The sequence below is a fragment of the Phalacrocorax carbo genome (assembly GCF_963921805.1).
Source record: "Phalacrocorax carbo chromosome W unlocalized genomic scaffold, bPhaCar2.1 SUPER_W_unloc_8, whole genome shotgun sequence".
Taxonomy (NCBI): Eukaryota; Metazoa; Chordata; class Aves; order Suliformes; family Phalacrocoracidae; genus Phalacrocorax; species Phalacrocorax carbo.
Window position 1 is genome coordinate 176846 of NW_026990259.1, and position 72089 is coordinate 248934.

The 72089-nt window shown below is 43.2% G+C and overlaps 1 protein-coding gene across 3 annotated transcripts; it reads right to left on the reverse strand.

The window, feature by feature from the left end:
* Window positions 1–2408: 2408 nt before the first annotated feature.
* Window positions 2409–33265, reverse strand: LOC104046783 (zinc finger protein 366). 3 transcript variants are annotated; one of them, XM_064440040.1, is made up of 6 exons: window positions 33109–33265; window positions 20258–20327; window positions 17199–18425; window positions 14880–15071; window positions 7212–7386; window positions 2409–4691 (listed from the first exon to the last, which is right to left on the reverse strand). In XM_064440040.1, the coding sequence occupies exons 3-6, from the start codon at window positions 18393–18395 to the stop codon at window positions 4234–4236; spliced, it is 2022 nt and encodes a 673-aa protein (XP_064296110.1). In that variant the 5' UTR covers window positions 18396–18425; window positions 20258–20327; window positions 33109–33265; the 3' UTR covers window positions 2409–4233. The 3 variants fall into 3 exon arrangements, with proteins under 3 accessions (XP_064296110.1, XP_064296111.1, XP_064296112.1); XM_064440041.1 differs by lacking the exon at window positions 20258–20327; XM_064440042.1 differs by lacking the exon at window positions 7212–7386 and having other exon boundaries at window positions 4605–4691.
* Window positions 33266–72089: the final 38824 nt, after the last annotated feature.

Sequence of the window (72089 nt, forward strand, 5' to 3'; positions counted from 1 at the left end):
GTTGTGGAAACTGGTCTTTAATTTACTGTGTTATCACAAGCTGAAAACCCAAACAGCAGAGGAGAGTCAGACAGATACCCTTGTTTTTCCCCATGACATTGTGTCCTGGTTTCAGCTGGGATAGTTAAATTTCTTTGTAGTAGCTAGTATGGGGCTATGTTTTGGATTTGTGTTAAAAACAGTGGTGTTAATGCAGAGATGTTTTAGTTGTTGCTAAGTAGTGCTTATACTGGTCCAGGACTTTTTCAGCTTCTCATGCTCTGTCAGCTGAACAAAAAGCTGGAAGGGGACACAGCCAGGACAGCTGACCCCAACTGACTGAAGGGATAGTCCATACCATGTGACATCATGCTCAGCATATAAAGCGGAGGGAGGGGGGAGGAAGGTTTGGAGTGATGGTGTTTGTCTTCCCAAGTAACTGTTACACTTGATGGAGCCCTGCTTTCCTGGAGATGGCTGTACACCTTCCTGCCCACGGGAAGTAGTCAAAGAATTCCTTGTTTTGCTCTGCTTGCGTGTCTTTATCTCAACCCATGAGCTTACTCACTTTTACTCTTCTGATTCTCTCCCCCATCCCACTGGGGTGGGGGTAGTAAGCAAGCAGCTGTGTGGGGCTTAGTTGCTGACTAGGGCTAAACCATGACACATTGCAAGGAAAAGGTATGTAGACTCAGATTAGGAAGGAGGAAAAAATAAAATGAGTGTCCTAAGGTCCAGGACACAGGCAATGTCTCTACAGGACCTCTGGGCCTCTATTCAGTGCAAAATAAGGAAGCTAATCCTTTGAAAATGGGAAATAACTTGGTTATGAGAGCAAATTTCTATAAAGCATTTTCAAAGCTATTAAAAAACTAAGGCTGTTACTGTCTGTTCCCAAAATGGTGCCAATGTAAATAGTGCGAAAATAACTTATGTTTGAAAAGCAAGGTTCTTCACAGTGAAGGCTGTTATTTCACTTTTAATTTGTCCCTTGGGGCCTCTTTATAAGTGTCTTAGACCCAGCTGCATTGGGTTCTGCAGCAGGGAGGACTATCATCTAATCCATTTGCTTGAGTCATTTGGCACTGCCACCTTATCTCAGCAATGGTTTTGTTTGCAATTCCTCTGACTGTTGTTGTGGTTTAGCCCCAGTCAGCAACCAAGCACCACGCAGCCGCTTGCTCACTCCCCCTGGAGTGAGCAGGGCTCCATCACACATAGCGGTTACTTAGGAAGACAGCCACCATCACTCCCAATGTTCCCCCTTCCTCCTTCTTCCCCAGCTTTATATACTGAGCATGACGTCATATGGTATGGAATATCCCATTGGTCAGTTTGGGTCAGCTGTCCTGGCTGTGTCCCCTCCCAGCTTCTTGTGCACCCAGCAGAGTACAGGGAGCTGAAAAAGTCCTTGACCAGTGTAAGTGCTACTTAGCAACAACTAAAACATCTCCACATTATCACCACTGTTTCCAGCAAAAATCCAAAACATAGTCCCATACTAGCTACTACAAAGAAATTTAACTCTATCCCAGCTGAAACCAGGACACTGGTCACTTACAGTTTTAGATGAGTTCTTTGCTACTAACATGAATTAGCTGTGGGCACTTGTGAATTAGCTTAGTGTGACTGTGTGACCAGGCACAGTCTCAAGGCCTCATTGTAATGAAATAGTCTCCACTTTCTAGGAAGAGTGCATAAAAAGGGATTTACATTACAAATTTTTCCCAAATAGCATTGCTATTCTGGCAACCTCTACTCCTTTCTACCTGGCTGTATGTTGTTGACAGTTGCTTTTGCTCCAATGACAAGTGGGACTGTAGAAGTGGATAAATTGGCTGCAGTGAAGGTACGGTTGAAAGTGTTTGGGTTAACCATTCAGACAACCCATAACTGTTTGCAGTGAGTTCCTTTCCTGAGGAAACCTCTGACACTTTTCCTTATGAAGTCTGTAAGGGAATTCTGGACTGCATACTTCCAGATGTCATTTTTTGTGGTTATGATGTTATCTGCTGGGAGTTGAGCTCTGCTGAAAATGTCTCCTTTGTTCCATTAGCCTGGAATGCTCTTAATATGTAACCATTTGTCTTTTTGTCTAGCTGTCCTGTAACACTTCCCAATTTATAGACAACAAGGCTATACAAGGACTGCATGCCTTTCTGCTCTACCCACTGCAGAAATGAAGTGACTTGCTAAGTTCAACTCATCTGCATGATGACCATTATAGAAATTGCAACAAGTTCAACTTTTATCATAGGAACTTATATGGCTGCAAAGGTGGAATGAATTAATCTTGAAAGTGCACAGCTGGGAACTACATCACCTTGAGAGAGACATTTCTGAGACTCAGTGGCTCCCAGCTCTTGGCTGTATACGTTCTAAAATAGGAGCTTTTGTCAGGCGAAGGCAATATATTGCCGAGAAGGTAACTAAAGGACTTGTTCCCATTTCTAAAAGACAGTCTCCTAGACTGAATTAATGATGAATTTCTACCTGAGCATTTCCCTTCTAGACTGAGAAAGAATGCAGCTGTACACATTATTCCTGAAAGTTTTCTGATTCTTCTGCTTAACCACAATGTTTTCCTTGAAAGATTACTCCTTTTTCAAGAGGAATTATCTTGTAGTGGAAGCAAGGAAGTTGAATGTATATAATAAAACAGTTCACCACTGGAAAAACATGGCTATGTCTCTCTGAAATATACCTCATTTTGAAACACATCATTCATTCTAGTCCTAAAGTGACCTACATTCCACATCAACTTGGTATACCCTTTTTATTTAAAAAAAAGTATGTACATCAGCTGTAGAGTTAATTACATTTAGAAGAGTGACCTGTACATTAAAGCTTCTTATATCAATAGCTTTCTCTGCTCTTCATTCAGAATCTTTATTGTGCTGTGTTTGAGCCCTGAAAAATTAAACCATCTTCTGCAACCTCAGACTACACAAACCCAGTTTTATATGATGAATAAGGACTATTACCCTGTGAATGCTGATTAACTGGTAGGTGTACAAATTACTTCTGTAAGGCAAGAGGTTTCTTATAATAGCAGAGCTGCAGCTCAGGCCTCTAGCCTTAGCAAGCCATAAGTATATGACTTAATATTTATAACTTCCTATATATTGAGCATGATGATAACAAGGAATTTCAAATCAAGATCTTGGCAGGTAAATGAAGAATGAAGTAATATTTAGAAATGATGTACCATATATGTAAGTTTTAACCTGTTGAGCTAGGATGTCAAAATGACATCCCAGGAATAATTAAACTACTTATTAAATCTTTATTTCCTTAAAAGCAACAGGATGGCTTGGGGCTGTTTGTCATATATCTTGAAGATGCAGGAATTAAGGTGCTGGTCAAACTATTCATGCAGTTAATGGAACGTGTTTAATGAAATGTGCTTTTATGAACATATAATTGTATATGTATTTGTTATGAACATAATTGTATGGGAATCAGAGGATGAAAAGTTGGGAATGACTCATTAAAAACTGCATTAAAAGAATTCTTCTGAAATGCCTGGAGCTTACAGGTCAAGCCATGGAAATAAGGGAAAATTTATGACTCAGATAAGAGGAAGTCAAAAAACAGTTTTCCTCTGTGAGGTACTCCTTGCCCTGTAAGGTACTCCTTGCCCTGTAAGGGCTCTTTTTTGGCATCCCTTCTAAAATAAAATCTGAATGGACCAGGGAATTTCAAAATCATCCTTGATAGCCAAGATAAACTGAAAAGATAAATGGCAAAATTACATCATTTTCTCAGTGAAATGATTAATTGCTTTATGTGTAATTACAGCAAGACTTTTAAGTGCTACATGCTGCTGATGATGAAATGTTCATATATATTTATTCAGATAATAAATAAAACACTAAAGTATGTTGCTTTTGATAACTAGAAAATTGTGTATAAGTCTCTACCATCCCAGATAAAAGAAAATAAACTTCTGTACCCACCCCATTGTCTGCTTTTACATCAGTTGGGTAAGTATAAAAATGTTAGTGTTCAATATCTATTGCATTTCTTGGTGACCTTGTATTGCTTTATTCTTTTAATGTATGTGTTTTACCTTAAATTATTTATATTCATTTGGCTTGTTTATTTCTAAAGACTACTACAAACTTCCAGGTTTTGGTAAGTTACAGTTCATGCTAAAAGCTATCTGGTTCCAATTTTCCAGCTGTTTTAAAATATCCATTTAAATGCCTGTAAGCATTGTTTGGTTTTCCATTTTTCTTTCCAGTAATTCTTTCAAACCCTTGTTCCTGTGTTTGAAATACAAGTAATCAGAGAGAGAATGGCCAAGTCTGGCCTTTTCAAAGTATCTAAAGCTGAGGTGTTCTTTGTTGTTTGCAAGGTCTCTCTCTCCTTGGCTCTCCTGTTTGTCTGATTTCCTATTGTCTTCTCCAGTCCTCCCTCACTTAGCATTTCTTCCTTCTCATTGCAGCCCTTCATCATGCACTCAGGTTTGCCAGACAGATCTTGAGCCACATACAGCTTGCTGTTGTGATGGTACATGTCAAGGCTGTAATGCTCTGTCTCATAACAGTTGTCTTCCTCTTCCTGACATGAGCTTCCCTTGGCACTCTCACCATCCAAATGAAATGAGATTCCCTTCCCTTGGCTTTTCTGGGAAAGATCAAAGGGTTCTTCCTGTTCCAAGCTTCTCAAAACATTTGTTGGGGACAGAGAAATTCTTCTTCCAAAACCTTGTAGTGGTTTGAGGGGGGAGAAAAACAACAATTTATATATAGCAAATTTTACTATGTGACACATGGTTAAAAAACATGAGATGGCCTTCTATTTAATATTTTACCTTGGTCTTCCACTCAGCTATCTCCAACTACTTTTCTGTTTACATCTCATGGCATCTCCTTTGAGATGCTGTAAAAAGAAGTACTATCATATCCAGTTCACAGCCATTGTGTTGTACATGCCAGACACTTGATGAGAGAGCTAGGAATAGAAGTGAAGTGCCCTGGCCTCTTGTAAACTATTTTTGCCAGTGAACCTACCGACTTCCTCCTTCCTATTTTTTTTTTTAATTAACCCTTTTATCTAAACCATCACATGCCAAAATCAAAGTCCCAGGTTTTGTACATTTTTTCCAGAGGAGTGGAAGAGTTTAAAAACACGTTAACATATTTGTTCTATGGACCCTCTGGTTCGAAGTTACTACTGTAAAAATGAAAACACAATCATGTCTTGTCAGTCTACGACTGCCGCTCTCCTTGATTTTTCCTCTCTCATCTATTGCCGCTGAAAAGCTACATGCAGTAGATAGTGCTTCATCTTGAAGAAATCATTATAATCAAATGGTGATTTTGAGTTGTGCAGTATAAATCTGAGTGTGGTCCTGGATCTAGTTTGTCTTAATATTTGTCAGAGCATCTCCTTTCTGTTCCTCTTGCTGGAAACCCAGATGTTACCCAGAAGGCATTTGTGGACTTAGATGTGCTCCGACCATCAGGATGCACAGAATATGATTCAGATGCTGCAGGCATAGTCCATCTTAATTAAAAGAAAGATGACAGTACTGCGGTGAGGATTTCACCCAATAGCAAAAATCTATGAGAGCCACTATTTTACTTGCTTAGTTTTGGGGTTTTTTTTCCTCAGTAATTGAATCAATTTTCTGCAGGATTTATGCAGCCTTACTAGATAGAGATGCTACTTTGCAACAGGTTGTATTTGTTAAAATGGTTCATGAGCAGGTGGCAGCCCTCATAAACTGTTTTATGCCTGATAAGCATCAAGGGCTGAAGAATCTCCGCACACTGAAAAGCACTTAGGCTTTCAGTTAATTATGTAACTAACATGGTGCTATAGGAGATTTACAGGAAAAAAAGAGTCATTTATATTATTATCTGTTAGGATCTTGGTACATTTTATCCCAAGTATCATTAGAGTATGCATTTTCCATATGTGCTAGGCTGCCCTAAAGCCTGAATTTGAGGAACACCAAGAAAGCTTATTCATGAAGGAGTTATTTATCCAGAAGTCTTAACAAGCAAAATATCTTGGATACTCAAACTCTCAAAACAATCTCTCCTAATTCCCCCGCTTCTTTAGATAGCATTGGCATGTGTGCACACATGAGGCTGATTTTAGGAAGTGTATGTGGTGGGCAGGATGTGGGAAATGCTTTGCAGGATACCCTGAGTGGTCAAAAAACCATATACTTTGAGATGAGGGAGAAGTGTCTTCTCCTGTCCACATCCTTCTTTGTAAACTGGGTCTGAGCTTATGGCCTTTACCTAATATCAGCTATGGCAATACATCACAGAATAAACATATCTTAAGCAGAAAGGCTCTTGGATGTAGAGCCATTCAGGCTTCCATTCCCATTCCAGACTAGAATCCAATAAGTAGTGAACAAGACCTGTGAAATCTACTAGATTTTTTGCTTCTGTCAGCTTTGAATGTATTTATGATTTATCCCCATGTTTAAAACAATGGAGATGTACCTCAAACATGAGAGAAAAACTATAAACTCCTAATCAGATGTGTCTGGGAAAAAATGTCTGCTTGTTCATGGCTGCTAGGCTGTGGCCTGTCAGCATCTGGGAATCAACCCCCTCCAACTGTAAAATTTATTAAAAAATAATTTTTTTAATTTTTAATTTCCTCAGGAAAATCAATGCAGTCAGCCATGTCCTCCAATCATTCCCCTGGCCAACTACATGTGCCACAGTCTTACTAAGGTTGAGTCTCCACCAGCTAACTCCTGTTTGTCTCTCAGGGATACCCACACGCTGGGAGAGGCTTTGTGGTGCTGTGGATACTGCACCTTCCTCACAGTAATGGACAGCCCTGGGCTTAAGTACAAGTTTGGTATGGCTTGATAAATCCTCTGCTCTAACATTACTGACTATATTTTCCCTAACATTTGACAACAGCAACTTAGTGTGCTAAAATTATTTCCTTTGTGCTCACAAGTACTGTCTCATTTTGTATCCATCTACTACTCTGTCTCGGCCTGTACCTCTGTGTCATCAGATATCTAGTCTGAAAGGTCTCTGACACAAGGGTCACTGCCTTGGGGATCTCTGAACTATAGCACTGGGGTAATATAGGTAGTTAATAACAACCTCCCAGGCTTATGGGATTCAATCTCTTGCAATCGCATTGGATCTATGGTATGAGATCGTAGATCTGTAGTACAAAGCCCATTTGGGTTTATTGATATGCACCTTCAAACCTCTCGGAGAATAACTGAAAAATATTACCTTGAGAATGAAATCCTCTTTCCATGATGCTGTGTTTGACTTTCATGTGCCTGGTTAGGTTCCCCTTCAAGGTGAATTTGCTGGGACAGTAGAGGCACTTGAAAGGCTTACTGTCTGAGTGCAAGTGCATGTGTCCCATTAAATTGTGCATTCTGTTAAATTCTTTTCCACACAGCTGTCAAAACCAGTAAAAATGAAAATTATTTTTTTTGTAGGGGTACTTCCAAGGAGAACATTTTAAAAGGAAATAGAACCTACCCTTCTCAACTTGAACCCCGGCAGCTTCTGGCTGCAATTTGTTTTTCAAAGATAAAGGCAAAAAAACCCCCTACAGACAAGAATAAGTGGTTGAGTTTGTTCTATCTAGGGCCTTCTGTACCACTGCCATTTTTTTTTTTAAATTTGGTGGCTAGGAAAGACACACAGTCAAGGATTCCCCAAAATCAGGGAATGTTGTTGTAAGGAGGGGAGAGGCTTAAGTATGCAACCTGAAAGGCTCTTAACTTGAATTAAATTAAAAGTATAACTTTCTGCCCTGGTGAACCATTTCATTTGTATTTTATAAATCTAGCCTTTAATCAGGAACAATGCCAGGCAGAGATGGAGATACAAGGTAAAAGCAATTAAGGATTTCTGTGAAAAAGTCAAGCAGAATATTTACTTCTCCTTAAGTGGAAATGAAATGGTTGTACATTTTGGTTAAAGCTAGAAAAATAAATTCCTTTTTTTGTTTGTTTCTTGCTCCTGCATTTCTCTCTGATCCTCTTATCTTCTGTTTGCCAGCTTCTGTGTTTGTGTCTCTGGTGAGTAAGCTGGAATTTAAACAGTCATGGGGCTGCAAGAATGACTCAGCTTTCCCTGAAGCTGTTCCTGACAGCTCGAGCCATTGATCATGCAGGTTTCCATTTGATAAAATAATAAGGGTTTTTTTTCATTGTTGTTGTTTATCTAGATGTGTCCTTTTGTAGTCTGGTCCCTTATAAATCAAATATATTCTCACATCCAAAGGAGAGCAACGAAGCTGGTGAAGGGTCTAGAGAACAAGTCTTATGAGGAGAGGTTGAGGGAACTGGGGTTGTTTAGTCTGGAGAAGAGGAGGCTGAGGGGAGACCTTATCGCTCTCTACAACTACCTGAAAGGGGTTGTAGTGAGGTGGGTGTCAGTCTCTTCTCCCTAGTAACAAGTGATAGGACAAGAGGAAATGGCCTCAAGTTGCATCAGGGGAGGTTTAGATTGGATATTAGGAAAAATTTCTTCACTGAAAGGGTTGTCAAGCACTGGACCAGGCTGCCCAGGGAAATGGTTAGTCACTAGCCCTGCAGGTATTTAAAAGATGTGTAGATGTGGTGCTTATGGACAGGGTTTAGTGGTGGACTTGGCATTGTTAGGTTAATGGTTGGACTTGATGATCTTAAGGGTCTTTTCCAACTTAAATGATTCAATGATTCTATGATTCAAGACATGAGAGTTTGACATCACTATTACAAGCTTCTAGTCTTACCCTATCAGGATTTATAATTTTATTCACATTCAAGTGGCTATTTCCATCCTCCGCAAACTTCTGTGTTTGCTTTCTACTTAAGCTCTTTTTTTAGAATGTTTTTAGACAAATACTTTTACCATCAGAATTTTTATTTTACGATCTTTATTAATATATGAGCCAGAATCACTATTACTGAGTAACTGAAACTTATATCAAGCAGTGTACTCATCTGGAAGAAAATTATTAAAAAACGATTACTGAGATTCCACCAAATTTTTGGTCCAAGCTGACTTCTGATTTAATTGATTTTGGTAGTACAGAAGGTCTGCTACAGTACTTTTTAATTCAAATTCACAAAGCCATCACCTGGAATATCTAGGTGAAATGTAGGTAGTGGAATGATCCTCGGTGGAGTAGTACTGTATCCTTTGCTTTTAAACCATCTCTTGAGGGAAAATGGAAGCAGTTCACTAATATAAAAATTTGAGGTGGTATTGTTTTTAAATAAGAGCTAGAGCTGAGTCAATGTTGCAGAAACGAAAAGTCTGGAAATATTAACTTTCTTTTAAAAAAAATATTTACTTCCACTACATTAGTGCTCTTCTGTGATTTACTCTCTGTGATTTTGCTAAAATGAACATTCTAGCAAATAAATTTATCAGCAAAGTGAAAAAAGAAAAAGAAAAAAGAATAGCCACTGAAAATGAGTTATTTTTGTAAAAGTAAGATATCAGATTCCAAGGGTCATCCATCCACTTAGGAAAGAGGACTGTCTCTCTTTTGCATTCAAAGAAAGCTAATCTGCCAGATGACTTATATTCAGTGAAATGAATGGGGTTTTTATTTCTGACAAGGCAACATTTATTTCTCTTTCTTCATAATCAAAAGAGAAGGGACTTCCTAAAGGATAGTTCCTTACAGCATAAAAGCTTTGTGCCTCTGAATAAAGGGGGTAGGTTTCCATTTCCCAAAGTCATGTACAGGCTTAGGGATGTGTAATGTGTTCCTATCCTGAAATCTCTTCTGGGGACATGAGGAAAAAGTACCAGACTGGCAGGAAAATGAAAGAAATGGCGATATGAAAACTGTTTTTTTCAGAACCATGGCTCTGTGTGAAAGATGTCCCTTTCAAAAGGCACAAGACAAGTTTCAGATGAATGTCCATGATTTCTGAATCATGGGGCAAAGGGAGCAGGTTTCAGGCTCACATGCTGAAAGATGGCAACTCAGAGCTAGCTGGAGTTCACAGCTAGTGCTTAAACAACAGCCTGAGTCTGCAGACTAGGAAGGTGTATAAGATCATCTTCTGTGACAGGACAGGGGTGTGAGCACTGATGAGCAGTGTGAAAGATGACCCAGAGCCAGTTGCATGGGAGGGACCCCCAGCAGAAGTCGCCACGGAGCACCTTAGCACTTTGGGAGATGCAAAACTCATGCAAGAGATCTTGGGATAGCAGGAATGACATGGTTTACTTGTAGACCTTTTGTCAGGCTCTCTAGTTTAGACAGGATTAAATTCAAGCCCTGAAGAGAAAGACCTCAGCTGCAAGTCTGCTGAACACACTTTGATGCACTGGCTGGTGAAACGGACTTCAGTACAGTTTGCTAGAAAAGCTGAATTAGTTCAACATTAGATTTTGTCTTCCTAAGCATGAAGTATCATCCTTCTAGATTTGTCAGTCTGTTTTGCTTCTTCCAAAAGTACTTATCTCTCACATTTTCTTTGGGTTTGACTCCTGATCTAAACCCGTGACTTTAGATAGAAAAAATGGCATTCAAAACATCTGCTGCAAAGTGCATTTTGCTAGGCTGGAGAAAACTTCATTGCATTCTTTATTACATTATTATTAGACTTCAGCACTAAAAGCAACTATAAATTTCATAGGAGCTTCCTCTTCAAATCAGAATTAGCACTATTGCACCAGTTAGTGCAACTCCTTCAGAACTCTTCAGTGCTTTTGTTTAAAACAGAAATAAACAAGGAAGCATGGGCTCAGGCTTTTAAAAGCTACAGAGAAGTTCACTCTTCAGACAAAAATCAAACACAGATCCAGGCTGCAACTGGATAAGGAAACAGAAGGGACAGCTGCTACTCCCTCATTTCAGATAGTCTGTGCTTAGCTGTGATTAGCTACTGCTGTGCTCTTTCCCTTGCATTCTTCTTCTTTTTTCTTTTTTTTCTTCAGGATTCAGAAGAAGGGTGTTCCTTTCCTCAAAGAGAGGAGGAGAGGGAGAAAGACTGTAAACTGCCCAAAAGGACCGTGAGAAAACAGGAAGCTTTGAAAAGTACAAGAGAAAGCAAGATGAAATCTATTTGCAGGCAGTTCCCAGGGGACATGTGAGCCATTGTTAAGCAGGCTGTTCATACAGCTATATCCTTCCTTCTGCTGAGGAGGAGCTTGGTGCCAAAAGGCTACTATCTGGTCATTGCCTTAACCCTCTGAATACCAGCCAGAAATACTTGCTCAAGTCTTTCAAGGGCTCTGCCAGAGAGGCAAGGGATGTTCCTAATGCCAAAGAGCAATTCCCGATTCTCCCTTTGCTTATAGTTAGGATCTCCACTCTGTTCAGGGGCACTGATGTTGATTCAACACCTTCAGCCATAGGAGATACTGTTTCATTGTGTTTACTTGTTTCTTTCCTCCTAGGAACACTGGGTGGGGACAGAGAAGTAAAAAAATAAGATAAACAAGTGCTCCTGTAGAGCTTTTGTTACTGGCTGGAAAACATACTGTTGGTACTCCAGTTCCTGGCTTTGCTTTTATTTTTTCAAAGTGAAATGTTTCAAAGTTATCAAAGCAAAATGAGAAATAAAAAAAGATTCATTTTGACATTTTCCTATTAAAACTATCACTGAAAGCCATATTTTCCTATGACATTTTGAAGTTCTAAATTTTTCAAGATAAAATAATTCCATTTAAAATTTTTCATCTAATTTTGCTTCTCAGTGAAATACTCCTTTTAAGAAAATATTTATTTCCATAAAGATGTTGGATGAAAGAGTTCTAGAAATTGCTTCCAGATCAATCTTCAGTTACTTAGACATAAACTGGGTAATACACGCCACTCCATACTTATATATCACAGACCAAGGCTGACTAAGGCATGCCCCATTAATCCCAGCCAAAGGGGGTTTATAAGGTCAGCAGGATGTTCAGAAAATCTAAAATTATTACAGCTTTTGATTTGCAATGCTAAAAGGGAACATCAACCCCTGGAGGTAGTCTTTGTTGATCTAGCAAAAGCCTTCAACACCATGAGCCATTCTCACATCGTTTTGGCTCTTAAGTAGAAGGGCACGGATAGTCATATTATCGCCCTGATTACTAACTTATATTATGTCACCACCCGAATCGATTTGAAGAATGAACAGTCGGATCCCACTGGGATTTGGCTTGGTGTAAAACAGCGCAATCCAATGTCCCCAATATTATTCAGTTTATCTGTGGACCCTCTGCTGTGCAAGTTGGAGGAAGAAGAAAGTGGGTTCCAACACTGCTCGAAGAATATAACAACTATAGCTTACGCGGATTACTTGGTTCTGTTAAGCAGTTCTTGGGAAGGGGTGCAGAAAAATATTGAAATATTGGAGGTCTTTTGCAATCTTACTGGCCTCAAGACCCAGGGAGAAAAGTGCCACGGCTTTTACATTCAGCCAACAAAAGACTCATATACCATCAATGGCTGTCCAGCATGGATGATTAATGGCACTCTCCTTAATATGATTGAACCCAGGAGTTCTGAGAAATACCTGGGCCTACGCATAGACCCATGGAGAGGAATATCAAAACCAGAACTACTGGAGAAAGTAAAGGATTGGTTACAGTGGATTGGGAAGGCTGCTTTAAAGCCATTTCAGAAGGTGGACATCTTGAAAGGATATGCTATCCCACAATTGATCTACTTGGCAGACCAGGCTGACATGAAAGCCTGGGAACCCTTGATTTGGCAATTTGAGTGGCCATCAAGGAATGGCTATATCTCCCAGTAAGTATGTGTGATGCCATCCTATATTCCAGCACTCGGGATGGAGGACTAGGTATCACCAGGCTCTTGGGACTGATTCCCAGTGTGCAGGTCCGAAAGCTACACAGAATTGTGCAGTCTTCGGACAAGATAATATGAGCGGTGGCTTGAGAAGAGGGACTTGAGAAAGTGAAAAACTATGGATTGCAGCAGGAGGGGATAAGGGAAAAGTTCCATCCATCTGGGACCCAAAAACAGCAATGGTGATATCCGAGAAGCCCAGCAGTGAGGAACCAGTCTCAGAATAGGAGATACATGCTCCATAAATCGTCTTTCTGAGGCCCTGTAACTGGAGAAAACAGGAATTTGCAAACTGGACCAAGTTGGTTTCCCAGGGCCATGGTATTTCCAGCTTCGAGAAGGATAAGATCAGTAACAACTGGTTAGAGTTTTATAGGGGCATTCACCACAGAAAGCTCATCACCGCAGTTGAGAGCCAATGTCTACCCAACAAGAGAATTTTTAACAAGGGGTAGACAGGAAAGTCAAATTAAATCTTGTCGACACTGTCAAGTGGAGAATGAGTCCTGCACACATATTATTGGATCCTGCCCAGTGGTACAGGATGCCAGGATTAAAAGCACAATCACTTATGTGAATTGTTGGCTGAGGAGGCGAAAAAGAAGGACTGGGTAGTATTCCAAGAGCCACTGCTGAGAGATGTACAGGATTAACTATATAAACCGGACCTGGTATTTTTTAAAGGAGACCAAGCCCTGGTTGTCGACATCACAGTTAGGTATGAAATTAAATTAACATCTTTGGTGGATGCAGCGGTGGAAAATGTTAAGAAATACCAACACCTAAAAGATCAAGTGCAGGAACTGACTAATGTTAATGTCATTACATTTATGGGATTTCTGCTAGGCGCACATGGAAAATGGTATCAGGGCAACTACAAATTATTGAAAGAACACAGACTCTCTAGTTCCCAGCAGGAAAAGTTAGCTTGTCGATTATTGAATTGAGCACTGTTCTCTTCAGTGGACATTATGCATATGTTTGCTAGTAAAGTAAGAAACATTGTAAGATCTTAATGTTTGATGTATTGTAAATATGTTATATGATGATTTATAAATAAACTGACTGTTCCTCTCTATCTATCTAAGGCGGGAGCTGGACCCGCCTGGAGCTGTTGAGGGCAACAAAAGCTTGTGATAATGAGGGCGAAAGTAAGTAGGGACAAATTGGGACTCAGTATCATGATGTGTCACCATTCCTGCCAAAAAGACAATTATCACTGGTCTTTACCAAGGTGGATGGGTCACCTATACTTAACCCAGAAAAGGAAAATGTATATAATCATATATGGTCAATAAATAGCCTGCTTAGAGCAGATCAAAGTGGGAATAAAACATACAGGCTTTGACTTCACAAGGTATGACTACAATAATGAACCAGATAGGCAGCAAAAGGAACAGATGTAGTGTCTAATACTGAATAAGAATGTAAACATTCATAAGGAAGACATTAGAGATGAGCACAGTCAAGAAAGCCAAAACCTCAAAAGTTTATGGGGGGAAGAGAGGATGGAAAGGGAATGTCAGCCTCCAATGTGCTGGAGGGAGGTAGCAAACTGGAATTCCCAGAGGATTCTAAAGAGGCCAGATGGTCTCAGAGGCTGTTTTGTTAGGATACTGATGTCCTGCCCTGAGTTTCAGTCTGGTAATTACATTTGGCTGATTCAAATCCCTTCTGCAGTTCAGTTTTGCTGTGGCTTTCTTTGAGTCCTTCCCTGATCTGTTGCATAGCATCACCATGTGAAGTCGTGGCTGCTGCTTTTCCATGGTCTATGTGTTTAGTCAGTGTCTCAAGCTATTAAGCACTTAGACTTCTGTTTGGATGGCTATACTAAGCAAATGTCAGGTATCTTTATTGTCCTCAAACTGCAGAGCATTTAAATTCTCACTAAGTGGAAAAAAATATTTGAGGCTGAAAGTTACTTATATTGAAGGGGAAGGGAGTAAATTACAGATATTTGCCTCCATTATTTTGTGCTACTTAAGCAGAATGTGGATGAAGAAAGGAAACTAGACTGTTTTATGCTAATTTAAATACAACTGTAGAATGTGTTAACAAGTCTTGTTTTAATAATTCTACCGTATCACCAGAAATATCCGGTGGGTTTATGCCTCTGCCACCAAAGGAGATACACTTACCTTGCATTTAAAGGGTTTAACATCAGAGTGAACAATCATGTGGGCCTTGAGAGTTTGCTTTTGCACAAAGCTCTTGAAACACAAATGGCATTGATAGGCTCTGATATTGGTGTGGATCAGGACATGTCGCTTCATGTTGGCCAGCAGAGTAAACTCCCGGCCACAAATTCTACATTTGTGCTCTTTCACACCCTGTAAGAAAAGAAAAAAAAATCAGAAAATTCTGTAGATGGAATATTTTCTAGATAATTTCATCTTCACTACAGCAATATATGAATTATTCATTCTGCAATATCAAAGCAAGTAATAAATTATTTTGCTTTTAACATAATTTGCTAAAGTAATAGATACTTATGTATTTTTTCTTGGCAAATTCTTACAAGAATCTGAGAAGTATAGAGGGAAAACAAAATGTAAGCTTAATGTAATAATGAGTTTTGTTTCCATCAGTAAGTTTACAGATCAGTGAGACACAGTAGCAGAGCTTCTCTGTCCTACTTTGCTGCTTATGTAAAATATTGGTCAAATGTGTACACTTATTGAGCAAGAATAAAAGCTAACCAGTTAAGAGACTAAAGTAGTGCCTGCCTATGGTAAATGAGCATCATTGGATCCTAAAAAAGACCTGTCCCTGTTTTGAAGAAAGCTATAGAAAATAATCTGAAATAAATGACAAGTATTCAAGCAATGCCACCAAATAATGCCGTACATGTTACATTCAAAGAAGAGAAAATACTATTTACTCTTAGTGGGACTTGCACTAACTCTAATGGAGTGACCCTATTTTATCTGGTGTTTACAGAGCATTTCTAGCACCCTGTATGCCATATGGTCAATTTAGTAATGCATAATTCAATATTCTTGGTCACACCCATGTGGTCTAACTGCCAGCTCCTCAAAAAGACATTCAGATGCTATGAAAATCAATGAATTTACCACTAAACACTTTAAGAATTTGAGTATAACTTGCTGAAGGTAACAAGGATTTACTAGCGAAGTGCCAAGAGCAATTACTCCTCCTGCAGGCCCCCATTACAAAGATGACTTGAAACAATCTCTACATTTGTACCAGTAAGTGGTTTTCATGGTTAATTGCAAAGCTTGAACTGTGAACACCAACAGCAACTCTAAGTGTCTGCTTATCTGATGTGAGGCTACATTTCAGCAGCTAAGTACTGTTATGTTCACAGCTGCAGCTGTGGACAAAGAAGCAGAAGCTCTCTAAAGGCTCAAGGGCATTGCATTTCCTATGACAAAAAACTATCAAGTTTTGAATTAGTAGAATTTTGCATGGTAAATCCAAAGACCAGGGAATCTCCAGAAAGAGCAGAAATTATAACAGGGGAAGTACAAGGAAGTAGGGAAGAACAAGCAAATGTGGAAGTAGAGGTTGTTGTTTTTTAAAAGAAAATGTGTCTATTAGACTAAAATGCTGTAGCTTTCTGTTTTTCATATGAAAGCCAAAGTTCAAGTGCTAAAGGAAAAAATATGCAAGACTGGAAGCAAATTTTTATTAAAAATGGGGTTTTTGACTTGTCTTAATATTATTGTTGTAAAGGTGGATAAACTAATTTCAGACATTGATGAATGGAACACACATATTTTTCCTATTTTTTAAAGTGATCCTTTTGGATGTGTTCCGAAGCCTGCCCCTAGTCAAAACTGACACTGCTATCATTACTGCAGGCAAGACTGCCACTTGATACGAATTGGCTGGGATTATGGTCCTGCTTGTCCAATTTTATTAACTGTCATTCTGGATAGCTTATGAACAAAGAGGAATTTTTCTTAGGTCGTTTTTTTCCCTAAATATCTCATTATAATGATTCTTCAAATTCTGATGAGTAATAATATACTTTCTTTTGCTGCATACATACAGCCTACTGCATATCCACCTACTTCCCAGTTAAGGGAAGCAAAGCAATAGATCTGTTTTTCAGTAGAAAATTTATTTTAAAATTTCAGGGGGGGTAGCTCTACAAAATTATATTATTTTACAGAAGGTCATTCTGAAGATAAAACCCAGAAATAGAGATGTGAATACAATTTTGGGAAGTAATACAGGTATTTTAATTTAATTCCTGCTTATAACAAAACATTTTTGCATATAATTTCTTAAGACTGACAGAGACATCTAGCTTCTAGTATTGCCAGTGCTGCTGGGGCTTATGCTCTGCATAAAATTCTCCCACTGGCAAAGGGCCAGCATGAGGCTTTATAGACTACCTTCTTTCCAAGGAGGTATGTGTATCTTTAGTAGTCTGTGATCCTTGTGCTACCTTCCGATGTAAGGTGACAGTGCAACTCATGATGGCTTACCTTGTGAGTTAGGGAGTGTTGTTTGAGATGGTGAGGCTGCACAAACTCCATGCCGCATTCAGTGCAGATATATGGACGGATGTCTTTGTGCTTCATCATGTGGTTTTGCAGCTGACTCGGGTACTGGAAGGTCTTATCACATTCAGTGCAACTGTACTGTATAGGGCCACGGTGGGTTGTTAAGTGTCTCTTCAGCTGGGCCAAGGTTGAGAAGTCCAGACCACACTCAACACAAATGTTCTCTCGGCCACTCTCGTGCTTAGACTCGTGTGTTTTCAGCTCGCTGGGATAGGCAAAACCTCTGCCACAGATCCTGCAGTTGTAAGGCTTGATGTCACTGTGTTGCATCATGTGTCTCTTAAGGTGACTGGCTTGAGTGAAAGCCTTGTGGCATACCTGGCACTTATGTGGCCTAGTGCCCTGGTGTGTCAACATATGTGTGTGCAAGTGGCTCAGTTGCTTGAAAAGTTTGCCACATCGGTTGCAAGCATGTGGCTTAATGCCGCTGTGCCCCAAGATATGGGTGACCAAATTGTACTTGGATGTATAGGACTTCTCACACATGGGACATTGCCAGCGTTTCTGTTCACCCCCCACATCAACATAGTAGCTGTCGTCTATCTGAAAGTTGACATCTACTCTTTCCACTTTCTGTTTATTTTCACCACTTCCTCTTACTTCAGCCCTCCTGAAGGGTGGCTCTGGAGGCCTTTTCATTTGAAAGGGGTTCCTGAAATGAAAGTTTGGGGGCACAATAAAAGGAAACATTAAGCCAGGATGGACTTTAGGACAATAAGGATAAGGAGCCTGTATGAATGCTGGGCTCCTGGGACATGCCATCTTAGGCTTCACTGGTTCTTGCTTAATGGGCTTGGCTCCAAAGTGCTCCAGAGTTCTGTAGAACTGAAAACCAAAGTTGCAGAGGTCGATCATCTGGGAACTGTATTTGGGCTGCGCTGGCTGTTGAAACACCAAGGGGAGACTGGAAGAGCCTATATCATTGTAATCTTCAGGTCTGTCTGGTGGTGATGAGGAACCCTCAAAAGCGATAGGAGGCGGCATTTTTGTTGGTATGCTCTTCCGTTTCCGAGACCCTCCTTCCAAGGACCCCATAAAAGTTTCAATGTCTCCATGAGGAGGAGGGCCATAGTGGAAATGTGAGAAGTGTGGTCTGAATTCTTCACCAAATGGATTCATTCTGTGTGGCTTTGTAACAGGGCTCAGCAGCTGCAGGCAGCAGGAAAAGGGAAAGGCTCATCTACTGTCCACATTAAAACTCATTTCTTCATCCTTCATCATATTAATTTTTTTCTGTGTTGCCCAAATTCCTTAAAACAAACAAAACCCCCCCCAAATCGCTTTTTTCCTTCCTGTTCTCCTGGAGATAACATTCTATTGTCTAGTTTATTGTTTTGGAGGTTATTGGTTTTTTAATTAAATGCAGCTAAGGATGTCTTAAGCCCATATAAGACAAATGCCTTTTAAAGCAGAATTAAATTGGCTAGCGGAGAACAAAGAAGCTTTGGTCTTCCTGTGGGGTAGAATTGGTGGTTTAAATCAAGTTTGACCCATACAACATCTTTGCAACATAAACATGCTGTACTGTGACACACTACTTAGCAGATGAATCTGTATGGCAATGTTTCTGCTTAATTTAATTCAGCCAGTCTATTTGTGGGCAAAATCCTATCCTTGGCTGTACATGCACAGGCTCTAGAAATTGGTGGTGCATCTAAAGGATATGACAATACAAACAATAATGTGCACATTTATTATGGCTGTGACATGAAAAGTCAAAGCCAAAAAATTTTAAACTTCTTTGTATCATTAACATGTGCTGCTGAGAGAGAAAACAATGGCCAAGTGATCTAAGGACACTGTGTACCATCAGGGTTTGCGTCGTGTTTCCTGGCTTCTCTCACTTTGTATTGTAATAAGAAATCATAGATTAATTAGTTTTCTTTGTTTTAATCCCAGAGATATTCACCTGGCAGATTTGGGGGAGGAAAGGTTTTTGACCACTCTCTGAATTACTTTCAGTTTTATAGACATAATCTAGGCATTTTTTTGTTTGTTTCTAAACAGGTGAGCAAAACCCCCACTTTAAAACTATGTATACAATTAATGTCAACCACCCCTCAGGTCTCCAGAGTAACTGGCATCTAAGAATGCTTTGATCCTTTCTATGGTACAGTGTGACAAGGCAGATTAATAATTGTCCTCTGGCAAAATTTTATATTCCACTGATTGTACAGAGAGCTTCTCCTGAATTTGGGGTTCATCTAAAATATTGATTATGAATTTTGGTTCATCTTAAATAAGGCTTCTACCTTTTGCCTTGGCTCTCTACGGATGCACCAGGATGTGACTTTCAGTTCCTAGCTCATTAATTGGCAGTAGTGTGTGTATGTATATATAATATATATAAACATGTGTGCATGTGTGTTCCATCAGAGAGGATTATTAGGGAGTATGCATTTTGTTATGTTTGCTTGTCACCCTAACTCCCTGGGAAAAATAAGGAACAGTTAGATCTTGAAGACTCTTTGGGTACAAAGGATTGACTTAGTAAAAAGGGAGAAGGGGAAGGGAAACCTCTCAATACCAAAAAAGACTCCACTTCTTTCCAAAAAGGAAACAAAAGTTCTTAAAAATTAATCCTGAGCAATGTTAAACTTACACAATTTGAACATAAAATATGCCTGTAGACCAAAATCTTCCCTTCAAAGTATGGGCCTGTCCTTCAAATGTCTTTCATCTTGCGTATCTGATTCTTTCCTGGCAAAATGAGTATAAAATGATTCAGAAAGCCCATAGCAATTGAGAACCCAGCTATGTTATTTACTGGCTTTCTTAGGGTATTGAAATGCTGCCAAAAATACACAGAAGTGACAGTGAGTTGTGTCTAATTGCTCTCTTGTTTCTTGGCTGCTGGTTTCTCCTTTCTTCCACAGCCTGTTTTATGCAAAATTTCAGTCTATCTGGAACATGGAGTTATGGCAGAGGCTGTAGAGCTGCTTGAAATTACTACAAATAAATAATTTCCTTGCACTACTAACCTTTGGTTGCTTTCACTGAGCATATGGTTTTATTCCACTGTCCATGGTTACATACATCATGGGACCAAGCCTACAAGGGAAATTGTTTAAACAGTCAGTGACCAGCTCAGTCAGAGAGGTGCTGTATAATCTGACAAAAGAGCACTTAAAAGAGGCGGGAAAGTACAGATTTACAGTCTAAATATGGATCAGCTTGCTGCTTTTTTTCCCCTTCAAACTGCCAAGCCCCATGATGTAGAAATTAATCGAGGAAAGATTAAATCTAGCCTTTCTTCTCATCTCCTTTCATGTTGGTAGCAAACCCTTGCTAATTTGAATGGAGGCATGATCTTCACATTAATCAGAACCTAATTCCATAAAAATGTGAGTCCTGAGGAAACCATAGAAGAGACTGCAGATTTGACCACCATGCGAGAAATAGTTAAGGAGCAGTCCCTTCTTTAAATAACTTCAGTAGATAACTTTAAAGCTTTTAATAGCACAGTTCCCCATTAATTTTGTTCTGTCTGACTCTGGAGTAGATGATCTCATTTTAATACTCAACAATAAATAAGGGGGGGTGAAGTGAAGGATTTTTAAATTAAATATCTCCTAGGGACCTTTTGTCTTTCTTGTATATGAACTTTAAAATTTCTTTCTTTCTCTCTCCAGCACCTAGTTATTTAAGATGGAATGTTATCTAGTGCAGTGGTGTGTGATTCTAAACATTTAGTTTAAACCTGGATAGACATTAAAATTCTAGCTTTTATCAGCAGTAATTCAGCTTTTCAGTTTTGAAAACTTGGTCTGGAAACCTCACTGAGATAGATGTTTCCATGTTATGTTGGTACTTAATCATAAAAAAAAAATCCCTAAACATAGCACTCCAGAGCTTATTAAAAAGTTAATTTCTTTAGAACGGACAAGCATCCTCACAGTTTCTTTCTTCATGTGAATAAGTATATTTGGAAATACACTATTTTGAAAAATAGAACCACAAATAACCCTGCCCTTTTAAAAAAGAAAGGCTGCAGTGATTTTAGATACTTGTTGAGGTATTTCCAAAATAGAATATCTATGCAGCAGCTAATAATATTGTTGAGTTAACTTCCATAAAAAGGGAAGAGAGTTTAACACAGAATATAAATCATCATTTACTTTCTCATTTCCACTCATCGTATTTCTACAAAGGATTTTTTAAAAGTACGTAAATCACGCTATTCACTCTACAAGCATACACATTCTTATAGTCCCCAGTTAATATTCCGTACTTATGTCAACAGCAAAATTTCTTTAGACTTCAATAGAACCAAGGTTCTGTTTCCAGTATGAAAGTGCCTTCTATCTATAGAATAAATATAAGCTCAGCAATAAAAATGGGAGGTTATGAAGTTGTTCCAGCTTAAACACTGATTACTACTGTTCTGATTTTGCTCTTGGGCAACACAGTGGTAAAAACTGAAATGAGACCAAGGTGAGTGAAAGTGATATATACCCTCTGACAAACAGGCTACTTTATTATGAGGTTTGCACTTGTGTTTTCTGTTTCAAAATAAGATGAAACAGAGGAAAGTGTAGGAAGGCTAAAAGTGGCTGAATAGGCTGAACAGCTGCTCTTATCTGGAAGAGACATTCTGTGTTTTAATGAACATATAAGACTGTAGAAACTGTGCTCTAAGAGTACATTTCTGCTCTCCTCTTGAGGCCTGAAATATTGGCATCTATAAGGAAAGAATGAAATCTAACAGCTGTTTCGCCATAGGATGTGGTGAGGATCAGTGACAAATGACACACTATTACATTTCTTGAGCTGAAGTTGAGCACTTAGAGAGCTCCAGCCTTATTGAACAACCAGATTTTTTTTCAGTCACTGACTTTTCTAAACTCTTATTATAGAGGTGGTTATGCTTGTCTTAATAGGTTTAATGGGATCTTCTTCATTCAGTTCTCCCTTCAGTATAGTTTTTGGTTTTAAATTTATTCAGTCATACAGCTGTTGAACTAAACACCAAAGTCTTTATTTTGTTTTCACTCAGTCACTATTTATGCAGAACTTGCATCAGTCTCGGGATCTGACCAAAGGGGCTTCACTGTGCTGAATTCATCTCATTTCAGCAGCAAAGCAGTGTTCCCTACTGAATATACACTGCTTTCAGGTATTTCTCAGACTTTGAAAATGCCAGGAATACCTGTACAAAAATGAATTCATCCATCCCTGGTAACCAAGTATTTTCAGTTAGTACACTATCTGATCAATCTTCCCTGCTAGTTTCCTTCAATGGCAACATGAGCCCTCCATAAGCCCCTTTTTTCTTTCTCTTCCACTTGTTTTTGTGTCTTCTTTCATGCTGCCTCCTGTGTGTGACTGAAGTCCCACGATAATGTTGCCATTCCCCATTTCCCTTTCTATTGGGAGTTTCATAATTTCAGAGAATTGGAAAATAATCAAGTGGATTTTTTTTCCACCTCTAGTTTTCAAGTGTATCTTGTCTGTTTTCCTGGTTTTATGACCTGTCTTGAGTAAGAAGTTGGACTAGATGATAATGTTCTATATATGTAAAATCCATGCATCTGCTTGTCATTTGTACAGTCAGATTTTTGTTTGTAGGTGCTGCCTTGGTGAATTATGCAGAAGCTGTAAATGTGCTCAAAAGATTTAGAGTTATTTCAATACTAGGCTCTCTAGATATTAGTTCAAACTGTCATTGTTATTTGATAATGGGTTATTTGTACAGTTTTTATCAAATTAAGGCATTTTATTTACTCTAGGCTTGAGTGACTATAGTCATTAGAGGAGGTAAAACATCATGTTCAAATCCATACCAGAACTTCTCTAAAATCAGTGTCAACCCTATTCTCTTATTCTTTAGTGAAGCCTGTGCAAGGTGAGTTTTCAATCCATGTTCTTCAGGCATCAATAGCAACATTTCACGCACACAAATTTGAAAAATGGACTCCATTAACACATACTGAGTGTATGTTAATATACTCAAGCTGAGTATATAAACTGAGTATACGTTATATATAAACTAGGTATATGTTAATATACCCAAATCAGCCTTGAAGTCTTTATGCTACATTATTTGAAGTGAACCTAAAAGATTATTTACATTTTAAGTGAAGATAGCACTTTCTCTGCTACAGTGCGGAGCTGGGAGAAGGCAGAAATTTGGACTACCTTGCAAAAATAAACATGGATTTAGGGAAAGTATTCAAAATTAATGAGTGCGGATACTGATTAGGGTGACACAAATGTTGGGGAGTCTTTAAAAAAAAACAGGCCTAAGATGGGAATAATAGACTGTGGAGTTTAGTCAGATCTTTTCCAATACCACTTCTACAAACATTTGTTTTCTCTCTCTCACATGCATGTAGACCTTGTGTCAAATGAAGTCCATGATTTAATCATCAGCTTAATTGTCTTCTGAGATAAGACTTCTTGTCCCATACCTTTTATGAGACAGATATGTCTGCTGAAATGGAGAATGCTAGCATGATAAAGGTAATTCTCTTCCCCTTTTGGATTACCATCATTAATAGAATTGGAATTGGAAACAAGTAAACAGTTGTTCATTAAAATTATCTGGAATGACTGTAAATGAGAAGTGGACCAGATCAGGTTTTTCTCTTCTTACATTAGTATGATAATACTGAGGAGCTTGGTGCCTTTTCACTTCTCCCTGGGAAATTACCTTCATCTGCTGATATCAGGCTTCAGGATAAAACCTTCCTTCCAACAACAAACGCTTTTTTCTCAGCAAATGCTTGGTAAAGTAAAACTGATAACCTTGGTTAACTCTTCCTAGGGCATAATTCAGAGTTCACTAAGGCTTATGAAAAGACTTCCAATTATTTCTGAAACTAATCCTTCACAAATTTCCTTGTAATTTGTTACGGGTTGTTGTCCAATGAGATATGATCCCATCTATGCCATGACCAAAATTTGATACTTTTGACAAATTTGTTGTATAAATATGGAAAAAATTACCTTATATCCTGAGACAATATATTAACAAATGGTAACCTCTGCAGACAAACTTAATGGAAATCATACAATTACATACCTAAGAATCTTAACTGATTAAAAAATCTGAAATGTTTAAGCAGCTTAACATGACACAGTAGACAGATGCAACAAGCAATGAACTTTCAATTATATTGCATAACTTCATGACTGTTATATTTTACACTGAATGCAATGCCATTAGTGTATATTCTGTTTCATATAAATATTCTTACAGGACTGGGTCCCCATTTGCACATAGGTATACTGAGTTTCCAGACCCTGCCCAGACTTCAGCACTGACAAGACCAGATTTGCCAGGATGGTAACATCAGGAGCACATACAGTAGCAGAACTTCAAATGTACAAATCTTAACTGGTACCAGTAGACTGGGTGGAAATGCAATTTGATCCTGCCCTCTCTACTTATTAGACTCAATGATGGGTTGGCAAACTCAGTTAATTACTCAATTAAACAATAGCAGTAATTTATCCTAAGTAACTGTCCTAATTCATAGAATCATAGAATCAGAATAGTTTCACTTGGAAGGGACATTAAAGATCATCTAGTCCAACCCCCCTGCCTTGGGCAGGGACATCTTCAACTAGATCAGGTTGCTCAGAGCTCTGTCCAACCTAACCTTGAATGTTTCCAGGGATGGGGCATCTACCATCTCTCTGGGCAACCTGTTCCAGTGTTTCACCACCCTCATTGTAAAAAAATTCTTCCTTATATCCAGTCTAAATCTACCCTCCTTTAGTTTAAAACCATTACCCCTTGTCCTATCGCTACAGGCTCTGCTAAAATGTTTGTCCCCATCTTTCTTATAAGCTCCCTTTAAGTACTGAAAGGCTGCAATAAGGTCTCCCCACAGCCTTCTCTTCTCCAGGCTGAACAACCCCAACTGTCTCTGCCTTTCCTCATAGGAGAGGTGTTCCATCCCTCTGATCATTTTTGTGGCCTCCTCTGGACCTGCTCCAACAGTACCATGTCTTTCCTGTGCTGAGGACCCCAGAGCTGGATGCAGTACTCCAGGTGGGGTCTCACCAGAGGGGAATAGAGGGGCAGAATCACCTACCTCGACCTGCTGGCTACGCTTCTTTTGATGCAGCCCAGGAAATGGTTGGCCTTCTGGGCTGCAATCGCATATTGTTGGCTCGTGTCCAGCTTTTCATTCACCAGTACCCCCAGGTCCTTCTCTGCAGGGCTGCTCTCAATCCCTTCACCCCACAGCATGTATTCATACCAGGGGTTGCCCCAACCAAGGTGCAGGAACTTGCACTTGGCCTTGTTAAACTTCATGATGTTCTCACGGGCCTACTTCTCCAGCTTGTCCAGGGCCCTCTGGATGGCATCCCGTCCCTCAGGCATGTCAACCGCACCACTCAACTTGGTGCCATCTGCAAACTTGATGTGGGTGTGCTCAATCCCAGTGTCTATGTCATTGATGAAGATATTAAATAGTATTGGTCCCAATACGGACCCTTGAGGGACACCACTTGTCACCAGTCTCCATCTGGACATCGAGCCATTGACCACTACCCTCTGGATGCAACCATCCAGCCAGTTCCTCATCCACCGAACAGTCTACCCATCAAATGCATCTCTCTCCAATTTAGAGAGAAGGATGTTGTGGGAGTCTGTGCCAAAGGCCTTACAGAAGTCCAGATAGATGACATCCATAGCTCTTCCCTTGTCCACTGGTGTAGTCACTTCATCATAGAAGGCCACTAGGTTGGTCAGGCAGGACTTGCCCTTGGTGAAGCCATGCTGGCTGTTTTGAATCACCTCCCTGTCCTCCATGTGCCTTAGCACAGCTTCTAGGAAGATCTGTTCCATGATCTTCACAGACACAGAGGTGAGGCTGACAGGTCAGTAGTTCCCTGGGTCTTCCTTTCTACCCTTTTTAAAAATGGGCACAATGTTTCCCTTCTTCCTGTCCCCAGGGACCACCTGACTGCCATGACTTTTCAGATATCATGGAAAGTGGCTTGGCAACTACATCAACCAATTCCCTCAGGGCTCTGGGATGCATCTCATCAGGTCCCATAGACTTATGGATGTTCAGGTTCCTCAGGTGGTCTCGAATCTGATCTTCTCTTACAGTGGGAGAGACTTTGTTCCCCCAGTCCCTGCCCTGAGGTCCATCCACTTGAGAGGTGTGGGAAGAGTGGTTGCCAGTGAAGACTGAGGCAAAAATGGTATTGAATACCTCGGCCTTCTCCTCATCTTTTGATACTAGGTCACCATTCTTGTTCATCAGAGGGGGTACGCATTCTTTAACTTTCCTTTTCTGATTGACATACCTGTAGAAGCCCTTCTTGTTATTCTTTGCATCCCTTGCCAAGTTCAGCTCCACCTGTGCCTTAGCCTTTCCTGACCCCATCCCTACACAACCGGGCAATGTTCCTATATTCTCCCCAGGAGACCTGTCCCTGCTTCCACTGCCTGTGCATTTCCTTCTTGCCCTTTAGTTTGACCAGCATGTCTCAGCTCATCCATGCCCGTCTTTTGCCTTCCTTTCCTGATTTATTACACCTGAGGATTGAGAGCTCTTGCACTCTATGGAAAGTGTTCTTAAAGTTCTGCCATTTCTGTTCTGCTCCCTTGTCCCTGAGGGCAGTTTCCCAGGGGGTCCCACTGACTAACTCCTTGAACAGCTGGAAGTTTGCTTTCTTAAAATTCAGGGTCCTGACTTTACTCTTTGCCTCTCCCATATCTCTCAGGACTACAAACTCCACCAGTGCATGATCACTGCAGCCCAGGCTGCCTCCAATCCTGATGTCACCAATTAGCTTGCCATGCTACTTTTCCAGCAGATGTCAGGGTGGTTGAAGTCCCCCAGCAGGATGAGAGCCTGGAGTGCAATGCCTCCTGTAGCTGGAGTTAGGTGGCTTCATCAATAGGCTCCCTTTGATCAGGCGGCTTGTAGTAGACACCAACCACAAGGTTCCTTTTGATGTCTTGGTCTGTAATTCTTACCCATAAGCTTTCAACCTGCTCGTGGCTATTCTTCAGAGAAAGGTCTTCATACTCTGTCCATTTCTTGATGTAGAGCGCAACCGCTCCACCCCTCCTTCCTTGCCTGTCTCTGCTGAACAGCCTGTAGCCATCGATAGCCAGGCTCCGGTCATGGGATTCGTCCCACCAATTTTCAGTAATGGCAACTAGGTTGTTCTCTCCCTGGTATCATCCACATTGTACTGAAATCTTTATGGAAAATCTGGGGTGTAGTTGAGAACAAAATTTAGGATTTGGCTGTTATGAGGTGATGTCAGTAAGACAGATTTTTCCTTTTCTTACATGGATAAACAGCTCTTATGTCAGAGGCTGGAACCATGGATCTGCCTCTGCCTTTATAAAGCATGTGGAGTCATTTTAATCACTGTTGATAGAAGTCCTGTCACTCCATCCCTGTTTCCTCTCTACTTACATATCTGCCACTTCAAATTTAAATAGTGCATCTGATGTATTAAATAATTTTTTCCTCTGGAATACCAAAAAATTACACTAATGCAGTTTTAGGATTTTTTTTCTCACCATTCAGATATTATAAGAGACAGGGTGAACTGAAGAACAAATAAATAATATAAATAGAAGAAGGGATCTGGTGGTAAAATAGTAATATTGAAGTCCTTGAAAGAACACTTTGGACAGAATCTTTCTACCTACAAAGCACAATTATTAAACACTATAGAGTGAAGTGGAGAGAGAGGGGTTTTGAGCTGTGCAGTAGTATTATTTTAAAACAAATAATGGATCTATGCAGAACACCCAGAATTAGAATGTTCAAAAAAAGCGTGCCCTTTCATGACCCTCGTTCTGTTCTGCTTGGGATGTTGTTTTGAAAGTAAACCTTTCACTGGCATTCATGACCTTTAGAAAAGAAATAGATTGGCTTTCCTTCCTACTGTAGTCCCAGTGTGGTTATCACCTCTATAGAGGCCAGAGAGATGGTCTGGTCTCCTCTCACCTCTTTGTTATCTTAAAGGGTAGCTGAGGGCCACCTTCAGTCTTGGTTCTTCAAGCCAGTCCACTGACAGGCTCCCACACTATTAGCAGGTAATGTATGGGAAAGCAATTGCACCTTCTGAGTGTTGTACCTGTAAAGCAACAGGTAAGTACCAGGTAAAATGTGTGCATATGCTTGGAGAAGAGGATTGTATGGGAGAGTTTTTGTATAAAGTCTCCAAAACAGATTAAATTTTAATGATAGTCTAGTTTTACTTAAATAAACTTGGGGAGTATTGTTAGTCTTCAGCAGGACCAAGATTTTGCTTTCTGTGTTTATTTTACTTTCAATTCTTTGTTTCACACAGTTCAAAAATAGTAAAACTGAGGGTTGCTGAAGTAGTAGGTATCGTGTTCCAGTAAGACATACTATATCCTATAAAAACTAAAAGAAGAGGATGTCATCCAGAAATGGACAGAATTAGGAAAAATGTATCTGCTACGGAACACTTCTCTTGGTGTCCAGTTCCTTAAAATGAATTATAAGATTATGCTTTCCTAGTCATTTCAGAAAGATTAATAAATTTGGGTTCAGCTGAAGTTTGAGCAGACTTCTTAGTGAAAAAGCTTCTTGGCTGAAAAGACTAATTAATCCCTATTAACCTCTATTACTCATTTGCAATTAAGCAGTCTCAGTAGTGACTTAGTAATTTCCCTCTGAACAGAAGTTCAATAGGAAACACAGCAAAAGAATTAGAGGTCAGTGCCATTCCTAGGACACCACTGTGTTTATCTCATTGATACCCAAACAAGACTAGAAAAAACTAAGAAACATGGACAATGAGTTAATGTGGCAGGTTTAAATCTAACGTATTGGATGCTAGTAAGAGACACTCATTCCAATTTACAAAGAACTTAGGAAACCTTTGGATTTTAACCATTTCCAGAGTAGTAGCAGATCCAGCATAGAGCCCTCCACAAAACAAAAGGTCTTTTATCGCTACAAAAAGAGTCTAACAGTTACACTGCAACCCTGATCAGAGAAGCCTAAAGCATAAGTGGCTTTTGCACAGTTGAGGAAGAGAAAGAGGAAAACTGAAAGTCGTCTTCTCACTCCCAGCCGACAGGCTTGTGACTTATCAGAGCACCTGGCGTCAGAATAAGGTGCTTCCTGATAAGGGGTAAACCATGTGCTCCCTTCCCAGAGCCCTCACACCTGCTCCTCCATCCTGGGAACACCACCCTGTGAAATTCTTTCCATTCATAGAAATTAGGTGGTTTCTATTCTTCATCAGGCCTCCAGAGTACTGTGTGGTTAATGCCTGATTGCCATGCATTAGTATTCCTTGTAGCACAGCATGGTCTAAGAATAACAATTAAAAATGCATGACCCTTCTTTCTTTCTTGCTTTCAATTTCAAATCAGTTGCAGCATTCTCTAATTTGTTAGAGAAAAGTGGTGTTATCAGTGTATGAGACTGGGTTGTAGCTTTTTGTAATTAAATGAACCTTCAGATTCAATGACCATTTGTGTTTTTCAGTGTTCCCAGAATTCTGGTGTTTCTAATAAACATAAGCATCTGGAAAGTTGGATGTATTCAGGTTTACTTTTTATGAATATTGGCAAGGGGAAAATAGGTTTTCAGGAAACACACTTTTTATCCTAAGTTTTTTCTTTTAAATCAAACCAAAATTCATACACAGGAATTCATGCACATCCACAAAGTAGAATGAAAATGTGTCAGTGTTTTAGCTTTCACAGTAGAAGAAGGAGGGGAGAGAAAGTAATAATAATAATAATAGTTTTTTCATCTTTCATTCAAATATTTAATAATATGTCTTTCTAACACATGAAGCAGGAAATAAGTAGTGAAAATGAAAACAAATGCAAATATTCACAATTTCTTCCCATAACATCCAGAGCATTAAAATAATTTCTTTTACAATTTGATTACTTAGCTTAATTGCTTCCAGTGTCAGTGGAAGTCTTTACAATGCATTAAGCATTGTTGGTTTAGAAGGAAAATGCTGTATTTTGCTTACTAAGATCAGGGTAACACTAGTATAAAACCATTTGTTTTACAAAAACAAGTCACAAAGGTATTAAGTTTGGAAGAAATTAAAACAAAGATTAAATAATATTTTCCCTTGGATCATTAGTATTTTAGAAACCAGGCAAGAAGGACTGGTTCCTGCCAGATAGATATAAAGAAAAATCAGACATCCAGCATGCAGTTCAGTGCATGTTTTAAATAATCAATAAATATTAACTTAGACCTCTTTACTGGATGAAAATCTGAATATCATTGCCATCATTGGTGTAGTTTTGTTTTTATTTTTTGGAACAAAAGCAAAATCTGTCCATATTTTCATTGTAATTGAGAACAAATAAAATGGAAATAATGGCTTTGAAGAATTCTGAGGGAATTGACTGACTTTTTACTTATGTATGCTATAGACATAAATATGGCTTTTAGCAATAGCAGCAATAAGACTTTAAGCAAAGTAAACAGACCATCTCTCTTTTCATTCTTGTTTTTTATTCTTGGTTTATTGCTTCAATTATTTTTTTTAAATAATGTTGAGGTGAATAACTGAAAACTGATTTCACAAAAATTTAATTTGTGCCATAAGTTGGTAGTGGATCTGTACTCAATCTGGCCTCAGACTATACCATTCTCTGCTTATAAATATCTTGGCAATGTGGGATAAGGATAACACAGCAGCCAAAAATCTCCTCTTCCTGACTCCTGGAGAAAGATATTAGTTGTGTTACAAATTACCATTATACTAATTCATGTTACAGTTATCCTAGCAATAAAATATACAATGTGAAAACAAATAAACTCCAAATGATTGCAAGAATGTATTATTTGAAGGAAAAATAAACCTGAAAGTTGAAAACTAAGAATGAAGTTCAAAATTCAAAGTCTATTTTTTACAGTCAAATTATTAAGCATTCCTTTAAAAATGCTCTTTCTGTGTGTTCATTATTGGGGAATGGATTTAAAAATAGCATTTACTGCATTTGACCACCAACTATGAATATGAACACATATATTCTTATGTATTTCAGACAATCTTTCAGAGAAATAATTTATCATATATATGGTCTAAATCAATAATACATTAGTGTTTAGTATCTTAAAAAACAAAATCTGTACCTAAATGCTGCAAATGGCTCTTACCTACATGGTAAACTGAACTTCTGAGCTAACCAGATCAAAACTTCCAGGTGACTGCAATCCAGACTAACACTCTGCAATTTGAGCAAAATACCAAAACAAATACAGAGCTTAAATATTTTTGGATGTTTAGGAGACTCCTCTACTTCTCAATTGAAGTAAAAAGTGTTTTTCCAGATGTATGACACACAACTGTCAAAATAGCTGTCCAAATCATCTACTAAATTTGAATCAGTATTTAGTCATGTAAAACATAAACCCAGGTATCCCAAGCGAAAGACGTGGCAAGTGGTTTTCATGGCAACATGTGGCATTTTCTTGCTATTAGCAGAGAATTCTTTGTGGGTTAAGTATCACCAAGTTAATCTAATAATTGGTACCAAACTAGACTGAGCTGCAACAATAAGCTACGGAGTTTGAGAAACAAGTTATTTCCACCTCCTTTGGCAGAACCCACGTGCTGCTCTTAAAGCGAAGGGAATTTACAACTTAACCAGAAATTGGGCTGAATTTGGGATAGATTGCTCCTTCCTATGGAAAAACTTGCAGAAAGGCACCAAATGGAGGGGGAAGAAAATCCATTCTACTAGTTGGTTCAGCAAGGAGTGGGAGCAGAGGGCTGTCCCAGGGCAGGTGCCCACCAGGTGCCCTGGTGGGAGTGGGAGCAGGAGTGGGAGAGGGACAGCTCGAGCCACCTGCCATCTCTCTGGAATGCCTGCCTGCCAGTTGGAGCTGCTCTGTCTGGGCTCCAGGCATCCTGTAGAGGACCTTGCACTTCAGAGAGCCATGGCTTAAAGGAATACTGGGTCAAAAGATGACCAAGCTCTCCTTCTGCAGAGAAATGATCACCTGTCCTAATTCTTCCCCCCACTTCTACACTCTGCTTTTATAAAAGCATGGGGGTGGGGGGAATTTTCTCTTCCAGTATTTGAAACATACTCTTACATTCAATCACTCCTTTTATGCACCATTTCTGATCATTCTGATACATTTATGCCCAACATGAAAAATATTATTGGTATCTACAACGTCAATGACAAATAAACAGACAGCATTTAAGTCCATCCTATTACTGATGCTGGTAATCAACTTTGGTGTTGTTACATACTATGCAACATGAACTTATTTTTCTTTTTTTTTTTCAAGTGAGAACCTGGAACTGTCTTAGCATGTCTTAAATGTCACTTTTCCTAGACTAATTGTATACACAGATGAGTAAAGATAAACACATGTAATCATAAACACAGTACCATTTGAACGGAAAAAAACTCACTAGTAATTCTCCCACTATAGCACAGGTTGGTGCAGACTTCAGTAGTGGCAGATGATATATGAAATATATCAATTTGCATATGACACAGCTTCTCTCTTTATTTGAGCAATGCCCTAGTGAAGCTTGACAAAACATTCAAGATATGTTAGTGAAGCCTGTAACAAGGTTCTGTTAGGAGAAGCCCTATATGCAAAATTCACAGCAGATTATGTTATGAATATTATCAGCCTCACTGGAAAACATTTTCTTGTCTGCACTGGTTAAACTACATGCTATTAGAACCAGTATCTAAAAAACAGGCTATAGAAATCTATAACATAAATATACTGCTTGTCAATGCATATGGTTATTATTGTTTTATCAGTTAAATGTGCATCTGGTAAATGCCTTTTCTTAATTAAATAACATATATATTGCACTTCTAAAGAGTTACTCATAAAAGCATTTTTACTTAACTTACCAGTTACTGAAGCTGGAACAAGTCTTGCCCTAAACTCTCTACCTGCTCTCATGTTGGTAATCGATCTTTCTCTCCCCTCCCCCCTGTGCAGAGATTGCAATAAACTTAGAAAACTAGCAGGGACAGTGTTTCAAATGACTTAAGAAAGAGAACAGGAACAATCATTTAGTTCTCTTTTTTTCAGATGAGTACAGTACTTTCAGAAAGAAGGAAGGAAGGGAGGGGAGAGGAAATCAACAACCCTTTGCTTTCCTGCAAAAAATAAGGAAACAGCAGATAGCAATCGCATTTTTTCTCAAACAAAATGTTTGGAAAAATAAATATAACCAAACCAAAAGGAATTCCTCAAGTATTGTATGTGCATTATTGGCTTCATAAAACCAACTTTACAGCTTGTTATGTGCAACTACATTAATGCGGTTGAATTTTCCATGCAGTGACTAGGAAAGAGACACCCTCGTCTTATGCAGAAGAGTTAGCCATATGCTTGTACAGATAATGCAGGCTTTTACTCTAGACAAGGAAAAATCATACATGTATACACATATCTTGTTTCCATGGTGATATTGGTACAAAAATTCCTAAAACCCCTCTTTACTGTGATCACAAGAAAATGGCAGATTGGCTATTGGATGGTCAAATGAAAAGGGGGATAGAGGGGATCACAAATATGGTAAGGATCGTAGCTTGATACAGGAGTTGCAGTAGCAAGTAATTTATCTCAAAGACTTGCAATAGAGAAGGAATCCTGATTTATCAAAAAAACCCTATGCGCTATGCTCCAGGACAGATTTTATACTTTGTTTCTTTCTTTCCCTATTAAACATATGCAGATGAAATATTCTATAAGCAGCTGGCAGAAGTCTCACAATCGCTAGCCCTTGTTCTCGTGGGGGACTTCAACTTACCAGATGTCTGCTGGAAATACAATACATCGGAGAGAAAACAGTCTAGGAGGTTCCTGGAGTGTGTGGAAGATAACTTCCTGACACACATGGTGAGGGAGCCAACTAGGGAAGGCATCCCTCTGGACCTATTTTTTGCAAACAGAGAACTTGTGGGTGATGTGATGGTTGGAGGCCATCTTGGGCACAGCAATCATGAAATGATAGGGGTTTTGATTCTTGGAGAATTAAGGATGGGGCTTAGCATAACTGCTACCTTGGCGTTCCGGAGGGCAGACTTTGGCCTGTTTAGGGGCCTGGTTGACAGAGTCCCTTGGGAGGCAGTCCTGAAGGGCAAAGGAGTCCAGGAAGGCTGGATGTTATTAAAGAAGGAAGTCTCAAAGGTGCAGGAGCAGGCCGTCCCCATGTGCCATAAATCAAGCAGGCAGGGGAGAAGACCGGCTTGGCTGAATAGGGAGCTTTGGCTGGAACTCAGAAAAAAAAGGAGAGTTTATGACCTTTGGAAGAAGGGGCAGGCAACTCAGGGGGACTACAAGGATGTCGTGAGGTTATGAAGGGAGAAAATTAGAAGGGCCATAGCCCAGCTAGAACTTAATCTGTCTACTGCTGTAAAAGACAATTTAAAAAGTTTATATAAATACATTAACAACAAAAGTAGGGCTAAGGAGAATCTCCATCCTTTATTGGATGCGGGGGGAAACATAGTGACAAAGGATGATGAAAAAGCTGAGGTACTTAATGCCTTCTTTGCCTCAGCCTTTAATAGTAAGACCAGTTATTCTCGGGGTATCCAGCTCCCTGAGCTGGAAGACAGAGATGAGGAGCAGAATGAAGCCCCCATAAGCCAAGGGGAAATGGTAAGCGACCCGCTATACCACTTAGACACATGCAAGCCTCTGGGGCCAGATGGGATCCACCCAAGTGTACTGAGGAAGCTGGCAGAGGTGCTCACCAAGACACTCTCCATCATTTATCAGCAGTCCTGGCTAACCGGGGAGGTCCCAGTTGACTGGAGGTTAGCAAATGTGACACCCATCTACAAGAAGGGCCAGAAGGAGGATCCAGGGAACTACAGCTCTGTCAGCCTGACCTCAGTGCTGGGGAAGGTTATGGAGCAGATCATCTGGCACTGGGCCTGCTGGCGGCTGATGGAGTGCACCTATCTCAAAGGGGGAAAAGGATTCTTGCACATGAGTTGGTGGGGCTCATTGAGAGGGCGTTAAACTAGGTTCAAAGGGGGAAGGGGATGTAGCCAGGCTCATTAGAGAGGAGCCTAGGGGTCATGCACCAGGGTTGGGGGTGAAACCAATAGCCCAGCTCAAGTGCATCTACGCCAATGCACGCAGCATGGGCAACAAACAGGAGGAGCTGGAAGCCATTGTGCATCAGGATAGCTATGACTTAGTTGCCATCACAGAGACATGGTGGGATGACTCTTACAACTGGAGTGCTGCAATGGATGGCTATAAGCTCTTCAGAAGGGCTAGGCAAGGAAGGAGAGGTGGTGGGGTCACTCTGTATGTTAGGGAGTGCTTCGATTGCATAGAGCTTAGCGACTTTGATGATAAGGTCGAGTGCTTATAGGTAAGGATGAGGGGGGAAGGCCAACAAGGCAGATATCCTGCTAGGAATCTGTTATAGACCACCCAACCAGGATGAAGAGGAAGATTAAGTGTTCTACAAGCAGCTGGCGGAAGTCTCACAATCGGTTGCCCTTGTTCTAGTGAGGGACTTCAATTTACCAGATGTCTGCTGGAAATACAACACAGCAGAGAAGAAACAGTCTAGGAGGTTCCTGGAGTGTGTGGAAGATAACTTCCTGACACACATGGTGAGGGAGCCAACTAGGGGAGGTGCCTCGATTGACCTCCTGCTCACAAACAGAGAAGGACTGGTGGGTGATGTGGTGGTCAGAGGTGTCTTGGGCCTAGCGACCATGATATGACTGAGTTCTCAATTCTTGGAAAAGTAAGAAAAGGGGTCAGCAGAACCACTACCATGGACCTCCGGAGGGCAGACTTTGGCCTGTTCAGAGCACTGGTTGGGAGAGTCTCTTGGGAGGAAGCCCTGAAGGGCAAAGGAGTCAGGCAAATGAAGATGTCAGTGAAGATCCGTCCAGGGGGTTGCCTAAGGAGATTCGGTCAACCCCACGCGTTTTTAGATTTCTTCTTATTTCTCATTATGGTATTCTGATTTGATCATCAATAAATTAAATTAATTTCCCCAAGTCAAGTCTGGTTTGCCCATGATGGTAATTACTGAGTGATCTCCCTGTCTTTATCTTGTCCCATGAGCTTTTCCTCATATTTTGTCCTTCTGTCCTGTTGAGGCAGAGGAATGATAGAGCAGCTTAATAGGCACCCTCCATAGTGTAAGAGAATAAACCCCCCTTGGAAAGAACAGGTATTGTGTACATTTAATTAGCATGAATCTAGACTCCTTTAATATTTAACCTAAGTTTAGGGATGGGATATCTTGGCCATCAGCAATTATCCATTTAATCAAGGACAAGCATTTCTTTTAGAAGAAAATTATGGAAAGTCGGCAAGAGAAAACAGCCTTAAATTGTCCTTGCATAACATGTGACCATATATGGGTAAAAAGGGTTAGGGTACTTCATCTGTAAAGAACACCAAAGACCCCCGAAGAGGGGAAGGCATGCACAGAAGAATCTGAAGCAGAGCCAAGAGGAGTGACTTAATACCATTACGCAACCTATGTAGATTAGAATGAATATGTATTAGATAAGAAGAAAATGTATGGACTTATTGTATAAATATAATGAAGAGGCTGGCATTGGTGTGCTTGATTTGTGGAAAACCACCAAGCACCCAGGCTTGCGCAACTCTGAAATAAATTAGTGTGTGATTATTGACTCATTGCACATCAGGCAATGAATCCGCTTTTTGGACAATAACAGCAATCAATTCAGGAGACAAAACCTGGATTTATTGTTATGTTTGGTTTGGTTTTTTTTTTCAATATAAATTATGTTTCTAATATCCATAATTTAATTTTCTTGAAATGTGGAGAAAGACAATGATTACAAGAAAAACAAATGGTGAATTTTTTTTGCAACACACTTAGCAGCACAGTAAATCCAAAAATACTCAGTAAATCCAAAATGCTTCAGTTGACTTCACAGGATCCATGCTGATGTAGGAAATTAAGATCATCTTCACAGTTATATAGGGCAGGATTGGCCTATATTGGCCAATTTTGGTACTCCTTGCAGTTCCCAAGTCAGGGTTCTGCTTCCAGGGTATCTTCAGCTGTTTAATCTGAGGACAGTCCTGGTTACTCTCACCTTTAATGAAGAGAGCTACTGGAACTACCAAAGACCCTGCACCCTCTCTCTCCCTTAGAGTGAACTGGTCTCTATATATCCCTGACCTGACATTTCTTCCTAGTTTACTGTTATGTGTCTTGACACAGCCCATAGAAATGTAGGGAATTCCCCTCCCTGCCTGCTCAGCCTTTATTTTTCAGACCCACTTTATTCATTATTTTGGATTCCTGCTACCTTTATGGGCTTTCTTGCAAGCCAAAACAGATTTAAATTCCATACCATATTTTCTATGACATGCATATAAGAAAAGGGAAAAAAAAATCAGTGGATATTCACATTATAATCTATAGTTTTGTTCAGATGAAGGCTAAACATGATACCTGGAAATTATAAAAGAAAGCAACCAGAGGATGGTGGGGTTCAGCCTTTGCAGCATCTCTCTCACACCATTAGTTTTCGGAGAGCTAAGTATTATTTCAAGAATCATAAAATCATTGAGGTTGGAAAAGACCTCTAGGACCATCAAGTCCAACCATCAACCCAACATTACCATGTCTCCTAAACCATGCCCTGAAGTGCCACGTCTACACATCTTCTAACTAGCTCCAGGGATGGTGACTCAACCACCTCTCTGGGCAGCCTGTTCCAATGCCTGAGCACTCTTCCAGTGAAGAAATTTTTCCTAATATCCAATCTAAACCTCCCCTGACACAGCTTAAAGCTGTTTCCTCTCGTTCTATTGCTAGTGACCTGGGAGAAGAGACCAACACCCACCTCACTACAACCTCCTTTCAGGTAGTTGTAGAGAGTGATAAGGTCTCCCCTCAGCCTCCTCTTCTCCAGACTAAACAACCCCAGCTCCCTTAACCTCTCCTCATAAGACCTGCTCTCCAGACCCTTCACCAGCTTCTTTGCCCTTCTTTGAACATGCTCCAGCACCTCGATGTCTGTCTTGTAGTGAGGGGCCCAAAACTGCACACAGTATTCAAAGTGCAGTCTCACCAGTGCTGAGTACAGGGGCATGATCGCTTCCCTAGTCCTGCTGGCCACACTATTCCTGATACAAGCCAGAATGCTGTTGGCCTTCTTGGCCACCTGGGCACACTGCTGGCTCATGTTCAGGTGGCTGTCAAACAACACCCTCAGGTCCTTCGCTGCCAGGCAGCTTTCCAGCCACTCCTCGCCAAGCCTGGAGCATTGCATGGGGCTGTTGTGACAGAGAGGGCTTACAATCAGAATGTAATTTGGAATATGCATTCTCCAAAAACCCACAACCCCTAAAAAAGCTTGTGTTTCCTTTTTGCTAGTTGGTGGAGAGAGGGCTGTTGTTTTATTGATCACATCCATTGGAATCTGATGACATCCATCTCGCCATTTTATTTCTAGGAACTGGATCTCCTGTGTGGGTCCTTCGACTGTACTTTGTTTTATGACAAAACCATACTTCAGAAGGATTTGGACTATTTTCTTCCCTTTCTCAAAAACTTCTTCTGCTGTGTTGTCCCACACGATGATGTCATCAATGTATTGAAGGTGTTCGGGAGCTTCTCCCTGTTCCAGTACAGTCTGAATCAGTCCATGGCAAATGGGAGGACTGTGTTTCCACCCCTGGGGCAGTCGCTTCCAGGTGTACTGGACACCCCTCCAAGTAAAAGCAAACTGTGGCCTGCACTCTGCTGCCAGAGGGATTGAGAAGAATGCATTAGCAATATCAATTGTGGCATACCACTTGGCTGCCTTTGACTCCAGTTCGTATTGAAGTTCTAGCCTGTCTGGCACAGCAGCACTCAGCGGTGGTGTGACTTCATTCAGGCCACGATAGTCTATTGTTAGCCTCCACTCTCCATTAGACTTCTGCACTGGCCATATGGGACTGTTAAAGGGTGAGTGGGGTCTTACTGATGACTCCTTGGCTCTCCAGTCAGTGAATGAGCTCATGGATGGGAATCATGGAGTTTTGCTTGGTGTGATATTGCCATTGGTGCACTGTTGTGTGCCTGTCATGGGTGTTGGAGGAGCCGCAGCACCTGTCGTTTTATTGTGAGTTCCAGAGACCTTCTCTTCCCTTGACGGTACTGAATAGTGTTGAACAGGGCTCAGCAGGCATGGGCCAGGCCCCGGCACATTGCAGTCATTTGTATCTCTCTGGAATTGCCAGGGTAACATCATACCTTTTCCAAATATTCTACTAATTTCTCAGGATTATGCACTTGTTCAGGGGTGAAGTTACAAAACACTGAGGGTGTCCACCATCCTAGGTGTCTGCCCATGCTATCCCACACACCCTGCCACTCATAACCATCGAGCCTTGGGGCAGATCTCTCGATGATATTCTTAAATTGCTTACTAACCTTAGATAAAACCAAAACAATATTCCCAAGAAATACCAATAGAGTATCTTAACTACCCAAGGATGTTCATGATATTGAAAAGTTTTTGTTATGAAGGAGGAAACTTCATAGAAGATGGTAGCTAAGGTGCTATTCTGTATTTCCTGCATAAAAAACCCTCTCAGACGAAGAGGCATAATTGCTAATTGTCTCCATGAGGTGGTACCTGAAGTACAGTAATGGCTTCAGTACAAAACCCAAATACCAGATAAAGTTCAAGGCCAGTGTTTTAATAACAAATCTCCCAGGCAAAACATTGCTAAACACTGCAGAGCACAGCCAACTGCAAAACCTACCAATCTTTAACATGTACAGCAACAAAACGAGCATGGTGTAGATTAGATAAATATCTAGAACAGAAGAATCAATATCGTGACCTGCAACTGTTAACAGATATAAATTCCTTAACAAGCTCTGGTTAATCTGTTATTATCTCAAACCCTTTGAGCCCCACATTGGGTGCCAAAAAGGACTGTTGTGGTTTAGCCCCATCAGCAACCAAGCACCACACAGCTACTCGCTCACTCCCCCAACCCCAGTGGGATGGGGGAGGGAATCGGAAGAATAAAAGTATGGGTTGAGATAAAAACAGTTTAATAATAAGTATTATTGTTATTCTTATCATCGTTATTATTAGTTTTAAAAAATTGTAATGAAAAGGAAAACAAGAGGGAGCAAGAGAGAAACAAAATCCAGGAAACACAATTGATGCAACTGCTCACCACCTGTCAACTGATGCCCAGCCAGTCCCCAAGCAGTGATTGCTGTCTCCGGGCCAACTCCCCACAGTTTATATACTGAGCATGACATCACATGGTATGGAATACCCCTTTGGCCAGTTTGAGGCAGCTGTCCTGGCTGTGCCCCCTCCCAGCTTCTTGTGTCCCTGCCAGAGCATGGGAATCTGAAGAAGTCCTTGACTTAGCATAAGCGCGACTTAGCATTAACTAAACCATCAGTGCATTATCAAGATTATTCTCATCCTAAATCCAAACCACAGCACTATACCAGCTACAGTGAAAATAATTAACTCTATCCCAGCCAAAACTAGGACAACAACTTAAGAAAGAGCTGTTGTAGTGGTTAAGGAGTTTCACAAGAAGCTCCACAAAAGAGTAGAGATACTTAAGTGTGGAAGTACATCTTCAGAGAAAGATTCTAAGATATATATGTGACACTACCTTTAGTATGGAAGAGCAGTAAATGTTCTTAAAAAAGCTTTCAGGTAGTAAAAATCCACTATACCGTCTATTTGTCTTGAACCACAACTCAGCCCCACACAGCCACTCACTCACTTTCCCACTAGCAGGATGGGAGAGAGAATCAAAAGGGTAAAAGCGAGAAAGCTCATGGGTTGAGATAAGAACAGTTTAATAATTAAAATAAAAAACAATAATAAAACAGTAATGCAATGAAAAGGAGAATAACAAGAGAGGCAAAACCCAGGGCAGGAAGAAAGGGGGAATGAACAACCAAAACAAACAGCACATGACACAGCCATTCACCAGACACCACCAGTCCACAAACCTCAACCACCTCCCCAATGTATCAACTCCCCAAGTTAATATACTGGTCATGGCATGGTATGGAATGAATATCCCGTTGGCCAGTTTGGGTCAGCTGTCTTGGGTGTGGCCCCACCCCTCCCACCCTCTTGCCCACGTGGCAGAGCATGGGAAGCTGGAAAGGTCCCTAACTACTATAGGCGCTACTTAGCAACATTTAGCTGCTACTTAACAGCGACTGAAGCAACAATGTGTCATCAGCACTATACCAGCTATACTGAAGAGAATTAACTCTATCCCAGCCAAAACCAGCACATTCTCCATCCCTTATTCCATACCATTTACACCATGCCCAGGTCCCATACCATCCAATACAAACTCACCAAGCACCACCCGTTCCCTTCCCATCCTTTAACATAATACACAGACATCATTCCCTTAGTCTATGGACCTTCCCTGTAAAATGACTATAAAAATGTCCATTGAGTTCACCCAGTCCATGACTGGGCTCCATCTGTCCTATCAGTCTTTCAGGGCAGGAGAGATGGTGTGTGTGGTGTTGGGTTGCTGCATACCAAAGTCAGTCTTCATCCCATCACTGCTGCACTTTGCTTGTTTCATCAAAGTTCATCTTCCATGGACTGGGAAATTTGTACTATATCATTGTTATGGCATATAGCAAACACAGAAGAGATGACACACAATATTATATAGCAGTTCACATTGTGCCATTCAGTTCATAGGCTGATTTCGCCCAAAATAAAATCCCCTTGAGGTACACATCGGGTTTCTCCATCCTCCCGCATCACCACACCAACAGCACCCAGGTCCTCGAGCAAAAGCAATCCCACGAATGGGTTTGCCTTTGCCTGAGGCAGGAATAACCCAGGTTGTTTTCCCCAGCATATTTTTTACATGCACTACAGGGACTCTATCCCCTTCCAGAATATGTAGGATTTCTGACTTACATACTTAATATATTGTATCCCAGTGTTTAAATGTTCGACCCCCCATTGCTCTCAGTGTAGTCTTTAACAGTCCATTGTATCTTTCAATTTTCCCAGAGGCTGGTGCGTGATAGAGGATGTGATACACCCACTCAATGCCATGCTCTTTGGCCCAGGTGTCTATGAGGTTGTTTCAGAAATGAGTCCTGTTGTCTGACTCAATTCTCTCTGGGGTGCCATGTCGCCACAGGACTTGCTTTTCCAGGCCCAGGATAGTGTTCTGGGCAGTGGCATGGGGGATGGGATATATTTCCAGCCAGCCAGTCATTGTTTCTACCATTGTAAGCACATGGTGCTTGCCTTGATGGGCTTGTGGGAGTGTGACATAGTCAATCTGCCAGGCCTCCCCATATTTGTATTTCAGCCATCGTCCCCCATACCACAGAGGCTTTACCCACTTTGCTTGCTTGATTGCAGCACATGTTTCACATTCATGGATAGCCTGCGCAATAGCGTCCATGGTCAAGTCCACCCCTCGATCACGAGCCCACCTGTATGTTGCATCTCTCCCTTGATGGCCTGAGGTGTCATGGGCCCACCGAGCTAGAAATAGTTCACCCTTATTCTGCCAGTCCAGATCCACCTCAGCCACTTCAATCTTGGCAGCCTGATCTACCTGCTGGTTGTTCCGATGTTCTTCAGTGGCCCGACTCTTGGGGACGTGAGCATCCACATGACGTACCTTTACAACCAGGTTCTCTACCCGGGCAGCAATATCTTGCCACAGTGTGGCAGCCCGGATGGGTTTGCCTCTACGCTGCCAGTTGTTCTGCTTCCACTGCTGCAGCCAGCCCCACAGGGCATTTGCCACCATCCAGGAGTCGGTATAAAGATAGAGCACTAGCCACTTTTCCCGTTCAGCGATGTCTAAGGCCAGCTGGATGGCCCTTACCTCTGCAAACTGGCTCAATTCACCTTCTCCTTCAGCAGTTTCTGCTACTTGTCGTGTAGGACTCCATACAGCAGCCTTCCATCTCCGGTGCTTTCCCACAAGGTGACAGGACCCATCAGTGAACAGGGCATACTGCTTCTCATCTTCTGGCTGTTTGTTACAGAGTGGGGCTTCTTCAGCACGTGTCACCTCCTCCTCTGGTGATAGTCCAAAATCTTTGCCTTCTGGCCAGTCCATAATCACTTCCAAGATTCCTGGGCGACTGGGGTTCCTACTCGAGCCCGCTGGGTGATCAGTGCAACCCATTTACTCCATGTAGCATCAGTTGCATGATGTGTAGAGGGGATGTTTCCTTTGAACATCCAGCCCAGCACTGGCAGTCGGGGTGCCAGGAGCAACTGTGCTTCAGTACCAACCACTTCTGAAGCAGCTCAAACCCCTTCATATGCTGCCAATATCTCTTTTTCAGTTGGAGTATAGTGGGCTTCAGACCCTCTGTATCCCTGACTCCAGAACCCTAGAGGTCGACCTCGGGTCTCCCCTGGCGCTTTCTGCCAGAGGCTCCAGGTAGGGTCATTCTCCCCTGCTGCGGTGTAGAGCACATTCTTTACATCTTGTCCTGCCCAGACTGGCCCAAGGGCTACTGCATGAACTATGTCCTGTTTAATCTGTTCAAAGGCTTGTTGTTACTCAGGGCCCCATTTGAAATCATTCTTTTTCTGGGTCACTTGATAGAGAGGGCTTACGATCAGACTGTAGTGTGGAATATGCATTCTCCAAAAACCCACAATACCAAAGAAAGCTTGTGTTTCCTTTTTGCTAGTTGGTGGAGACATGGCAGCTATTTTGTTGATAACATCCACTGGGATCTGACAAGTTCCGGGAATGCATAGAGGACTGTTTCCTGATACAAATGTTAGCTGTGCTAACCAGGAATGAGGCACTGCTGGACTTGCTATTCACAAACTGAGAAAGCCTGCTTTGTAATATCTCGGTTAGTGATAGCCTTGGCTGCAGCGACCACAATATTGTGGAGTTCGGGATCCTGCTGAGCATGCTGAAGATCAGCTCTAAGACAAGGGTTCTGGGTTTTAGAAGACCAAATTCAGTTCACTCAGGGCTCAGTTGGGAGGGATTTGATGCAAAGCTTCCATGGAAGACAAAGGAGCTAGTGAGTGATGGGAGTTCTTAAAGAACTCTCTATTGGAAGCACAAAGCCAATTTATCCCCTACAAAGGAAAGGGAAGTAAGCGGAGCAAGAGGCCCCCTTGGGTCAACCATGACCTCCTGGGTCTACTCAAATCCAAAAGGGAAGCACACCAGAGATGGAGAAGTGGAGGATTATCCGCCGAGAACTGCAAGGGCATTGCCAGAGCACGCAGAGATGCAGTTAGAAAAGCAAAAGCCCATTTCGAATTGAAATTGGCTGTAGGCATAAAAAATAACAAGAAAGGTTTCCTCAGGTATGTCAACCATAAGCAGAAAAAGAAGGAAAACATAGGCCCACTGTTAAACAGAAAAGGAGAATCAATCACCAATGATGAAGAAAAGGCAGGGGTCCTCAACACCTTCTTCACCTCTGTCTTTACCAGCACTGTAGGGTCCCAGGCTTTGGGAACAAAATTGCTAGTTGAGCCAAACACCGACCCACCATCAGTGAAGGAAGAGGTAGTACATGAATTATTACAGGAGCTTGACCCCTACAAATCGATGGGCCCTGACGCCATCCACCCGAGGGTGTTGAGAGAGCTGGCTGACATCATCGCAAGGCCACTCTCCATAATCTTCGAGAAGTCATGGAGAACGGGGGATGTCCCAGAGGACTGGAGGAAGGCAAATATTACCCCTATCTACAAGAAGGGCTCGAGGGAGTATCCGGGTAACTATAGGCCCATCAGTCTTACTTCAGTCCCTGGGAAAGTTATGGAACAAATCCTCCTGGGGGCCATCACAAGTCAAATGAAGTATGTGACTGGGAAAAGCCAACATGGCTTCACTAAAGGCAGATCGTGCTTGACAAACCTGGTGGCCTTCAATGACAAAGTGACTTGCCTGGTTGACATGGGGCAGGCAGTGGAAATTGTCTACCTGGACTTCTCCAAGGCCTTTGATACGGTCCCCCACAGTCTCCTCCTGGAGAAATTAACGCATTATGGCCTAGACAAGTGGTCTGTGCAGTGGGTGGGGAACTGGCTGACAGGCCGCACCCAAAGGATGGTAGTAAATAGCTCTTTCTCAAACTGGCAACCTGTCACTAGTGGGGTCCCCTAGGGATCGATATTGGGCCCAATGTTATTCAACGTCTTCATGAGTGATCTGGATACTGGCATCAAGTGTAGCCTGATGAAGTTTGCTGATGACAGCAAGTTGAGTGGGGAAGTAGACACTCCAGAAGGGAGAGCTGCTCTGCAGGGAGATCTGGATAGGTTGGAAGAGTGGACCAGCAAGAACCTTATGAAGTTCAACAAGGAGAAGCGTAAGATCGTGCACATGGGAAAACATAATCCGGGAATGCAGCACAGACTAGGATCCACCTGGCTGGAGAGCAGCTCTGTGGAAAGGGACCTGGGGGTCCTGGTGGACAGAAAGCGCAACATGAGCGAACAGCGTGCTGCTGCAGCCAGGAAGGCCAATAGGATGCTGGGTTGCATCGAAAAGGGCATCACCAGCAGAGAGAAAGAAGTCATCATCCCATTCTACTTAGCGCTTGTCAGGCCACACCTGGAGTACCGTGTACAGTTCTGGTCCCCACTATACAAAAAGGATGTGGCCAGGCTGGAAGGGGTCCAGAGAAGGGCCACCAAGATGATCAAAGGACTGGGAAGCTGCCATACGAGGGTAGGCTGGGAGAGCTGGGTTTGTTCAGCCTTGAGAAAAGGAGGCTCAGAGGGGATCTCATCACCATGTACCAGTACTTAAGGGGTAGTTACAAAGAAGATGGAGACTCCCTTTTTACACGGAGTCACATGGAGAGAACAAGGGGGAATGGCCACAAGTTGCTCTTGGGGAGATTCCAATTGGACATGAGAGGGAAATTTTTCACAGTGAGGACAGTCACACATTGGAATAATCTCCCCAGGGAAGTAGTTGACTTGGCCACATTGGACACCTTTAAGAGTCATCTGGACAGGGTGCTGGGCCATCTTGTCTAGACTGTGCTCTTCCTAGAAAGGTTGGACTAGATGATCCCTGAGTTCCCTTCCAACCTGTGATTCTGTGATTCTGTGAACGACCATCTTGCCATTTGATTCCTAAGAACTGGATCTCCTGTGTGGGTCCTTCGACTGTACTTTGTTTTATGACAAAACCATACTTCAGAAGGATTTGGACTATTTTCTTCCCTTTCTCAAAAACTTCTTCTGCTGTGTTGTCCCACACGATGATGTCATCAATGTATTGAAGGTGTTCTGGAGCTTCTCCCTGTTCCAGTACAGTCTGAATCAGTCCATGGCAAATGGGAGGACTGTGTTTCCACCCCTGGGGCAGTCGCTTCCAGGTGTACTGGACACCCCTCCAAGTAAAAGCAAACTGTGGCCTGCACTCTGCTGCCAGAGGGATTGAGAAGAATGCATTAGCAATATCAATTGTGGCATACCACTTGGCTGCCTTTGACTCCAGTTCGTATTGAAGTTCTAGCCTGTCTGGCACAGCAGCACTCAGCGGTGGTGTGACTTCATTCAGGCCACGACAGTCTATTGTTAGCCTCCACTCTCCATTAGACTTCTGCACTGGCCATATGGGACTGTTAAAGGGTGAGTGGGGTCTTACTGATGACTCCTTGGCTCCTCAGTTGGTGAATGAGCTCATGGATGGGAATCAGAGAGTCTCGGTTGGTGTGATATTGCTGCCAGTGCAATATTGTGGTGGCGATCGGCACCTGTTTTTCTTTGACCGTCAGCAACCCCACAACAGAATGGACCTTCGAGAGACGAGGCAAGGTAGACAGCTGTTTAATTTCCTCCATCTCCAAGGCAGCTACTCCAAAAGCCCACTTGTACCCTTTTGGGTCCTTGAAATACCCTCTCCTGAGGTAGTCTATGCAAGGATGCACGGGGCCTCTGGGCCAGTCACAATGGGGTGCTTTTGCCACTCCTTCCCAGTTAGGCTCACTTTGGCCTCCAATACAGTTAGCTCTTGGGATCCCCCTGTCACTCCAGCAATGCTGATGGGTTCTGCCCCTATATACTTTGATGGCATTAAGGTGCACTGTGCGCCGGTGTCCACTAAAGCTTTATGCTCCTGTGGGTCAGATGTGCCAGGCCATCAGAGCCACACAGTCCAATAAACCCTGGCTGGAGGCAAGGCCCCTCTAGTCTTGATCATAGTATTCGTCACTCACTTCCTGTAAATGTGAATCAAGATCCTCTCTATTATGCTTCGAAATAAAATCAGCACTTCTACTCCTCTGTCTGGGGACCTGCTCACTGGAAACTGGAACAGAAGCTTTCCTGGAAAAACGTCCCTGAGTGATTGTTCTTCCTTGCAGTTCATGTACCCATGCCTCTAGGGTCGAGGTACGTTTTCCATCCCACTTCCTCATGTCCTCTCTGTGGTCACGCAGGTAGAACCATAGGGTGGCCTGTGGTGTGTATCCTTTACTTTCAGCAAAAGGACGCTTATTCCTAACAGCTGAGACACTACTCTGTCGAGGTGGGGAGTAGGACAGATCTTCTTTGAGTTGCTGGACCTCTTGGGATAGTTTCTCCACAGCAGAGATGAGTGAGGAAGAGAGATTTGCTTCATAATCCCGGAGTCTATCAATCACCTCCACCACTGTTGGTGCCTTGTCCTCTCTCCAGGACCTTACTGCCAATGAGTCTGCATACGAGGATGGTGTGCTCCGTACAAACTTCTGCCACATGGGTCATGTGCACTCGGCTTCATCTGGATCTTTGGATGACCGTTAATTGTCCAGGTCACCATAAATCACCTCAAGCACAGCTAATTCCCTTAGATACTGGATGCCTTTCTCCATAGTTGTCCATTTTCCTGGGCGATAAGTAACATCTTCTTTAAAGGGATACCTTTCCTTCACTCCGGGCAGGAATCGCCTCCAGAGGCTGAGGGCCTGTGTTCTTTTTCTAATTGCTTTGTCAACGCCCCCTTCCCCAGAAAGGGATCCCAGTTGTTTGGCTTCTTTTCCCTCTAGTTCCAGGCTACTGGCCCCATTATCCCAGCATCGGAGCAGCCAGGTGACAATGTGCTCACCTGAACGACGGCTGAAATCTTTTCGCATATCTCGCAACTGTGCTGGTTTTGGCTGAGAAGGGGTTAATTCTCCTCACTGTGGGGGTCGGCTACCTTTCCAGCTTCCGTGGCGGGCGGGGGGGGGGCTGGGAGGGGCAGGGCCATGGTGGGGGCGGCTGACCCCGACTGGCCAATGGCAGGTTCATTCCATACCATGTGACACCATGACCAATATATTGAGGTGGGGGCAGTTGCAGCGCGAGCACGGAGGCGGCGCGGCGTCGGGTCGGCGGGCGGCGTGCGGCGTGCGGCTGCGGCGCGGGCAGTTTGTTCCGGCGGTTCGTTCCCCCTCTCCCCTCCCTTCCCCCCCCCCACCCCCCCGGGGCTTTGCGCCTCTCGTTGTTCTCCTTTACATTGCATTTCTACTGTTGTTTTCTTTTAATTTTAATTATTAAACTGTTCTTATCCCAACCCACGAGCGTTACCCTCCTGATTCTCTCCCCCATCTACCGGTGGGGAGTGAGCGAGCGGCTGTGTGGGGCTGAGCTGCCGCTAAACCACGACAGTCTTTTTGGCGCCCAACGTGGGGCTCAAGGGTTGGAGATAACAACAGCTGCTGGTCACAGCACCATGTTGTCCTTTTTGCAGTTGGTGTTACAGATCGGTGTTGGTTTGTTGAGTCTGCTGTGTTCTGCTGTGATTAGTAATGTTTTGCCTAAGAGATTTGTTATACAAACACTCGTTTTCAGCTTTATCTGGTATTTGGGGTTTTTGCTGAAACCCTTACTGTACTTGGGATACCACCTTGTTGAGGCAATTAGCAATTATACCTCCTCCTCGGAGAGATTTTATATGGAGGAAATACAGAATGGTATCTTTGCAACTTTGTTCTATGATGTCTCTGCCTCTATTACAACAACGTCTTTGTATCTTGAACATCCTTGGGTGGTTAAGGTGCACTTATTGTTAGTTTTTGGGCAGGTTGTTTTGGTTTTGACTAAGCAACTTAAGAATATCACCCAGAAATCTGCCCCGAGGCTTGATAGTTACGAGTGGCAGGGCATGTGGGATAGCATGGGCAAATCCCTAGGGCAGTGGGCACCCCCAGTGTTTTGGAGTTTCACCCCCGAACAAGTGCAGAATCCTAAAAAACTAGTAGAATATTTGGAGAAAGTATGTTGTTACGCTGGGAACTCCAGAGAGACACAGATAACTGCAACATGCTGGGGTCTGGCCCATGCATACCGAGCCCTGCTCAACAGCATTCAATGCCCCCAGGGGGAAGAGAATGTCTCTGGATTGAAATGCAAAGTGACTGGCCCTGTAGACAATCCAGCCCTGACAACAGGCACTGCAGCCACTCAAACCCCCACAACAAGTACCGGAGCTAGCTCAGAAAATAAACCCGTACCAGTATCAGTTGCCCCCATACACAAGACAAAATATTGGAAGCGGACATCAACTCGTTTAGAACGGGATGATGAAGAACCAGGGCCATCGCGGGGAGAGGAGGAAGAAGTAATAAATGAAATAGAGACCACCCGATCCCTGTCCTTAAGCGAGTTGCGAGATATGCGAAAAGATTATAGCCGTCGTTCAGGTGAGCACATTGTCACCTGGCTGCTCCGATGCTGGGATAATGGGGCCAGTAGCCTGGAACTAGAGGGAAAAGAAGCCAAACAATTGGGATCCCTTTCTGGGGAAGGGGGCCTTGACAAAGCAATTGGAAAAAAACCACAAGCCCTCAGCCTCTGGAGGCGACTCCTGTCTGGAGTGAAGGGAAGGTATCCCTTTAAAGAAGATGTTACATATCGCCCAGGAAAATGGACAACTATGGAGAAAGGCATCCAGTATCTAAGGGAATTAGCTGTGTTTGAGGTGATTTATGGTGACCTGGATGATCAACGGTCATCCAAAGATCCAGATGAAGCCGAGTGCACACGACCCATGTGGTGGAAGTTTGTACGGAGCGAACCATCTTCGCATGCAAACTCATTGGCAGTGATGTCCTGGAAAGATGACGAGACACCAACGGTGGCAGAGGTGATAGATAGACTCCGAGATTACGACACAAATATCTCCTCCTCGCTTGTCTCTGCTGTGGAGAAACTATCCCAAGAGGTCCAGCAACTCAAAGAAGATCTGTCCTACTCCCCACCTCGACAGAGCAGTGTCTCAGCTGTTAGGAATAAGCGTCCTTTGGCTCAAAGAAGGGGATACACACCACGGGCCACCCTATGGTTCTACCTGCGTGACCACGGAGAGGACATGATGAGGTGGGATGGCAAGCCTACCTCGACCCTACAGGCACGAGTGCATGAACTGCAAGGAAGAACAGTCACTCAGGGGGGCTCTTCCAGGAAAGCTGCTGCTCCAATTTCCAGTGAACAAGTCCCCAGACAGAGGAGTAGAAGCGCAGATTTTATTTCTAAGTGTAATAGAGGGACTCCTGATTCACATTTGCAGGAAGTGAGTTGTGACTGCCATGATCAGGACTAGAGGGGCCCTGCCTCCAGCCGGGTGGAGGAAAGGGATAACCGGGCTTACTGGACTGTGTGGATCCGATGGCCTGGCACGTCCGACCCACAGGAGTATAAAGCTTTAGTGGACACCGGCGCACAGTGCACCTTAATGCCATCAAAGTATATAGGGGCAGAACCCATCAGCATTGCTGGAGTGACAGGGGGATCCCAAGAGCTAACTGTATTGGAGGCCGAAGTGAGCCTAACTGGCAATGAGTGGCAGAAGCACCCCATTGTGACTGGCCCAGAGGCTCCGTGCATCCTTGGCATAGACTACCTCAGGAAAGGGTATTTCAAGGACCCAAAAGGTTACAAGTGGGCTTTTGGTGTAGCTGCCTTGGAGACGGAGGAAACTGAACAGCTGTCTACCTTGCCCGGTCTCTCAAAGGACCCTTCTGTGGTGGGGTTGCTGAAGGTCAAAGAACAACAGGTGCCAATCGCCACCACAACAGTGCACCGGCGGCAATATCGCACCAACAGAGACTCTCTGATCCCCATCCATAAACTCATTCACCAACTGAGGAGCCAAGGAGTCATCAGTAAGACCCACTCACCCTTTAACAGTCCCATATGGCCAGTCCGGAAGTCTAATGGAGAGTGGAGACTAACAGTAGACTATCGTGGCCTGAATGAAGTCACTCCACTGTTGAGTGCTGCTTTGCCAGACATGCTAGAACTTCAATACGAACTGGAGTCAAAGGCGGCCAAGTGGTATGCCACAACTGATATTGCTAATGCATTCTTCTCAATCCCTCTGGCAGCAGAGTGCAGGCCACAGTTTGCTTTCACATGGAGGGGTGTCCAGTATACCTGGAATCGACTGCCCCAGGGGTGGAAACACAGTCCTACCATTTGCCATGGACAGATTCAGACTGTACTGGAACAGGGAGAAGCTCCAGAACACCTTCAGTACATTGATGACATCATTGTGTGGGGCAGCACAGCAGAAGAAGTTTTTGAGAAAGGGAAGAAAATAGTCCAAATCCTTCTGAAAGCTGGTTTTGCCATAAAACAAAGTAAGGTGAAGGGACCTGCACGAGAAATCCAGTTCTTAGGAATCAAATGGTAAGATGGTCGTCGTCATATTCCAATGGATGTGATCAACAAAATAGCAGCCATGTCTCCACCAACTAGCAAAAAGGAAACACAAGCTTTCTTGGGCGTTGTGGGTTTTTGGAGAATGCATATTCCAAATTACAGTCTGATTGTAAGCCCTCTCTATCAAGTGACCCGGAAAAAGAATGATTTCAAATGGGGCCCTGAGCAACGACAAGCCTTTGAACAGATTAAACGAGAAATAGTCCATGCAGTAGCTCTTGGGCCAGTCCGGGCAGGACAAGATGTAAAAAATGTGCTCTACACTGCAGCCGGGGAGAATGGCCCTACCTGGAGCCTCTGGCAGAAAGCACCAGGGGAGACCCGGGGTCGACCCCTAGGGTTTTGGAGTCAGGGATACAGAGGGTCCGAAGCCCGCTATACTCCAACTGAAAAAGAGATATTGGCAGCATATGAAGGGGTTTGAGCTGCTTCAGAAGTGGTTGGTACTGAAGCACAGTTGCTCCTGGCACCCCGACTGCCAGTGCTGGGCTGGATGTTCAAAGGAAACATCCCCTCTACACACCATGCAACTGATGCTACGTGGAGTAAATGGGTTGCACTGATTACCCAGCGGGCTCGAGTAGGAAACCCCAGTCGCCCAGGAATCTTGGAAGTGATTATGGACTGGCCAGAAGGAAAAGATTTTGGATTATCACCAGAGGAGGAGGTGACACGTGCTGAAGAAGCCCCACTGTATAACCAACTGCCAGAAAATTTGGGAAAGCACCGGAGATGGAAGGCTGCTGTATGGAGTCCTACACGACAAGTAGCAGAAACTGCTGAAGGAGAAGGTGAATTGAGCCAGTTTGCAGAGGTAAGGGCCATCCAGCTGGCCTTAGACATCGCTGAACGGGAAAAGTGGCTAGTGCTCTATCTTTATACCGACTCCTGGATGGTGGCAAATGCCCTGTGGGGCTGGCTGCAGCAGTGGAAGCAGAACAACTGGCAGCGTAGAGGCAAACCCATCCGGGCTGCCACACTGTGGCAAGATATTGCTGCCCGGGTAGAGAACCTGGTTGTAAAGGTACGTCATGTGGATGCTCACGTCCCCAAGAGTCGGGCCACTGAAGAACATCGGAACAACCAGCAGGTAGATCAGGCTGCCAAGATTGAAGTGGCTGAGGTGGATCTGGACTGGCAGAATAAGGGTGAACTATTTCTAGCTCGGTGGGCCCATGACACCTCAGGCCATCAAGGGAGAGATGCAACATACAGGTGGGCTCGTGATCGAGGGGTGGACTTGACCATGGACATTATTCGTGGATAACCTGTGCAATGTGACACATGCGCTGCAATCAAGCAAGCGAAGTGGGTAAAGCCTCTGTGGTATGGGGGACGATGGCTGAAATATAAATATGGGGAGGCCTGGCAAATTGACTATATCACACTCCCACAGACCCGCCAAGGCAAGCGCCATGTGCTTACAATGGTAGAAACAACGACTGGCTGGCTGGAAACATATCCTGTCCCCCACGCCACTGCCCGGAACACTATCCTGGGCCTTGAGAAACAAGTCCTGTGGCGACATGGCACCCCAGAGAGAATTGAGTCAGACAACGGGACTCATTTCCGAAATAGCCTCATAGACACCTGGGCCAAAGAGCATGGCATTGAGTGGGTGTATCACATCCCCTATCACGCACCAGCCTCTGGGAAAATTGAACGGTACAATGGACTGTTAAAGACTACACTGAGAGCAATGGGGGGTGGAACATTCAAGCACTGGGATACACATTTAGCAAAAGCCACGTGGTTAGTCAACACGAGGGGATCTGCCAACCGAGCTGGCCCTGCCCAGTCAGAATCCTTACGTACTGTGGAAGGGGATAGAGTCCCTGTAGTGCACACAAAAAGTATGCTGGGCAAAACAGTCTGGGTTCTTCCTGGCTCCGGCAAAGGCAAACTCATTCGTGGGATTGCTTTTGCTCGAGGACCTGGGTGCACTTGGTGGGTGATGCGGGAGGATGGAGAAATCCGATGTGTGCCTCAAGGGGATTTGATTTTGGGTGAAAACAGTCAATGAACTGAATGGCACAATGTGAACTGCTATATAATACTGTGTGTCACCTCTGTGTTGTACCAATGATATCAGAGTACGAGCCTCCCAACCCATGGAAGATCAACTATGAAACAAGCCGTGCAGCAGTGATGGAACGATGACTGACTCGGTATGCAGCGACCCAACGCCACACACCATCTCTCCCACCCGGAAAGACTGATACAACAGATGGAGCCCAGAGTCATGGACTGGATGAACTCAATGGACATTTTTAATGGACATTGTACAGGGAAGGTCCATGAACTAAGGGAATGATGTCTGTGTATTACGTTAAAGGATGGGAAGGGGAGGGGTGGTGGTTGGTATGGTTGTATTGCATCATATGGGACCTGGGCATGGTGTAAATGGTATGGAATAAGGGGTGGAGAATGTGCTGGTTTTGGCTGAGAAGGGGTTAATTCTCCTCACTGTGGGGGTCGGCTACCTTTCCAGCTTCCCGCGCTCTGCCGCGTGGCAGGCGGGGGGGGGCTGGGAGGGGCAGGGCCATGGTGGGGGCGGCTGACCCCGACTGGCCAATGGCAGGTTCATTCCATACCATGTGACACCATGAGCAATATATTGAGGTGGGGGCAGTTGCAGCGCGAGCACGGAGGCGGCGCGGCGTCGGGTCGGCGGGTGGCGCGCAGCTGCGGCGCGGGCAGTTTGTTCCGGCGGTTCGTTCCCCCTCTCCCCTCCCTTCCCCCCCCCCACCCCCCTGGGGCTTTGCGCCTCTCGTTGTTCTCCTTTACATTGCATTTCTACTGTTGTTTTCTTTTAATTTTAATTATTAAACTGTTCTTATCCCAACCCACGAGCGTTACCCTCCTGATTCTCTCCCCCATCTACCGGTGGGGAGTGAGCGAGCAGCTGTGTGGGGCTGAGCTGCCGCTAAACCACGACAGCAACTCACTCAAGGACAGGGATCGGGTGGTCTCTGTTTCATTTATGACTTCTTCCTCCTTTCTCCATGACGGCCCTGATTCTTCATCATCCCATTCTAAATGAGTTGACGTCCACTTCCAGTATTTCTTCTTGTGTATGGGGGTGACTGATACTGGCACGGGTTGATTCTCTGAGTCAGCTCCAGTACTTGTCCTGGGGGTTTGAGTGGCTGCAGTGCCTGTCACTTTGTCTTTCAATCCAGAGACCTTCTCTTCTTTGGGAGCACTGAATACTGTTGAGCAGGGCTCAGTATGCATGGGCCAGGTCCCAGCACGTTGCAGTTTTCTGTGTCTCTCTGGAGTTCCCAGCATAACAACATACTTTCTCCAAATATTTTACTAGTTTTTCAGGATTCTGCACTTGTTCGGGGGTGAAACTCCAAAACACTGGGGGTGCCCACTGCCCTAGGTATTTGCCCATGCTGTCCCACATGCCCTGCCACTCGTAACTATCAAGCCTTGGGGAAGATTTCTGGGTGATATTCTTAAGTTGCTTAGTCAAAACCAAAACAACATGCCCAAAAACTAACAATAAGTGCACCTTAACCACCCAAGGATGTTCAAGATACAAAGACATTGTTGTAACAAAGGCGGAGACATCATAGAACAAAGTTGCAAAGATACCATTCTGTATTTCCTCCATATAAAATCTCTCAGAGGAGGAGGTATAATTGCTAATTGCCTCAACCAGGTGGTATTCAAAGTACAGTAAGGGTTTCAGCAAAAACCCCAAATACCAGATAAAGCTGAAAACAAGTGTTTGCATAACAAATCTCATAGGCAAAACATCACTAATCACAGCAGAACACAGCAGACTCAACAAACCAACACCAATCTTTAACACCAACTGCAAAAAGGACAACATGGTGCTGTGACCAGCAGCTGTTGTTATCTCCAACCCTTGAGCCCCATGTTGGGCGCCAAAAAGACTGTTGTGGTTTAGCCGGGAATTCAGCCCCACACAGTCGCTCGCTCACTCCCCACCGGTGGGACAGGGGAGAGTATCAGAAGGGTAATGCTCGTGGGTTGAGATAAGAGCAGTTTAGTAATTAAAATAAAAAAACAAAACAACAACAAAAATGCAATGGAAAGGAAAACAACAAGAGACGTGAAACCCGGGGGGGTTGGGGGGTGGGGTCAGGGGAACGAACCACCGAAACAAACCACAGGCAACGCAGCCACTCACCACCCGCCAACCCAACACCACACATCCCTGAGCCGCCCCTGCCCCCCTTAATATACTGGTCATGGTGTTACATGGTATGGAATGAACATCCCATCGGCCAGTCGGGGTAGCTGCCCCAGCCATGGCCCTGCCCCTCCCAGTTTTCTGCCCGCGTGGCCGAGTGTGGGCAGCTGGAAAGATCCCTGACTACCACAGGCACTACAGTGAAGAGAATTAACCCATTCTCAGCCAAAACCAGCACAAATTGCTAACAAGACACCTGGGTTCAAAACCCACAACATTTTATGCATTCCTTCTTGTGTTTTACTGCTTTATCTCTTCCTCCCAGGGCTTTCTTCCAACAAGCATAATTTTGTCTTTTTCCCAGGGTCGTTCTTCGTTAGCTAAACTTGCTCCAGAGATATCCACATCTCCCCCTTCTGTATTTATAAAAAAAGCTTGTTTCAAAGCTTGATTTATCAAACTTTGTACACATCTTAACAAACATGGTACACAAATCAAAATACAAACAAAAATAATCAAGCATCCTGATCTCATTTGCAACAGGCCACATAGCCATCCTGACACTCCTGCAAAAAGCCTTTCAAAGATATTAAATCCATCACTTTGTCATAGTTTTTGTACTTGATTGCATAAAACATCAATACTCTTGTGAATAGATTCTGAATGGTCAGATAAGTTCATACAACAGAGTCCATCAAAATCTTGACAACCATGGTCTTGTGCTAACAGTAAAAGATTTATAGCTGCTCTGTTTTGAAGCATCGTGTGTCTAATTGAATCACCATCTAGCAATAGTCCACTCAAAGCTAGGGAGGTTGCATTATTTTGTTTTGCCAGCCAACAGCGAAGTTTATTGAAAGTAGCCAGTGCCTGAGCTGCATCAACTCCAGGTGCTAACACAGATGCTGCTATAATTTCACTAGGATTCCAAAATTCCATATCATCTTTACAATTCGAAGAATAGGCACCTGTGTCTCTTTTTTGGCGTTTTGCTTTCTTCAATTTTTGAGTAATGATCATGGATGTCTTAGGTGTTAATAAACTCAATCTACCTATGCTACAGGGTCCTCCTTTTGCATATGACGGAATTCCAGGCCATGCATGGTCTCCACAAATTAAAAATAATCATGGACGTAATTTGAGTGGGTGATTGTTAGATCTTGATACATTTCCACTAGTATAATTACACCATAAGCTAGTGTTTCTATATGCTCCTATTGTTGCATTTAGCCATTGGCTCATTGATTGATTTTTTCCCATATAATTAAAATACAAGCAGTAATCCATTTTTACAGCACCTAACAGATCTAATTCCTGTGGTTCAAGCCCGCTAACTGGCAGGTATGAGGCCCAACCATCCCAGCTATCGACCATGGTCTGATTAAAAGATATCGCACTCTGTTGAGCTTGTGGGATGGGCCATTGATTTGCCTCTATGGGTTGACCCACCAAACAAGTTGTAAAAGGATTTTCTGGAGAAGCAGTTGACAAACACAGCGTATCTTGTCCTGTTGTGTTTGCTAAGGTCACCTAAATGTTTGTTTTAGGTTGAGGCGGTATCCATACTGCTGATGCAGTCATCATCATGTAGGTGATAATGGAGGTTGTGACACAGATGGCTTGATCCACCGTGCGGGTACCCATCTTGGGCCGGAACCTGTGGAAACACAAGCATATCCTCTTCCCCATGTTATTAGAGGGAAAGGTCCTTCACATTGATTTGTCTGTAAATTTTTTTACCATCACTAAAGCTTTATTATTGATTTCAGGGTGGGCTTGCGAGTTAAAATGGTGTTGTATAGGAGGCCCATCCTCCGTCCATTGATTTAAAAATTTCAAAGCATAACAGGCTTTTGCTACTCGCTCTTGTGGGGATAACTCTTGGCTCCTCCTTTTTTGTTTTTGTAATGTTGTTTTAAGAGTACTATGTGTTCGTTCAATAATTGCCTGTCCTGCGGGTGAGTGAGGAATGCCCGTGACATGTTTTATTCCCCACTGTTGAAAAAGCATGTGTTTTGTGTGCTATATCGCCTGGGCCGTTATCTGCTTTGATGGTTTTTGGAACTCTCAGGGTTGCAAAAGCCATAACAAAATGCCGACACATATCTTTAGATTTTTCGCCTGTGTGTACTGAGGCATAAAGGCATGAGGAAAAGGTATCACTTGACACGTGGACATATTTGAATCTACCGAATTCTAGTATGTGAGTAACATCTGTCTGCCAAATTTCAAGTGAGGATAATCCCCGTGGATTAATTTCAATTGAAGATGTAGACAAAACATGCTGACAATCAGGGCATGATTACACAATTTGCCGAGCTTGGTCTTGTGTTAGTTGAAATGATCTTTGCAAGGCTTTTGCATTTTGATGATAAAAGTAATGAGACAGACGGGCTTGCGTGAAATGATCTGGTAATACTGCAGCACCTGCAAGACTGTCTGCCTCATCATTTCCCTCACTGATAGGTCCTGGCAGGGAGGTATGTGAGCGAACATGTTAGATAAAGTATGGCTGCGTTCTTCTATCAAGAAGCCATTTAAGTTCCCAGAGAAGTGCAAATAGCTTTTCATTTGATATTTCTTTTAAAAATGAGTGTTCAAGTCTGTAAACAAGGCCTGCAACATAGGCAGAGTCTGTTGTTATGTTAATTGGAATAGGCCATTTTTTGAAGACACGGACTACCGCAGACAGTTCAACTATCTGTGGTGAACCTGTGACCACATGTATGTCACTATCCCACTGACCTGTTTCATTTCACCAAACGATCACAGCTCATCCCATTCTCCCGTCCCATCAGTGAATACAGTAAGGGCATCTGTTATGGGAGTAATAGCCAATTGTGAAGTAGGCAATAGTGAAAGTGAGTTTAAAGATTGTATTATTTTGTGTCCTGGAAAGTGAATTCTTATCTGTCCCGTATAATCTGCCAAAGCACACTGAAAAACAAAGGATTGGTGAGTGAAAAAGGTTAATTGTTTTGTATCAAGAGGTAGGTAAATCTTGTCTGGCTCTGTACCATCTAAAGCCATTAAACATTCTCTCCATGGATATCATCTCAGCAGCCGTGGTAACTGTCTTCCCAAAGTTATGGGATAGAAAAATCCATTCTAAAACAATTAATGGATTTATGTCCTGTGGAATCCATTGTGCTAACAAACCATAAGGTTGAAAAGCAGAGTAAAAAATAAAAAGACTAATTGGATAATTTAGTTTTTGACTATTGGCAGCCTGATTAGTCAATTTTTCTACTACTTTGTTAAGAATAGCCTTTGCTGGGGGAGGATGAGTTTCCTGGGAGATGTTAAATCCATATCTCCTTCTAAAAGTTTAAAAAGGGGGTGCAGCTCCTCTGTAGAAATTCCCAGAAGAGGACGGACCCAATTTATGGTCCCCAGCAATTTTTTGAGATCATTCAAAGTTTTAATGTCTGTTTGTAAGGTTATTTGTTGTGGTCGAATAAGCTGATCTGAAATCTTCCAGCCTAAGTACTACCAAGGTGGCATTTCCTCTATTTTGTCTTTTGCAATTTTGAGTCCTGTGCTTAAAGCTGCTTGCACAATTTGTTGCTGGACTTCTTGTGCTTGCTCTTTTGTTTGTTCAGCTATTAAAATATCATTGATGTAGTGATATATAAAAACACCCTCAAAATTCTTTCTTATTGGACTTAAAACGGCTGCAACAAATTGCTGACATAATGTTGGACTATTTTTCATGCCTTGGGATAACACTGTCCAGTGGTATCTTTTATGGGGTTCTGCAGCATTGTAACCAGGGTGATGGAATTAACCAACCATGGATGTTGCTATACTCCTTGTACAGCCCTATCCAACTGGATGTTAAGTCTGGGGACATGGAGTATACAAATCAGTGTATTCCTTGAGCTGTATTTTAGTCTCTAGGTAATCATTAATGCACACGAAACAATAGACAATGTGCTTCTGTCAGAAGAGGATGACAAAATGTGGTTTTGCGTAGTGGACTCAGAAAACTGGCCAGGACTGCCAAGATTAAGAACCAAGTAGGTAAAAGGTAATTCTGGCAGGGGGAGATCGCAACCACCGACTCACGGACCACCTACCCAAGTAATACCACCTACTCAAAAGAGAACAATGGGAAAGGACAACTGAGCCTGCGCAATAATTTACCTGTGAAGCATCCGGCGCCATAAATAAAGAATGCCTGCCTTTTAATACTACATTGGTGTTACGAGGTTTATTCCCGACTTCAGTGACAGTTTTGGCGACCCAGATGGGACTCCGCTTGTGAATCTTAACGGATCTGTGGGATCATGTGACCTCCAGCCGGCACCGAGGGATTCTCAGAGAGAACCTCTGATCCCCAGACCAAAGATTTCCAAGCAAGTCCCCTGGAAAGGTAATAAGGCATTCTTTTAAAGGGGTAACGGAACGTGGGTTCGAGTCCCACCAGCCTGCTTATAAGATGCGGCGAAAGCTATGCAGAGTTGGGCTGAGAGGTACCTCTATGGGGTTAGAGTCCTCACAGGTAATGCCTGCCTATAAGACGGGGCAAAAGCCTCGCAGGGTTGGGCTAGGGTCCCGGGCAAGGAGGTTGGGATTTCCAGAGGGGGCTGGAATCCTGGGGATTTCCGGCAGGGGGCTGGAATCCCAGAGGGTGCTTCAACAGGGGTTGGGGTCCCTCTGACTAGTGCCTGTGATAGTGCACGATCACACCCACTAGTCTCTTGGAAGAATGGGCACATTTCTGAGTAAGAAACGTATCCCACAAAGGACACCTTTGGGCTGTATCTTGAGACATTGGAAAGGACCCAAAGGTCCATAAGTGCCAGTTGGAATTAGGTAATTATCGTTTCTGCTGAGGTGGCCAATTCCACTCCGGCGCTGCTGGCACATAAGCGGTGGCAGCTCCTTGAGGGGGCCACTCCAAGGGGTGACTTGTTGTCATAGCGCAGCCCCTCCTTGTGCTTTGCTTGGGGTTTCCCAGCAAGGTCAGCAACTGGACGGTTTTGTCAAATTTGGATCGACATTGGTTGGCATAATGTTGTCCTTTACAAGAGTGTGGACAAATGCCTGGTGCTCCACCCTTATTTGTATTTGCCTTGGGGCAATTTTTTCTAAAATGCCCATATTGGCTACAGGAATAGCATTGTTGCAACTTTACTGTCATTGCTGCAAACGCCTCAGCGAGTAAAGACAGTTCATGCTATCTGGAGCCTATATTCATACATGCAGTAATCATATCATCAGTGCTAGGGTTTTTCAAAGGTCATAAAACCTTTTGACAGTCTGGGTTAGCATTTTCAATTGCAAGTTGTTTTAAAATATAATACCGAGCAGCCTCATTCTCAACTTGTTTCTGTAGAGCATCATTAAGTCTATCCAAAAATTTCATAAATGGCTCCCCTGATTCCTGCTTTATACGAACAAAAGGTTGTCTTTGTTTTCCAGCTTCTGGAACACTTTTAAGAGCGTGGAGTGCAAGTTGTTTGATCTGCTGCAAGCCTTTGGGAGGGATTCTAGCATGAGCTGCAGCTGTGCATGATCACCCTCTCCCATTAACATATTCACATCAAGGCCTCGCAAAGGGTTTCGCTGACCCAGTGCCAGATTTTCTGCAGCTTGAGCTCTAGCAAGCTGTCTCATTTTTTATTCCCACATAGTGTATTGCATATCAGTCATAATAAGCTGAAACATAGTTTTGAAATCATGTGGGGTAAAAATAGAAGTATCACAAAGAGGGTGGTATAGGGAGCACCGAGTCCACGATCAGTTACCGTACGCCTGAGGTCTTTTATAAGGTTATAAGAAAGACCTTCCCAACATGGTTCTTGTTCAGGAGCATATATTACTGGGAAGGCTCCCAAAATATCCACATCCCCCGCCTGCTTTGCCTCCCTTCTTACTGCTGCCCATCTATCGTGAGGGTCTGGGGGATACGAGTCAGGCTCTTTTTCAGGGTCAGTTCACCCTGAATCAAATGGATCATTCGCATCATCATCAGAATTATTAGGAGGCAAGATCGCAAAGGCATCCTTGTGCAATATTACTTGCGGCTTCACAACACAGTCTGTAGGAGGGGATGCTGGCAGTGGGGGGGGCTAATGGTGGTGCAGACTTCTCTTGCTCCTCTTCCACCCAAGAACTAATATGCGCCTTTAAAGTCTCAAAAATGATTCACCAAGAAATTAACAAACCAGCCGCAATTTTATAATTTCTAGTGGCACAGTCCCAGAGTCTGACCCCAACTTTGTCCCAGATTTCGGGATCATAAATATTATGACTGTTTATAGATGGATCATTTTTAGAAGGCCAGATAAGGCTTCGTTGTAACTCTTCATTAGCCATTTTCTTTCTATGTCCCTTCAGAATCTTGTTAAAAACTTCTAAAACATTCTTTTGCTCTTTTGTTAAATTCATCCCCATAGTTCTCAGCTGCTTACCTTCGTCCTGCCAAAAGTAATTGAGCACGCCGTTAATGCTTCCTTGCAGCATCCTGTCCTGAAGTTCAGCTGAGGTACGCCACCGGATCGACAGCTAGTCATTTAAGGACCCTGTGTTGGGCGCCATTTGTGGCGTATTGAAAGGCATGGACTCCGACTGTGGTGAATCAAAGACAACTTTATTAAAGCTAAGCAAGCTTTTATAACCTCTAGCTGGCTGAGGCAATAGCCTGTAGTTGAGCTTCAGTACCTTTCCATTGTTATACAGAAATAGCTTACACATGATAAGTAACTTCTTTATCTACAAGATAAGGGTTTAATTGCTAACAAGACACCTGGGTACAAAACCCACAACATTCTATGCATTCCTTCTTGTGTTTTACTGCTTTATCTCTTCCTCCCAGGGCTTTCTTCCAACAAGCATAATTTTGTCTTTTTCCCAGGGTCGTTCTTTGTTAGCTAAACTTGCTCCAGCGATATCCACACCTGACTACTCGCTTTCCCCATATCCCTCAGAAGTGTGAACTCCACCAATGCGTGATCACTGCAGCCCAGGCTGCGTCCAGTCTTGACATCACTGATGAGCTCACTTGCATTGGTGACCATCAGGTCCAGTATTGCATCCCCTCTGGTAGGGCTGTCTATTACCTGGCTCAAGAAGTTATCCTCAATTCATTGTAGGAATCTCCTGGATTACCTACAGCTCGCTGTGCTACTTTTCCAGCAGATGTCGGGGTGGTTGAATTCACCAATTGGATGAAAGCCTGTGAGCGTGAAGCCTCCTGGAGCTGGAGGAAGAAGGCTACATCAGTATGCTCCCCTTGATCAGGCGGCCTGTAGCAGACACCAACCACAAGGTTCCCTTTGTTGTCTCTGTCTCTTATTCTTACCCATAAGCTTTTGACTTGCTCATGGTTATTCTTCAGAGACAGCTCTTCACACTGTCACCGAAATCGGGCGTAAACCTCGTAACACCAATGTAGTGTTAAAAGGCAGGCATTCTTTATTTACGGTACTGGATGCATGGGGGATCGCTCCACCTAACATGCATACTGTCAGATCTAATTGTGCAGGTTAAGTACATGTTCTATATACATATTCATTAGTTTTCCAATAATAGATATACATATTCATCATATGCAAATGTAATTTGCGCATGCCTGTTGCTGTCTCTGGGTGGTCATCGGGTTCTCTGGATGAAGGATATACTCTTCCTCACCGTGTCTGCTATTTAACCCTTGCTTTCACACAAACTCAGTTCTGAGACTATGTATATACTGTCCTTGAGGGATGGTCTGTTCTGGTTTAGTGTTTGCTCTGCAGTTCCTTATCTTTATGGTTCTGTACATCTGCTTTTCTTAAGGCCAAATGTCATCGTAACTTTGTTTAGGCACTTCTTATCTTGAAGCCTTTATGACTCCCCCAAAGCAACAAGTTTTAGTCATTGTACAGGCTGTTCCTGTTAAGTCTACCTCATTATCCTGGCTAAGTTTTGGCTCCGGGCCTCAACATTTCTTGAGCTACACTAGATTGCATTAGTAACGCCCAACCATTTATTCCCTGAATCATTGTTACCTAAAAATGAGGCTTTAATCCTTAAAACAGAGGTTTGGACCCTAAAAGTGAGGGTTTGGGACCTAAAAATTAGGCTTTGAGCCTTAAAAGAGGGGTTCTGACAGAAACACATTGTCTACTGTTTCATTTGCTTTAATGATTAACTAATGACTAAAATACAGATCAAATAATACACTGATTGTCCCCAGACTTGATGTCCAGTTGGATAGGGCTCTACAAGGAGTATAGCAGCATCCATGGTTGGTTAACTTCATCACCCTGGTTACAATACTGTATCGATTTCTTGATGTAGAGATCAACACCTCCGCCCCTTCTTCCTCGCCTGTCCCTTCTGAACAGCCTGTAGCCATCGATAGCCACATTCCAGTCCTGGGATTCATCCCACCAAGTCACTGGATCCCAGGGAGAAGAGCTCAGCACCTCCCTTTCCACTTCCCCTCCTCAGGAAGCTGTAGATATGAGCAATGAGGTCACTCCTCAGCCTCCTTTTCTCCAAACTAGACAAACCCAGTCCTCAGCCACCTCTCATAGGACATGCCTTCCAGCCTTGTCACCAACTTTGTTGCCCTCCCCAGATGCATTCGAGTCCCTTAATGTTCTTCTTAAATTGTGGTGCCTAGGACTGCACACAGTACTCAAGGTGGGCCGCACCAACACTGAATACAGCGGGATCATCACCTCTTTTGACTGGCTGTTTATGCTGTGTTTGATGCACCCCAGGATGTGGTTTGTACTCTTGGCTGCCAGGGCACACTGCTGATTCCTATTGAGCCTGCTGCCAACTGGCACCCCCAGATTCCTTTCTGCAGGGCTGCTCTCCTGCCACTCCTCTCCCAATCTATACTTGTGTCTGCTAAATGAAATTAAAAACACCATTAATAAAGATTTTTGTGAATCTTTTTTAATTACAAAGAGAATAAATTTATTGTCCCAAGATCTACCATGCATATTTACATTCTGTCAGCTGGTTTTATTGGAGGCTTAAATAAACCACATCATTTCTGGGCCTTGTGCTGGTGGGAATACACCCAGAAACTAGAGGGCTCTGCAAGTGACAGCTGGGTTCCTCTGTAGGCAGGCAGAACTACCTCTCTCCCAAGATGTGCTGCTCTGCAGGGTGTGCCTTCCCCCCATCTTGAGCACTGGAAAGGTACTCTCTCTGTAGGGCTGATTCCAGTGTGGCTCTCCTACCTCATCCAACTAATTTAGTGAGATGACAGTGGCCTAAACAGATGTTATTCACTATGAGCAAGATCAGCAAAACCTGGCTCTGAATGAACATGGAGTATATTCATCAAGGACTTTTCTGCATCTATGGGGAACAAGTCCCCCCTGGTGCACCTCCATCTGTTTAAATCAGTTCTGCACTCCTTCATGCCAAGTCTGAACTTGGCCCGTGGTCAGGTTAGTGCTTTGTCATAAAGCCATGAACAGATTTCTACATCTGCAACTGTGTACAGACTGTCCCATGGATTGGTGAAATCATAACATTCCAGACAAGTTTTTAGATCATTTCTCTTCATGAGTTTAACATACTTGGCATCTCACCTACAAATGCTGGAGGGTTTTTTTGAATGCTGAATTTAGAAATTAATTACTGCCACCCTTTGGCCAGCATGATGCCATTTAGACCAGAACCTGTTCTATTGCACCAAGTCTCCAGAGTAATTCTAAATGAGCTCACAGAGACTTGGAATTGAGCAAAAGCATGTGTATGTAAGCATATTTATATATACTTTGATCAGAAAGTGTTTAAATCCTATTCAAATTCAGTTCTTCTGTCTGCATTCTTAATGTGGCTGTGTCATGGTTTAGCACCAGTCAACAATTAAGCACCACACAGCTGCTCACTCACACCACCACCCCATGGGATGGGGGAAAGAATCAGAACAGTAAAAGTGAGAAAAGTCACGGGTTGAGATAAAGACAGTTTAATGATTAATTTAATTTCATAATTAAAGCAAAAGCCACGCATGCAAGCAAAGCAGAACAAGGAATTCATTCACTACTTCCCATGGGCAGGCAGGTGTTCAGCCATCTCCAGGAAAGCAGGGCTCCATCACACATAATGGTTACTTGGGAAGACAAATGCCATCACTCCTAATGTCCCTCACTTCCTTCTTCTTCCCCCAGCTTTATATACTGAGCATGATGTCATATGGTATGGAATAGCCCTCTGGTCAGTTGGGGTCAGCTGTCCTGGCTGTGTCCCCTCCCAGCTTCTTGTTCAGCTGACAGAGCATGGGAAGCTTGAAAAGTCCTTGACTAGTATATGCACTACTTAGCAACAACTAAAACATCCCTGTGCTATCAACAGTTTTCAGCCCAAATCCAAAACATAGCCCCATACTAGCTACTACGAAGAAAATTAACTCTATCCCAGCTGAAACCAGGAGAGGCTGGTAGATACATTATGTTATTAGAGTTTAATTTCAGGTTTTGCTTTGATCTACACATTCCTTTTCCAGAAAATTAGATCAAAGCCTGCAGGGTCAGAAACAAATATGAAAAAATTGTATTGGTAAACAGCAGTGGCAAAACTCCCACTGGCCTTCACATTTCACCCAGTTTATTTACATTGTCTAAATACTGGAAACATGGATGGGAGAATAGAGCTATTGGAGATCCCAGGGTTGATAGGAATATGATAACTGGGTACCAGGTTTGTCAGGGCCGCTTCAGCAGTTCATACTGCTGCTTCTGCTCTTCAGCTGAGGAAGAGCTTTTGTCGTGGTTTAGCCGGCAGCTCAGCCCCACACAGTCGCTCGCTCACTCCCCCAGCGGTAGATGGGGGAGAGAATCAGAAGGGTAACGCTCGTGGGTTGGGATAAGAACAGTTTAATAATTAAAATTAAAAGAAACAACAACAGAAATGCAATGTAAAGGAGAACAACGAGAGGCACAAAACCCCGGGGCGGGGGGGAAGGGAGGGGGGAGGGGAACGAACCGCCAAAACAAACCGTACGTGACACAGCCGTTCACCACCCGCCAACCCAATGCCGCGCCGCCCCTGAGCCGCAAACTGCCCCCCCTTAATATACTGGTCATGGTGTCACATGGTATGGAATGAACATGCCATTGGCCAGTCGGGGTCAGCTGCCTCAACCATGGCCCTGCCCCCCGCCATGCGGCAGAGCGGGAAGCTGGAAAGGTAGCGGGAAAGGTAGTCGACTCCCCACGGTGAGGAGAATTAACCCCTTCTCAGCCAAAACCAGCACAGCTTTCATGATTAAAGAACTTAATTTTGCTTTGCTAGTGTAGTCAGCCTAGCAGAGATTCTTTCATAATACTGACATGATACACAGAAGCAGTAGCCTTGACTGGACTAAATCCAGAAACCAACTCAAACCACTCAATGTAAGGGCAGCCAAATTACAAAGACCAGTTAGAAAATTCAGACAACAAAGTGATCATTCAAGTGCTTAACAACTTGAGTGTTCCAATACTGACAAATATATTCAGTTACTCCATTTTAATTTGCTGTAAAGTCTTGGCAGAAGTTTCACAGAATCACAGAATGGTAGGGGTTGGAAGGGACCTCTGGAGATTATATTGTCCAACCCCCCTGCTTGACCATGTACACCTACAGTAGGGGGCACAGGAACGCATCCAGGCGGGTTTTGAATGTCTCCAGGGAAGGAGACTCCACAGCCTCTCTGGGCAGGCTGTTCCACTGCTCTGTCATCCTCACAGTAAAGATGCTTTTTCTCATATTGAGGTGGAACTTCCTGTGTTCCAACTTGTGCCCATTGCCCCTTGTCCTGTCATTGGGTACTATTGAAAAGAGCCCAGTCCCATCCTCCTGACACCCACCCTTTAGATATTTATAGGCATTGATGAAATCCCCCCTCAGTCTTCTCTTCTCCAGGCCTGGCTCCCCTTCATTCCCCTGCCCCTATAAGATTGCGGGCTCCCACACAAAGGTTCAAGTGGCTGTTAGGTAAGGACGGGAGCGGGATGGAGCAGGGATGGACTACGCCATGCCACACCACTGCCTGGCAGAAGAGGCTGATCAAACCCAAGTCTCTCAGCCTTTCCTCATAAGAGAGATGCTCCAGCCCCCTGATTATCTTGGTAGCTCTCTGCTGGACTTGCTCAAGCAGTTCCCTGTCCTTCTTGAACTGGGGGGCCCAAAACTGGACACAGCACTCCAGATGCGGCCTCACTAGGGTGGAATAGAGGGGGAGGATAACCTCCCTCCACCTGCTGGCCACACTCCCTTTTATGCAGCCCAGGATACCACTGGCCTTCTTGGCCACAAGGGCACAGTGCTGGCTCAGGGTCAACTTGTTGTCCACCACCACTCCCAGGTCCTTCTCAGCGGAGCTGCTTTCCAGCAGGTCAACCCCCAGCCTGTACTGGTGTATGGGGTTGTTCCTCCCCAGGTGTAGGACCTTGCACTTGATCTTGTTGAATTCCATCAGGTTCCCCTTGGCCCAGCTGTCCAGCCTGTCCAGGTCTCGTTGGATGGCAGCACAGCCTTCTGGCATATCAGCCACTCCTCCCAGCTTAGTATCATCAGCAAACTTGCTGAGGTTACACTCTGTCCCTTCGTCCAGGTCATTGATGAATATGTTGAACAGGACTTGACCCAGCACAGTCCCCTGGGGAACACCACTAGTTACAGGCCTCCATCCAGACTCTGCCCCATTGATCACGACCCTCTGAGTTCTGTTGTTGAGCCAGTTCTCAATCCACTTCACTGTCCACTCATCCGACCCACACTTCCTTAGCTTGTCCATGAGAATGCTATGGGAGACAGTGTTGAATGCCTTACCGAAGTGAAGATAGACAACATCCACTGCTCTCTCTTCCTCGACCCAGCGAGTCATGCCATCACAGGCATGACCTTCCCTTGGTGAATCCATGTTCACTTTTTCTGATAAAATTCTTTTCCTCTGCATGCCTGGAGATGACCTCCAGGATGAACTGCTCCATCACCTTTCCAGGGATGGAGGTGAGGCTGATTGGCCTATAGTTTCCCAGGTCCTCCTTCTTGCCTTTTTTGAAGACTTTCTGAGTGACATTTGCTTTCCTCCAGTCCTCGGGCACCTCTCCTGTCCTCCATGACCTTTCAAAGGTGTTGAAGAGTGGCTCAGCAAGAACACCCGCCAGCTCCCTCAGCTCTCATGGGTGTATCCCATCGGGGCCCATGGGTTTGCGCGGATCCAATTTGCATAGGTGATCTCTGACCCAATCCTCCTCAACCAAGGGGAAGTCTTCCTTTCTCCAGATTTTTTCTCTGTCCTCTGGGGGCTGAGATGCCTGAGGGCCAGCCTTAGCATAAAGACCAAAGCAAAGAAGGCATTCAGTAACTCTGTCTTCTCTGCATCCTGTGTCACCAGGGCACCCACCTTGTTCAGCAGTGGGCCCACTGTACCCCCAGTCTTCCCTTTACTGCTGATGTATTTGAAGAAGCCCTTCTTGTTATCCTTGACATCCCTTGCCAGATTTAGTTCCAAGTGGGCCTTGGCCTTCCTCGTTGCATCTCTGCATACCCTGACAATGTTCCTATATTCCTCCCAAGTGGCCAGTCCCTTTTTCCGCATACTGTGAACCTCCTTCTTCCTTTTGAGTTTCTCTAGAAGCTCTTTGCTCATCCATGATGGTCTCCTGGCTCCTCTGCCTGACTGCTTCCTTATAGGGATGCACCAATCTTGAGCTCGGAGGAAGTGGTTCTTGAATACTGTCTGGCTCTCTTGGACCCCCCCAACCTTCTAGAGCCCTAGCCCATGGGATTCCTCCTAGCAGGTCTTTGAAGAGGCCAAAGTTGGCTCTCCTGAAGTTCAGGGTTATAATCCTACTTTTTGCCCTGCTTCTACCTTGCAGTATCCTAAACTCAACCATCTTGTGGTCACTGCAGCCAAGGCTACCCCCAACTCTCACATCCTCAGCCAGCCCTTCCTTGTTTGTTAGTATAAGGTCGAGCAGCACATCTTGCCTTGTTAGCTCCTCCACCACTTGCATCAAAAAGTTGCCCTCAACACTCTGCAGGAACCTTCTGGATCGTGCATGGCTCACCGTGTTGCTTTTCCAGCAAATATCAGGGTGGTTGATTTCCCCCATGAGGACCAGGGCCTGCAATTGTGAGGCTACTTCCAGCTGTCTGTAGAAGGCCTCGTTGACTTCCTCTTCCTGATCAGGTGGCCTGTCGCAAACGCCCACAACAGTGTTGCCCATATTTGGCTGTCCCTTAACTTTTACCCACAAACCCTCAACTTGTTTTCCTTCCATTCCAAGGCAGAGCTCGATGCATTCCAGTTACTCCCTCACATAAAGAGCAACAAAAAGAGTTTAAATATATTCACTTACAGACTCAGAGTCACTACAGCCTGGGACAGGCAGCAGATAAGGCTCCATTCACAGGATACCTTTCAACACCCTCTATATTTATCCTTGGGTTGTTAAGATCAACTTGACTATAGTCTGAGGATAGCCTGTTGTTTTTAAGCTTTAATGGGCTGTTTATTATATTTGGAGTAAGACAGATTCTCTGCTCTTATTTCACTGTTTTCATAATTTTAAAAAAACTTTATACTCTGGTTGCTGTTACAAAGATACCTTCATTAGAATTTCACTTTACTTAAAACGTGAACTTTTAATTCATTGATTTCCTGACAATTTTCTTAGACTAGAAGCACAAGACCTATCTTGTGAAATGCTCATGTATGAAAGATTGCTGACATTTTCTAATGGGAAAAAAAAGTATGTAAAACTCTCAGATGGCTAAGCTGGTTAAAATTTCCTGCTGTTATGGTTTAACCCCAGCTGTCAGCTAAGCCCCACACAGCTGCTCACTCACTCCCCCCACCCCAGTGGGATGGGGAAAAGAACCAGAAGAGCAAAAGTGAGGAAACTCCTGGGTTGAGATAAAGACAGTTTAATAGGGAAAGCAAAAACCATGCACGCAAGCAAAGCAAAACAAGGAATTCATTCACTACTTCCCATGGACAGGCAGGTGTTCAGCCATCTTCAGGAAAGCAGGGCTCCATCACGCGTAATGGTGACTTGGGAAGACAAATGCCATCATTCCCAATGTCCCCCCTTCCTTCTTCTTCCCGCAGTTTATATGCTGAGCATGACGTCATATGGTATGGAATATCGCTTTGGTCAGTTGGGGTCAGCTGTCCTGGCTGTGCTCCCTTCCAGCTTCTTGTGCACCTGGCAGAGCATGGGAAGCTGAGAAGTCCTTGACTTAGTTTAAGCACTGCTTAGTAACAACTAAACCATCAGTGCATTATCAAGATTATTCTCATCCTAAATTCAAAACACAGCACTATACCAGCTACAGTGAAAAAAATTAGCTCTATCCCAGCCAAAACCAGGACACCTGCTAAAGTTTTCTAAAACCGAAAAGAGAATTACAGCATGAGAGACAGCAACTTTCAATCACAAGAGGTAACAATGGTATATAAATCCACTTCATCTGGAGATATATCTGAATATATATACTTGTAAGTGGATCACTGTTCACAGTACAAATGCCTCTCTACAATAAGCAAACAACTTCTACGTGAACCATTTTCAATTTTATTAAAAATAGTATCAACTCTATGTCTGTCTTCTGCTACAAACTATAACAGCCTCCTGTAAAATGGCTGCTGATCTCTGCAGAGAAGAGCTCTCTGAAACAGAAGGCAGCAGCATACGAAAAGCAGAAGCAATCATAGCGGCATAAGTTACACTCACTAAATCCAAATATCAGGAGTTTCAGTAAAATTGTATTTCAGTCCAAATTTCCAGCCCTCAAGGTTTTGGAGCATGTGTTTATGGGAGCATAGTATTCAAATTCAGCTTTTACACCTGAAGTTTCAGTGCTCATGTCCAGTGTAATCATTTATGGACATTTGCTATTGCTTCAAAAACCTTGCAGGTCTTTTTTTGTCAGCTTCAGTATATGGTGAGGTGTCAAACCTAATTTTTCTCACAGCTCCTGCATGCCAGTAGCCTGCAGGTAGAAGAGTTATTGGACTGAGTCATTATGCTATTATTTCCATCATCAAAATGAAAAAAAAAATGCTGTA

Bases quoted from the DNA above. Each gene is read 5' to 3' on its own strand.
- LOC104046783 (XM_064440041.1), bottom strand. From the start codon at position 18,395: ATGAATCCATTTGGTGAAGAATTCAGACCACACTTCTCACATTTCCAC. The intron at 15,072-17,198 runs GTAAGCCATCAT...CTTTTCTTACAG, and splicing joins AACACTCCCTAACTCACAAG to GGTGTGAAAGAGCACAAATG. The intron at 4,692-7,211 runs GTAATATTTTTC...AACCACTACAAG, and splicing joins AAGAGGATTTCATTCTCAAG to GTTTTGGAAGAAGAATTTCT.